This window comes from Salmo salar, chromosome 16 (assembly GCF_965601325.2).
Source record: "Salmo salar chromosome 16, fSalSal1, whole genome shotgun sequence".
NCBI lineage: Eukaryota > Metazoa > Chordata > Actinopteri > Salmoniformes > Salmonidae > Salmo > Salmo salar.
Window position 1 is genome coordinate 11,354,053 of NC_138306.1, and position 72,089 is coordinate 11,426,141.

At 43.3% G+C, this 72,089-nt stretch overlaps 2 protein-coding genes across 5 annotated transcripts; both read right to left on the minus strand.

The window, feature by feature from the left end:
- Nucleotides 1-227: 227 nt before the first annotated feature.
- On the minus strand, nt 228-24,016 carry LOC106573256 (retinoblastoma-like protein 2). Of its 3 annotated transcripts, XM_082962506.1 has the most exons (22): nt 23,662-24,016; nt 20,576-20,706; nt 19,977-20,177; nt 19,652-19,716; nt 18,089-18,217; nt 16,074-16,234; nt 15,885-15,949; nt 15,375-15,546; nt 15,022-15,185; nt 13,503-13,719; nt 12,549-12,686; nt 12,198-12,362; nt 11,891-12,002; nt 11,508-11,762; nt 11,296-11,339; nt 11,077-11,178; nt 9,836-10,012; nt 9,268-9,339; nt 4,702-4,801; nt 4,348-4,598; nt 3,862-4,041; nt 228-3,686 (listed from the first exon to the last, which is right to left on the minus strand). In XM_082962506.1, the coding sequence occupies exons 1-22, from the start codon at nt 23,797-23,799 to the stop codon at nt 3,519-3,521; spliced, it is 3,207 nt and encodes a 1,068-aa protein (XP_082818632.1). In that variant the 5' UTR covers nt 23,800-24,016; the 3' UTR covers nt 228-3,518. The 3 variants fall into 3 exon arrangements, with proteins under 3 accessions (XP_082818632.1, XP_014003637.3, XP_014003636.3); XM_014148162.3 differs by having other exon boundaries at nt 3,862-4,035; nt 11,077-11,339; XM_014148161.3 differs by having other exon boundaries at nt 11,077-11,339; nt 23,662-24,015.
- A 4,728-nt stretch (nt 24,017-28,744) lies between these two features.
- On the minus strand, nt 28,745-53,509 carry rpgrip1l (RPGRIP1 like). 2 transcript variants are annotated; one of them, XM_014148159.3, is made up of 26 exons: nt 53,410-53,508; nt 52,885-52,980; nt 52,638-52,782; nt 52,326-52,452; nt 51,898-52,084; nt 51,631-51,736; nt 43,389-43,532; nt 43,045-43,150; nt 42,611-42,757; nt 42,277-42,350; nt 42,025-42,164; nt 41,840-41,946; nt 41,686-41,736; nt 40,666-40,845; nt 40,353-40,470; nt 39,750-40,202; nt 39,488-39,630; nt 36,516-36,885; nt 35,963-36,270; nt 35,585-35,761; nt 33,571-33,736; nt 32,423-32,526; nt 31,359-31,545; nt 30,666-30,750; nt 30,153-30,289; nt 28,745-29,925 (listed from the first exon to the last, which is right to left on the minus strand). In XM_014148159.3, exons 2-26 carry the CDS (start codon nt 52,970-52,972, stop codon nt 29,783-29,785), a joined length of 3,993 nt encoding a protein of 1,330 aa, XP_014003634.3. In that variant the 5' UTR covers nt 52,973-52,980; nt 53,410-53,508; the 3' UTR covers nt 28,745-29,782. The 2 variants fall into 2 exon arrangements, with proteins under 2 accessions (XP_014003634.3, XP_082818633.1); XM_082962507.1 differs by lacking the exons at nt 28,745-29,925; nt 30,153-30,289; nt 30,666-30,750; ... (4 more) ...; nt 35,963-36,270; nt 36,516-36,885 and adding an exon at nt 38,205-39,025 and having other exon boundaries at nt 53,410-53,509.
- Nucleotides 53,510-72,089: the final 18,580 nt, after the last annotated feature.

Here is a 72,089-nt window from a genome sequence, read left to right on the forward strand (position 1 = left end):
TTCTCACACATATTAGAAGTCTACAATTACATACAATACAGTATGGCCAATTTGGCATGGGCCACTAAACTATGGTGTTGACATAGTGATGCTGTACTTTGTAAAGACCTGTCATTCTTGCAGCACCATCTAGTGGTGAAAACATAACTTACTAAAAATCAAACATAAATCTTCTGATGACACTTGAGGTCCACAGAGGTTGCCTTTAAAAAAGTGAATGAAAAAAATTGTATGACTCCTAAATATATATTTTTATTTCCAAGGATGTTTTTTTAAATTTTTTTACCAGCTAGACAAGTTAAACAAAAGACATGTACATGTACTGTATAGCTTAAACGAATCGATTCAGAAACAGAATCTCACGATAAAATTCAGAAACATTGTGCACGATAAAATAATGCTTTTTCCCCCCCCCCCTAAGTTGGTGATTAACAAAACGATAAACAATTGTGACTAACACAAATATCAAATAGATTGGATACTAAAAGGATTACCTTAATTAATGGTAGCTACATAATTAATTAATGGTAGCTACATGAGACTGAAAATAAATATTGTTGTCAGTGATTCTACTACTCGTCATTGTTAAGGGAAAGTTATAGTTGCTTGCTAACATATCTAAAGTTAAAAAGAAGCATAAATATCTGACAGATTTCACACAAACAACAAATAAGAACATAAAATGAAGTATATAAAAGCTCCACTGTTTAAAAAAAAAAAAAAAATGTTTTTCTGACTTTGGAAAAGAAACCCGGGAGACTTGATGACATCTTCTCCGGTATTACAAAAGCTTCAAAAATACTTTTTTTTTTTTAAACGGTGTACAAAGTATTTTAAGAACATGGTCATTGTCAAGTGCTTTCTCTTCTGGCTCAAAAAAAAAAAAAAGCTCATTATATAAACTTCTGACATATAAAATCCAAAATACATTTCTACATGACAGATGATGTAATGATGCATTTTGTCTCCAGAATAATCTCAAAACACTGAAAGGCATTCATGCATAGTATATTGAACAGCTAAATTGCAGGCATGAGCAAGTTAGTAACATTATTTATTAGAATAGACTTTAAAATGCATGTGATTTTGAAGCATATTCCACCATATATGCAGATTTGCAAAGCACCACAACACTGACAGTCCAATCTGTATTTACTGTGCATTTAGACAAAATACATTCCCTTGACTCTGGATATATGTAGAAATATATAGATGGGTTAGCTGATATCACAAAAATGTCTGTGTGTTGTTGTGATTCTGGATGGCCAGATAGCTAGCAACAATGACAAGAAGCTGCCATGTGGGGAATCGTAGGTGGCTTGTATCAGCTACTTTTATTTTGTTCTTGATGTCTTGTTTTGAGGTGTTTTGACTGCTGTCACATCTATGGCAAAAATGTACTAGCTAGGTAACCAACAACTAACAATGTATTTGAGAGACAACAAGTGTGCATTGTGCAAATGTACAGTTGAAGTCGGAAGTTTACATACACCTTAGCCAACTACATTTAAACTCAGTTTTTCATCATTCCTGACATTTAATCCTAGTAAAAGTTATATGTCTTAGGTCAGTTAGATCACCACTTTATTTTAAGAATGTGAAATGTCAGAATAAAAGAAGAGAGAATGGTTTATTTCAGACTTTCATCACATTCCCAGTGGGTCAGAAGTTTACATGCTACCAAATACTAATTGAGTGTATTGCCTTTAAATTGTTTCACTTGGGTCAAACGTTTTGGGTAGCCTTCCACAAGCTTCCCACAATAAGTTGGGTGAATTTTGGCCAATTCCTCCTGACAGAGCTGGTGTAACTGAGTCAGGTTTGTAGGCCTCCTTGCACGCACATGCTTTTTCAGTTCTGCCCACAAATTTTCTATAGGATTGAGGTCAGGGCTCGATGATGGCCACTCCAATACCTTGACTTTGTTGTCCTTAAGCCATTTTGCCACAACTTTGGAAGTATGCTTGGGGTCATTGTCCATTTGGAAGACCCATTTGTGACCAAGCTTTAACTTCCTGACTGATGTCTTGAGATGTTGCTTCAATATATTATATATATACACACACATCATTTTTCTTCCACATGATGACGTCTATTTTGTGAAGTGCACCAGTCCCTCCTGCAGCAAAGCACCCCCACAGCATGATGCTGCCACCCCCGTGCTTCACGGTTGGGATGGTGATCGTTGGCTTGCAAGCCTCCCCCTTTTTCCTCCAAACATAACAATGGTCATTATGGCAAAACAGTCCTATTTTTGTGTCATCAGACCAGAGGACATTTCTCCAAAAAGTACGAACTTTGTCCCCATGTGCAGTTGCAAACCGTAGTCTTTCTTTTTATGGCGATTTTGGAGCTGTGACCTCTTCCTTGCTGAGCGGCCTTTCAGGTTATGTCGATATAGGACTCGTTTTACTGTGGATATAGATACTTTTGTACCTGTTTCCTCCAGCATCTTCACAAGGTCCTTTGCTGTTGTTCTGGGATTGATTTGCACTTTTCGCACCAAAGTACGTTGATCAAGGAGACAGAACGCGTCTCCTTCCTGAGCGGTATGACGGCTATGTGGTCCCATGGTGTTTATACTTGCGTACTATTGTTTGTACAGATGAACGTGGTACCTTCAGGCAATTGGAAATTACTCCCAAGGATGAACCAGACTTGTGGAGGTGTACAATTTTTTTTCTGAGGTCTTGGCTGATTTCTTTTGATTTTCCTATGATATTAAGCAAAGAGGCACTGAGTTTGAAGGTAGGCCTTGAAATACATCCACAGGTACACCTCCAATTGACTCAAATGATGTCAATTAGCCTATCAGAAGCTTCTAAAGCCATGACATCCTTTTCTGTAATTTTGCAAGCTGTTTAAAAGCACAGTCAACTTAGTGTATGTAAACTTCTGACCCACTGGAATTGTGATACAGTGAATTATAAGTGAAATAATCTGTCTGTAAACAATTGTTGGAAAAATTACTTGCGTCATGCACAAAGTAGATGTCCTAACCGACCTGCCAAAACTATAGTTTGTTAACAAGAAATTTGTGGAGTGGTTGGAAAACGAGTTCTAATGACTCCAACCTAAGTATGTAAACTTCCGACTTCAACTGTATATATGTTTTCAATAAACATTGGAGACGAAATATAGTTAACATGTCAACAATTAAGCCAACCCCGTCTGTTTTGCACCATAATCGTGCACGCATCGGTTTTGTTGCTAAAACAACCAACTAGTCTTATTGCCATGGTGATAAAATAATTGAGCCGTTCATCACAATCTGGCCATGGACAGAAGTATGGTACTTTCTAGACACAAATCATAAGAACTACCAACCACTGACCATGAACACTAACAACTGAACCCTCCCCCTAACCTTACGCCTGTCCTTACCCCTAAATGAAAATCAAATATATGCTCATAAATGTTGATATTTATTATATTGCCAAAATGTTCCTTTCTATCATGACCATCTAGTGACTAGCGACTTCAGCCTGTGGTGTGTTCTGAAGAGGTTGTGTCCTGCCTCAGTGGGAGGAGCTACGGTCGTTGGCCACGTCCTGTAATCTGCGGAGCAGGGCCGTCTGGTTGTTCGGACACACCCTCTTGGGCGATGGCTCCTCCTCAAGCTGCATGCTGCGCTTCTTGGTGGGCGTCTCCCCGGTGCGGATCATACTGTTGATCTCCGCCAGGCGCTGCACAGACAGAGATAGAAATCATAGACACAGATCAGGGAGGGTTCATCATCATCATCACGCGTCAGGTATGGTATGATTAAACTCACTGTCAAGGTTTGAAAAGTACTGTGCTGAATCAACGTTAACCAGCATACATTGTGTGCATGAGTATGTGTATGTACTTGTGACTCACGTTGGATGGGCTGCTGCAGATGTAGTAGAAGATCTTGTCCCGTGCGGTAGTGGAGGGGGTGGGGGGGCTTCCAGTAGTCTTGTGGGGGGAGATGTAGATGGAGTGGTTGTGGGACAGGAGGACCCTGCGAGGGGAGCTGGTCCTCAGGGAGGGGTACGGGCACAGGGGAGGAGACTGCACCTGTCACAAAAACATTATAAGAGCATAGGCAGATACCTATTCAAAACATACATTACATTTGTTAATGTCATTTTCCTCTCCCTCCCTCCCTCTCTACCTCTATCCTCTCTTGCTTTAAACCAATAGGTTTGCAGAATAGAGTTAAGTTTGTAAAGATACTAGCAAGAGCAGTGTGCGGGATTCTCTTTTCTTCTAAGTTTGTAAACAAAACTTTTTCTCCTCTTTCATATCTTTCTCTCATTTCCTCCCTTGCACCCCCCTTTCCAAGCTCCCCCCATCCGCTGCCTCCCTCTCTCACTCACTCACCCCTGCAGAGGGCGAGCTGGGCGAGTAGCGGAGGGCAAAGTGACGCATCTGTTTGATGTAGACCCGGTTGTAGAAGTGGATGAGGTCTCCTCGCTCCTCCTCCCCCACCACTCCCCCATCCTTATCCTGCTCCTGGGAGGGAGGGAGGGATGAGGAGGTGGAGGGGGCCAGGGTGGATGGGATGCTGCCAGTCTGCGGGGCAGGTAGGGTGCTGGTGGAACACATGGGCACCGGGCTGCTGTCTCCACTCCCTGAAGGTGGTAAAGAGAGAGGGAGAGGGAAAAATAGACAGAGGGAGGGGAGAAGAAGTCCAGGAACCCAGATCTAACCCAGTGTGTGTGAGTGTGTTCTTACCCTGCTCCTGACTGTTGTCTGTGTGAGAGCTCTGTGTGTTTCCCACACTGCTGCCCGAGAGACGTTTCTTCTTCCCAGAGATCAACACACTCCTGTAGACCTGGTAAAGAAAAATCACACACAACCAGTGGTTCCAGGGCTGCCGGAAAACGTGTGGCGAGGTGTAATTTGCACTTTTCAAAATCACTTTTGATTCAGTTTAATACATCGACGCAAAGCATTAAAGAAAGAGGAAAAGTGCTGTTTTTTTGACCGATTTGCCTCATGATTTGTAAATTTGCACACAATTTATCTGTCCTTCACATCAGGGTGCTGCTGTAGGCTCTTTGCATGTCTTGACCAATCAGATTCATGGAAATCGCAGGTCACGCGGGCCGGGAACAACACTCAAGGCGCTCTCTCCACTTTCCTCCGGTATTTATTTAGCAAGCATCACTCCTGACAGACACAAGCAAAAACTCTTACATAAATGTAGCAGCCTATACACCTAAACATTAGAGATCTTACACGCTGTACTACATAGAAAGGAGACCATTTTTCAGTCTAATCAACTGTAGGCTACTAACAGCAGCAGCTGCATAGAGCCCTTTCTGTTTTTGCAAACATTCCAGCATGAGGGCAATGCGCGCAAGATGGTGGCAGAACAAAGGGGGGTTCTAATAGAACGCCAGCAAAAGATGCCTCTATTTACATGTTGATCATGAGTGCATTTCACACTACTTTTGGATCATAATTGGATTTTAAGGCTTGAATGAATGTCCTGCCTAATAGAATATTTGTGTCATCATTGTAAATCAACTGCATTATACTTTAAAAAAGAAAACACTTCAACCAGTAAAATGGCTCTTTGGCTAGTTATGCTTAAGCAAATCTCAATGAGCATTAGCATTCTAGCTAACAACTGCTGCATCCAAACGAGTTATTTTGCAAAGATCACAACCAACTATAATCTTAGCGACTGTTCAAGCAAGAATCAAAACATCATTGTGAGTGTATGAGAAGTAATAAAAACTTAAATCTAGGCTGTTGAATGGGCACAGATGGCGATGGCTTTCTTACTGCCACCAAGAGTCGCGCGCAGGAGTTTGTGACGTCAGTGTGTCGTGTACTGGAAAAGGGTCAATAGCCTAGCCTACTATGACAGACTGAGAACATTTCTTACTTGTCTTACAGTTGCATAGGGCAGGACTTTACAATGCAAACCTGCATAAAGCAAGCTCAGCGCTGTGAGTTTTATTTTCCAATCATGTTGTTTTCACTGTGTCTGCATTGTCCTTCTTTAAAATATAATTCATATGAACAGGTTGAAGGTTGCTGCAGTTTGACAGGGTTTTCATCCACTCCAAGGCCAGGAGTTTTTCCAGGAGTTTTTTTTAAACCATGTGACCTTAATAGAAAAATTCTGATCCATCATAGCCCATATTAAACAATTTTACAACAGATTAATCACGTCATACCGTGTAAGGTCCAGAGTTCTACCTGGTTAGGTTACCAGATCAGGAAAAACCAAAGGCCCCAGATATAACAAAAAAATGCCACACCACTCTGGGACCTGTGGTGCCACCTCTGAGTGGTTCCTTGACAGCATTAGCACTATTTGTGAACATAATCCAGTGTCCAAAGGGGGAAAAAACAGTGACGCTGTCACAGTACTATAGCCTCAAACTAGGGCTTGAAGTTTTTCCTGGTCAGGTCAGGAAAATCTCCTGGCCATAGCCATAAGAGTTATACACTAGATGACTGATAGGGGGCGCTGTGTTGATGCCACCCCACCTCCATCTTGCCACTCCCCCACCATTGTCAAAAATATTTTGGAAGCTATAGAACTGCCTTTATTAATGTCTACATTTGTTTTCGCCACGTTCATTCTATTACAGACACCTTAATACATACTTTTAAATTATATGTGAGGTAAACATATATATAAAGTTTAGACACCTACTCGAACGTTTGGACACCTACTCATTCAAGGGTTTTTTACTTTACTTTTACTGTGTTCTACATTGTAGAATAATAGTAAACACATCAAAACTATGAAATAACACATTGAATCATGTAGTAACCAAAAACGTGTTAAACAAAATCTAAATATATTTTATATTTGAGATTCTTCAAAGTAGCCACCCTTTGCCTTGATGACAGCTTTGCACACTCTTGGCATTCTCTCAACCAGCAACATGAGGTAGTCACCTGGAATGCATTTCAATTAACAGGTGTGCCTTGTTAAAAGTTCATTTGTGGAATTTCTTTCCTTCTTAATGCGTTAGTACAGGCAGTAGTACAGGAGGGGACAAAGCACGGACCCCTGAGGGGCCCCAGTGTTGAGGATCAGCGAGGCAGATGTGTTGTTGCCTACCCTTACCACCTGGGGGCGGCCCGTCAGGAAGTCAAAGATCCAGTTGCAGAGGGAGGTGATTAGTCCCATGTTCCTTAGCTTAGTGATGAGCGTTGTGGGCACTATGGTGTTGAACGCTGATCTGTAGTCAATGAACAGCATTCTCACATAGGTGTTTGTTTTGTCCAGGTGGGAAAGGGCAGTGTGGAATGCGATTGAGATTGCCTCATCTGTGGATCTGTTGGGGTGGTATGCGAATTGGAGTGGGTCTAGGGTTTCCGGGATGATGGTGTTGATGTGAGCCATGACCAGCCTTTCAAAGCACTTCATGGCTACCAACGCTTCCTTCGGCACATGGACTATAGTGATCTGCTTGAAACATGTAGGTATTACAGACTCAGTCAGGGAGAGATTGAAAATGTCAGTGAAGACACTTGCCAGTTGGTCCACGCATGCTTTGAGTACACGTCCTAGAAATCCGTCTGGCCCTGTGGCTTTGTGAATGTTGACCTATTTAAACGTCTTGCTCTCATCGACTACCGAGAGCGTAATCACACAGTTGTCCGGAACGGCTGGTGCTCTCAAGCATGCTTCAGTGTTGCCTGCCTTAAAGCGAGCTATAAAAGGCATTTAGCTCATCTGGTAAACTTCCATCACTGGGCAGCTCATGGCTGGGTTTCCCTTTGTAGTCTAATAGTTTTCAAGCCCTGCCACATCCGACGAGCGTCAGAGCCGGTGAAGTAGGAGTCAATGTATTGACGCTTTGCCTGTTTGATAGTTTGTCTGAAGGCGTAGTAGGATTTCTTATAAGTGTCTGGATTAGTGTCCCGTTCCTTGTCTGAGGGCGTAGCGGGATTAGTGTCACGCCCTAGCCTTTAGCTCGAAGCGGATGTTGCCTGTAATCCATGGCTTCTGGTTAGGATATGTACGCACAGTCACTGTTGGGACGACGTTGTTGATGCACTTATTGATGAAGCCGGTGACTGAGGCAATATACTCCTCAATGCCATTGGATGAATCCCGGAAGATATTCCAGTCTGTGCTAGCAGTCCTGTAGCATAGCATCCGCATCATCTGACCACTTCCGTATTGAGAGTCACTGGTACTTCCTGCTTTAGTTTTTGCTTGTAAGCAGGAGGATAGAATTATGTTCAGATTTTCCAAAAGGAGGGCGAGGGAGAGCTTTGTATGCGTCTCTGTGTGTGGAGTAAAGGTGGTTTAGAGTTTTTTCCCCCTCTGATTGTACGTGACATGCTGGTAGAAATTTGGTTAAATGGATAAGTTTGCCTGCATTAAAGTCCCCGGCACTAGAAGCGCCTGTTTGCTTAAGGCCTTATACAGCTTATTGAGTGCGGTCTTAGTGCCAGCATCGGTTTGTGGTGGTAAATAGACGGCTATGAATAATATAGATGAGAACTCTCTTGCTAGTGTGGTCTACAGCTTATCATGAGGTACTCTACCTCAGGCGTGCAATACCTTGAGACTTCTTTAATATTAGAAATCGCACACCAGCTGTTATTTACAAATAGACACACACCCCTGCCCCTCGTCTTACCAGACGTAGCTCCTTAGTCCTGCCAATGTTAGGAATACCCAGCCAGCTCTATAGAGTCCGTGTCGTCGTTCAGCCACAACTCGGTGAAACATAAGATTTTACAGTTTATGTCCCGTTGGTAGGATATTCTTAAAATCGTAGATCATCCATTTTATTTTCCAGTGATTGCACGTTGGCCAATAGTACAGACGGTAGTGGAAGTTTACTCACTTGCCAACGAATTCTCAGAAGGCAGCCCGACCTCCGCCTCCTTTTTCTCCATCTTTTCTTCACGCAAATGTCGGGGGTTTGGGTCTGGTCTCGAGAAAGCAGTTTATCCTTTGCGTCGGACTCATTAAAGAAAAAATCTTTGTCCAGTTCGAGGTGAGTAATCACTGTTCCGATGTCCAGAAGCTATTTTTGGTCATAGAAGACGGTAGCAGCAACATTATGTACAAAATAATACAAATAAAAAAAGTTATAAACAATATGAAGAAAAAAAAAACTAAAAAAATAGCACAGTTAGTTAGGAGCCCGTAAAACGGCAGCCATTCTCTCCGGTGCCATTATTCGTCGGAGGGGATGAATGAGTAGGTGTGTCCAAACTTTTGACTGATACTGTATATACACACACGTGTCTGAATACTTTCCGAATGCACTGTACATCATTGCATAAGGGCCTACTAACAGTACTCACGCTGCTGCTGGCCTGGGGCTGAGAGCGGTAGCACTTCATAATGTTCTGGAAGGACTTGTCCTCTTTGGTCACCTGCACAACAGTAGAAACACATACACACAGCATGCTACACACACTTCCTGCGAACTTATGCACCCACAGTCTATACACACCATGCACATCAATATCCCCCTTCCCACACAAACATCCCAATCCGTCCAGGATTTTGCGATTCTGCGCAATTTCCCACATATTTTGCAAGAGCTTGCAAATTTGACCAATTGCCACACTATTACCACATAAAACAGTCAAATCATCGCAATATTATCGCATATAACTGTCGGATCACCACACTACAAAAAGAGGGCTCGCAATTCTAACCAATCACCACACTTTTACCGCATAAATGGTTCAATCAAGCAACACGTCAACAAATGTTTCACTCGTCAGTGCATTTTCGTGACAAATGACAAAATCCTTTCAAATTGCCGCAGCAAAATCAAGCATTTTGGCCCGCAACGATCACAAAAAAAGCTCAACGAAATCCTGGAGGGATTGACACCCCCTCATACACACACTCTAACCCTACCTTGGTCATGACGTAGACTGCACACATGAGGAGCTGGTCTAGGTGTCGGTCCATCATGAGCTCTGTGCATTGCACCAGGGAATACTCAAAACACGTCCAGATCTTCCTCCTCAGCTCACTAGAGATGTCCAGCTTGGCACACAAGTCTCTCAGACGCACACTGGCCATGTGGTACACCTGTTGGTGGTACAGAGCAGGCACAAAATAGTACCAGGGTTTAAGTCTTTAAACTCAAGCAAAAAAACATCATTTATGGTATGAAATGCTACAGTTGTGGGGTTCTTAAAAAGGTAGGGTTGAAACTGGCCACATATGGCACAAAGGGCAGAAACAGAATACTAGGATGGATTTAAACTATACTGAACAAAAATTTTAAACGCAACATGGAACAATTTCAGAGATTTTACTGAGTTACAGTTCACATAAGGAAATCAGTCAATTGAAATAAATTAATTGGGCCCTAATATATGGATTTCACATGACTGGGAAGGGGTGCAGCCATGGGTGGGCCTGGGAGGGGATAGGCCCACCCACTTGGGAGCCAGGCCCAGCCAATCAGAATAAGTTTTAACCCACAAAAGGGATTTATTACAGACAGTAATACTCCTCAGTATCATCAGCTGTCGACGATCCCGCAGGTGAAGAAGCCGGACGTAGAGGTCCTGGGGCGTGGTTACATGTGGTCTGCCGTTGAGGCCGGTTGGACGTACTGCCAAATTCTCTAAAACAATGTTGGAGGCGGCTTGTGGTAGAGAAACGAACATTCCATTTTCTGGCAACAGCTCTGGTGGACATTCCTGCAGTCAGCATGTCAATTGCATGCTCCCTCAAAACTTGAGACATCTGTGGCATTGTGTTGTGACAAAACTGCACATTTTAGAGTGGCCTTTTATTGTCCCCAGCACAAGGTGCACATGTGTAACGATCATGCTGTTTAATCAGTTTCTTGATATGCCACACCTGTCAGGTGAATAGATTATCTTGGCAAATGAGAAATGCTCACTAACAGGGATTTAAACAAATTTGTGCACAACATTTGAGAGAAATAAGCTTTTTGTGCATATGGAACATTTCTGGGACCTTCTTTTACAGCTCTTGAAACATGGGACCAACATTTTACATTTATATTTTTGTTCAGTATACTTCCTCCCTATCCAAAAGAGATTAGTTAGATTTGTAACGTGCCTGAACTATCCCTTTAAATTCAGTGACAGATGGAGATTATGTTTGTGTGCCCTTACCTTGCGGAAGAACAGCGAGAGGGAACCCTTTTTCTGAGGCTTGTTACTGGACGGGACCTGGGCTGCCAGCTTCTTGATTGGTTTACTGGTGGCGGGGCTGCCCTGTGGGGCAGGACTGTTCAGGGTGGTGGTGGTCTGTGGTTGGCTGGTCAAAGTGCCAGTCAGGGACTGGGCAGACAGGGGCTGGAGCATGGCCGTGCCTTGTCCCGTCACACTCACCTGGACAGGGATGAAGGTGATGCCTCCGTTCTCATTGGCTATTCCTGCAGAGGTCAGAGGGCATGAGATTTCTCATTAATAACCTGCATCAGTCAGACACCCCACTATACAATGCATATAGGAGTCATGTACAGTATCATTTGGCAGTAAGGGCAAAGGTGTACAACAAACCATAATGTCATACTGTACAGTAATGAATCTGCAAACGTCACCTTGCACAGGTATGGTGACCGTCTGTCCGTTGTTAGCGGTAACCGTGGCCGTTGCCATAGTGACCACTGTCTGTCCGGCAGGGATGGTGGTGGTGACGATGGCCTGGGAGGTCCTGACGGTGGTGGTAGTGGTGGTGGTGGAGGAGGGGTCCGATGGGGTGTCGAAGGAAGCGTCCACAAACAGCCGTCTCCTGGCCAAGCCCGTGGGGGGGGAGCTGTAGCGGTCCAACAGGGTGGTGGGAGAGGGAGAAACACCTGGGGGCGAAGTGGGGAGAGGAGAGGGGGAGGGCGGAGGTAACCAACTGACTGACTACTTGAATGAGTTATTGCACAACTGACAGACAAATTGACCTCCTGACGAGCTAACAAGCTAAATGACTAACCTTTCCCACCACTGTTGGTGCTTAGGTCAGTGCCATGGTTGTTAGGGATGAGAGGGGCGCTGCCAGCACTGCTGTCTCCGTTCCCATCCTCCAGGTGCTGCGGTGGCATCACCTGAACATCAATGAGAAAGATTGTTATTTTGTTCCGATTTCAGTCCAGTCCATCTTTTTCAAGACATCGGATTCAGAGTTACTTTGGGGCCACATGATTCAGCATGTGTGTGAGAAGTGAAACTTGGCACCATTTTCTTAGCTGTGCATGTGATGAGTAGGGTGGGGATAAGGAGGGGTGCTGTGGATGTCCTACCTCCTGGCAAGCTGGTGGCTGGTTCTTGGCCTCCCTGACGCTGTCCCACAGCGGGGATCCCCCCCTCCAGGCCAGGCTCTCCAGGACCTGTTCCTCCACCTGGTTCAGATGCTTCACTACCTCCCTGAACAAGCCCTGCTCTGCCCGTACCAGCACCTCAATCACCTGAGATATATTACACAGATATGCATGAACGCACGCACGGACGCACACATGCACAAACGCACACAGACAAAAGGGGAGAGAGTTACATACTGTCTAGTCACACACCCTCATGACTAACACACACACTCATGACTAGGACAATCACACATACAAACACATAATACAGATATAAGTACAAGCATGTACCTTGTAGAAGTGGTATGCGGGGAGCTGGAAGATGTGTATGACTTGTGGGAAGTCCCCTGGGGGTCGGTAGGAGAAGATGACAATCTCTAGACAGCAGGCCAGCAGAGAGCGCTGGAACACATCCTGCTCCAGAATACCCTAAGGACACACAACAGAACAAAGGGTTTATTGCTCATCCACCATAGAGAACAAATTATTTTCCATATTTTACAACCAAGACTGGCAGAGATTAAAGTGTCATAACATGCAATATCTCAACATAGAGCCCAATTTAAACATATACTGTGTACAAAACATTAGGAACACCTTCCAAATATTGAGTTGCACCCCGTTTTGCCTTGAGAACAGCCTCAATTCGTCTGGGTATGGACTCTACAAGGTGTTGAAAGCGCTCCACAGGGATGCTGGCCCATGTTGGCTCCAATGCTTCCCACAGTTGTGTCAAGTTGGCTGGTTGTCCTTTGGGTGGTGGACAATTCTTGATACACACAGGAAACTGTTGAGCGTGAAAAACTCAGCAGCGTTGCACACTCATACCGGTGCGCCTGCCACCTACTACTATACCCCATTCAAGGGCACTTAAATATTTTGTCTTGCTCATTCACCCTCTGAATGACACACATACATAATCCATGTCTCAATTGTGTCAAGGCTTAAAAATCCTTCTTTAACCTGTCTCCTCCCCTTCATCTACACTGATTGAAGTGGATTTAACAGGTGACATCAATAAGGGATCATAGCTTTCCCCTGGATTCAACTGGTCAGTCTGTCATGGAAAGAACAGGTGTTCCCAATGTTTTGTACACTCAGTGTAAATGTGAACTGAAAATACAATACTGTAACTTGGATCTTTGCATAAAAAATGCTTTGACGTCAATGGGAAATGTGTGTGAAATTTCTAGTTAGCTACAGCAAACTGAGCTGAGCTAGCAGGGCAGCGCAGGTGAGACTCACAGAGAGGTCCGTGTCGCCCAGTCTCTCCTTCTCCTGGTCAATGACGGCCTCCAGGGTTTTATAGTAGAGCGCCTCCGCCAGGCGGAAGTACTTCACTGCAATGTCTTTCCCCAGTCCTGCGTTCTCCTCCCCTTTGCCCTCAAAGTGCTGACAAAAGACCTGGCACATGTCCTTCAGCCTAGTGGAGATGGTCTCACTTGGGTCTCTGGCACACGCCCTGGAACAAGACAGACACAGTTACTGATAAATCACCCTCCAAACTCATACTTACACCCCAAAACTGTTTTAACACCCTTCATGGCTCAAATACTAACAACCGGAAATGAAAATGGGCAACTGAATTCTTCCGTGTGGTAACAATATAAGAATGGGTGAGTATTTGAAAAGGCCTATCCAATACATAAAACACTAAATAATAACAATCTGTATGTGGTTCACACACAGAATGTGGAATCTGACTGGCCACCCAAGTGCCCCCCCCCCCAGAGATTGAGATAGTTTGTCTCTGAATATATTGATAATTTTGACAAAGATGCACACCTTCAGCAAGACTCAATCTCACCAAAGAAAGAATACAATACGAGCAGGGGCAAACAGTGCCCCTCTGTCTTTGTATGTGTAGCCCATGTATCTGATGCCATCTGGCCAAAAAGAGTATGACATGTCACATTATTTTTGACCAGACAGCATCAGATACATGGGCTACAGATACATGGGCTACGGATACTAAGATAGAGGGGCGCTGTTTGCCTCGCTCGGATGCTTTCTCTGTTGAATTAGATTCAGCCTCTTGCTGCAAATCGAAGGAAATTTATGAAACATGGATAGACACAAATGAGAAATCACATTAGAAAAAGTTTTTTTTTTTTTTATTGTAAAATTTTGGGGGGAAGCCTGGCTTCCCTTGGCATTCATGAATACACACCACTTTATAGGCTGAATGTCATTACACTGATGGTGTTTGTAATAGGATGTCCCTTTCCATTCAAGTGGTGGGTGCACAGTGCACTGTTCGGATGCTAGACTTATTTTGGAGTAGACGAACTTGCACAGGTAACCTACATTTTGAAGTGATTTGTTAGACAAATCAGGGGAAAACATCCTGACTGGTTGTGTTCATGACACATTAAAAAGGTAACACATTTTTACGGTTAAATTACATGTCTTTACCATGAAGTCCACATCAAAAAGAAGTGCACACATAGGAGGTCCAGTTAAAAATAATAGAGCCCCCTAAATGTCACGGTATAATTAGCACTTTGGATGCCACTTTCAAGATAATTTACTACTGTATGCTAATACCCTTATATAAAATTGCAAAGTATTTAATGCATTGAACCATCAGAATTATGTAGAGAAAAAAAAAATCTACCTTGCTTCGATTAAGGTTAAAAATGTTTTGGCCCCCCAAAACTGGGTCTGTGCTCCACCTTGGCCACCCCATTCAAAATGTTTTGGGCCACTGGTGTGGTTGTGTGCAGCTTAGAATATATTTGATTATTTGTATTGTGTGCAATACCTCAGTAAGTCTGTGAGTCTGCCACTGGGGCGGTGTTTGAGTCCTGTGAGCAGGCTGTGGAGTCGGCCAACACTCTGCATGGCTGTTGATACCGGCGTGCCCAGACAGTTGTCCTGGACATACTTAAGACCCGTCAGGGGAGTAGACACCTTCAAGGCTGAGGCCTACAGGACACACAAAGGGGACATAGCAAAGGGATTACTGTACATTTGCATTGAATTCAGACTCAAAGACACAAGACGTGTATGTGCGTTTGTGTGGTACAGTAATCATAACAACAGCAGCATATTTCATACATAACAAGCAATAATGTATAATAATAGTATAATAATGTGTGTGTGTGCGCGTCTTACAGTCAGACTGCTGTAGAGTCTGTATGCGGAGGCGTCCTGGTTCTTTACTCCCACACAGAGACAGGGGCCTGGTGTGCCAATGTCTTCATTGGCCCCCTCTCCCAGGAAGATCCTCTCATCCAGACCCCCTGTGGCTAGAACATGCTCCTCGTACACACGCCCCATGGACGCACTAGCCACACACACACACACACACACACACACACACACAGAGTATACCAAACATTAGGAACACCTTGACCCTCAGAACAGCCTAAATTCGTCTCAATTGTCTCAAGGCTTAAAAATCCTTCTTTAACCTGTCTCCTCCCCTTCATCTACACTGATTGAAGTGGATTTAACAATTGACATCAATAAGGGATCATAGCTTTCACCTGGATTCACCTGATCAGTCTGTGTCATGGAGTTCTTAAAGCTTTGTACACTCAGTGTATATGAAACGTTGAATATCACTCAAAAAGACTGTCAATATCTGCTCTGTGCAGAGAGACAAGATAAGGATTGACTTACAAACTGTCTCCAAAATTCATAGGATCGAAGAAGCCAGTCAAGCTATCTTCTTTCCCTTTGAGAATCTGTTGATGACACAGAAAATCGATGAGACAAGGCAGACAAGTAGATTGTGTAGGACTAAGGTGTGTGTGTGTGTGTGTGTGTGTGTGTAGGACTGAGGTGTGTGTATTTGTGCGTGTGCCTCACCTTCTTATGGAAGAGCCTCTTGATGAACGGTTTCCAGAAGTGTTCCTTGACCCCCTTTGCCTCCAGCACCAGGCCATCATGCAGTTCACACAGCTGTTCTATGAAGCAGTAGGGCCCTGCAGTGGGCTTGTAGTCCTTACTGTTGAAGTCCTCAGGAAGGCCTATAGATCAGACGAGACATAGCAGCTTCCTGCATTAGATGCAAGTGATAATGTATTACAGTAACTATGCAGTAACACAGAAAAGGACCATAGAGATTGAACATACTCTACGTACGGATCATGTGAGTAACCACACATGTATGCATGCATGCCTGCACACACGTACACATGCATGGATACTGGTTGGATACTATCAATGATGTTATCTATAGGAAGATAGGGAGGGTATATACAGTGCATTCGGAAAGTATTCAGACCCCTTGACTTTTTCCACATTTTGTTGCGTTACAGCCTTATTCTAAAATGGATTACATTGCCCCCCCTCATAAATCTACACACAATACCCCATAATGACAAAGCAAAAATTGTTTTTTTTTTATACATTTTTTCAAATGTATTAAAAATTTAAAACTGAAATATCCGATTTACATGAGTTTTCAGACCCTTTACTGAGCACTTTGTGGAAGCAACTTTGGCAGCAATTACAGCCTTGAGTCTTGGGTATGATGCTACAAGCTTGGCACACCTGTATTTGGGGAGTTTCTCCCATTCTTCTCTGCAGATCCTCTCAAGCTCTGTCAGGCTGGATGGGGAGCGTCGCTGCATAGCTATTTTCAGGTCTCCAGAGATGTTAGATTGGGTTCAAGTCCGGGCTCTGGCTGGGCCACTCATGGACATTCAGAGACTTGTCCTGAAGCCACTCCTGTGTTGTCTTGGCTGTGTGCTTAGGGTTGTTGTCCTGTTAGAAGATGAACCTTCGCTCAGGACCTCAGACTGGGGCGCTTTGGAGCAGGTTTTCATCAAGTATCTCTCTGTGCTTTGCTCTGTTCATCTTTCCCTTGATCCTGACTAGTCTCCCAGTTCCTGCCGCTGAAAAACATCCCCACAGCATGATGCTGCCACCACCATACTTCACCGTAGGGATGGTGGCAGGTTTCTTCCAGACATGACGCTTGGCATTCAGGCCAAAGAGTTCAATCTTGGTTTTATCAGACCAGATCATATATTTTCTCATGGTCTGAGAGTCCTTTAAGTGCCCTTTGGAAAACTCCAAGCGGGCTGTCATGTGCCTTTTACTGAGGAGTGGCTTCCGTCTGGCCACTCTACCATAAAGGCCTGATTGGTGGAGTGCTGCAGTGATGGCTGTCCTTCTGGAAGGTTCTCCCATCTCCACAGAGGAACTCTAGAGCTCTGCCAGAGTGACTATAGGGTTCTTGGTCACCTCCTCCCTGACCAAGGCCCTTCCCCCCGATTGCGCAGTTTGGCCGGGCGGCCAGCTCTAGGAAGTGTTGGTGGTTCCAAATGTCTTCCATTTAAGAATGATGGAGGCCAATGTGTTCTTGGGGACGTTCAATGCTGCAGAAATGTTTTGGTACCCTTCCCCAGATCTGTGCCTCAACACAATCCTGTCTAGGAGCTCTGCGAGACAATTCCTTCAACCTCATGGCTTGGTTATTGCTCTGACATGCACTGTCAACTGTGGGACCTTATATAAACAGGTGTGTGCCTTTCCAAATCATGTCCAATCAATTGAATTTACCACAGGTGGACTCCAATCAAGTTGTAGAAACATCTTAAGGATGAACCTGAGCTCATTTTCTAGTCTCATAGCAAAGGGTCTGAATACTTATGTAAATAAGGTATTTATTTATTATAAATGTACAAAAAAATTCTAAAAACCTATTATCGCTTCGTCATTATGGGATACTGTGTAGATTATGGGATACTGTGTGTAGAACGTAACAAAATGTGGAAAAAGTCAAGGGGTAGGGATACTTTCCGAATGTACTGTATGCATAGGGGGTGAGAGCTGGGAGGATAGGGAGGGGATATAGGTCTGGGCCAGGAGGTCACCTTTGAAGTTGGGGTTGAGCAGCTCCTTCCTGGTGTTACACAGCAGAGCGTTGGAGAAAACCAGGTCCAGAGCACACAGCAGCAGGTGGTATGAGTTCACCAGGTCATCACTGATCATAGGGAAGTTTCCTGGCAGGGGAGGGAGAGAGAAGAGACATTGAAATAATCATAATAATAATAATAATAATAATAAGTAGGATTTTACACCGCTTTTCTAAGACACAAATATAGTTTGACACAATGATCTGGTCCTAACAATAAAGCTTGTTGAATTGAATTGATCTGAAAGATAGACATGTCTCGTGTTGACTGCAGAGTAGTGCTGGTAGCCTCAAACCTCGCATGTGATTATTTCAACTACGTCCAAAGAACAATGGGTATCACAGTATACTTACCAAAGTCACCTTTCACCTAATTCAATTAACAAACACTAGTCAAATCAAATCCAATTCAGTGTAGTATGTGTGAGGACACTCTTAGAAAAAAGGGTTCCAAAAGAGTTCTTCGGTAGTCCCCATAGAAGAACCCTTTTTTGGTTCCAGACTTTTTGGTTCAGGTAGAACTCTTTTGGGTTCCATGTAGAACCCTCTGGGGACAGAGTTCTACATGAAACCCACTAGGGTTCTACCTGGAACCAAAAGGGTTTAACCTGGAACCAAAAATATTTATTCAAAGGGTTCTCCTATGGGGACAGTCGAAGAACCCTTTAAGGTTCTAGATAGCACCTTTTCTTCTAAGAGTGTAAAATCTAGTGAGTGTGCATAGAGCCAGTGCAAGGAAGTCAGTGCAAAACAATTAAGATAAGTAAATAAATAATAAAGGGGGTCAGTGTAAATTGTCTGGGTGGCCATTTGATTAAACTGTTCAGCAGTCTTATGGCTTGGGGGTAGAAGCTGTTCAGGAGCCTTTTGGTCACAGACTTGGTGCTCCGGTACCGCTTGACGTGCGGTAGCAGAGGGAACAGTCTATGACTTGGGTGACTGGAGACTTTGACAAGTTTTAGGGCCTTCGTCTGACACCGCCTAGTATAGAGGTCATGGATGGCAGGAAGTTCGGCCCCAGGGATATACTGGGCCGTACGCACATACTGGGCCGTACGCACTACCCTCTGTAGCGACTTGCCGAGCAGGTGCCATACCAACCAGTGATGCAACCTACCACCGCCGTGTCGCCGGCAAACTTAAGGATGGTGTTGGAGTCGTGCGCGGCCACGCAGTCGTGGGTGAACAGGGAGCACAGGAGGGGACTGATCTGGTTGTGTGTGTGCATGCGTGTCTTTTGAGTTTTTATTAAGGATTAAGGAGATATAAAAATGACATCTATTTGCCCTGGCCTCTGTTCTCCTGCTGATGCCAACAACTCAGTGCAGGCCTTGGCATGCCCAATGCCCAATGTAGAGAAGCTAGCCCTTGTCACTTATACTTTGTGAGTAACCAAGTAGTGATCACTTCACATAGTCTTCAAACTAGCCTTTTCTCAGGACCCCACTGATCCCTAGTCCTTTCCCCTCTGTCCTCCCCCTCTTTTCCTGTCTTTTGCCATGAACAAAACAGAAGTACTCACCTTTAGCGTTGACAAACAGAATCCAGCAGAAGTTGAAGATTTCAGCGACAGTGCAGGGATGGCGTCTAAATCAGAATAGGTCAGCGGTCAGTCTGGTCAAGCAGACTGACCGCTGTGCTCAGAGATCTCACGATCTGGCTGGCACCAGGATAGAAACAATTCCATTTGTACATTCTAGCCATTTAGCAGATGATCTTATCCAGAGTAACTTACAGTAGTGAGTGCACACATCTACTTGGCTTTGTTCAAGAGCGGTCAAACTATTGTAGAAAATAGTGAGGTGACAGAACTTCATAGTGAGCTACAGTATCAACAACTAACTCACCTCTGTTTGCGGCTCCTGTGGACTCTGGGTGGGTCGTCGGAGGGTGCCTTAAAGATGGCTTTGAATATGGGGACGTATTTCTTGAAGATGACGGCGGAAATTGTGAAATTCCTCTCCAGCTTCTCCGTGCTCTGGCAAAAGTCTTGGGGCAGACTTGCCATGTCCTGCCATTTCTTCATCTTGTTAAAGAACTCAATGAGGCTGCAATCAGAAACAGGGCAACTGTTTGAGAATTGACAGTATTTTCCAGTTCAATAAATTATATATTACATAGGACAGTTGTGTTGTTAGTAGATGTGTGGTTCCTTGTTCAGCATTACACAAATAACCAGGTTGGAATCAGAATCCAAGAACTAAGCAAGAAACCATATGGACTGTTATGCAAACCTATGGAGGACTGTGTGAAAGTCCTTTAGTCAATTATATATGAAGTGGGGCACATTTAGGGCCATTTTCCTGGACACAGATTAAGCCTAGTCCTAGACTAAGAGGCCCGTTCAATGTATAATCTCCATTGAACATGCTTTATTAGTCTAGGATTAGCCTTAATCTGTGTCCGGGAAACCGGACCATAGGGATGAGTGCCTGGGCATACGCACCTTTGTTCTGAACAGCTGAGGATCCTGGTCAGAGAGACATAGTTTCCCTCCGCAGTGCCCTTACCCACCGTTGGTATGGCTGTCCTGCAGGCCACATAGAGAGCACAGGCTAACCAGTGTAGCTCACTGCCCTGTAAGAAAGGGGGATGGAGAAAGAGAGAGAGTGGGGGAGAGAGAGAGTTACTTTTTCTGTCCCGGGCTCTATCTCACTATTAAGGATACCAGTTAGAGCTGGTGGGGCCAGAGTGGAGATATGCCATGTTGGAAATTCTCCCCTCTAGTGGTTTCTTCTGTTATCCCTAATCCTAATTTTCTGTCAAACCACCTCCATATAAACCATACATAGATACAGCAGATGGCTATCCCTTATGAGGAAAGGTTTGTGAATAAGGCACATGCACTATACCATAACTATACCATACTTAAAAATATCAAGTAAGTTGGATCATTCAGTGTTATGACCAAAGAGCAGAGCCCCCTTTTCTAGACCAGGGGTTGCCAACTTAGGGGGTGCGCCATCCATATGGGGCGGCAATGTTCCGTTGGGAGGTGCGAGACCTTCCTTGATTTGAGGAGTAATTTTTTGTTTGTTTAATACTGATCTAAAAACATTTAATAAATCTGCGATGCTTTAGGCTAATAACAAGAGGTAAAATGCCAGAGGAAGACTTGACTAATGCACATGGGGGAATATATACTGCTCAAAAAAATAAAGGGAACACTTAAACAACACATCCTAGATCTGAATGAAAGAAATAATTTTATTAAATACTTTTTTCTTTACATAGTTGAATGTGCTGACAACAAAATCACACAAAAATAATCAATGGAATTCCAATTTATCAACCCATGGAGGTCTGGATTTGGAGTCACACTCAAAATTAAAGTGGAAAACCACACTACAGGCTGATCCAACTTTGATGTAATGTCCTTAAAACAAGTCAAAATGAGGCTCAGTAGTGTGTGTGGGTCCCACGTGCCTGTATGACCTCCCTACAACGCCTGGGCATGCTCCTGATGAGGTGGCGGATGGTCTCCTGAGTGATCTCCTCCCAGACCTGGACTAAAGCATCCACCAACTCCTGGACAGTCTGTGGTGCAACGTGGCGTTGGTGGATGGAGCGAGACAAGATGTCCCAGATGTGCTCAATTGGATTCAGGTCTGGGGAATGGGCGGGCCAGTCCATAGCATCAATGCCTTACTCTTGCAGGAACACACTCCAGCCACATGAGGTCTAGCATTGTCTTGCATTAGGAGGAACCCAGGGCCAACTGCACCAGCATATGGTCTCACAAGGGGTCTGAGGATCTCATCTCGGTACCTAATGGCAGTCAGGCTACCTCTGGCGAGCACATGGAGGGCTGTGCGGCCCCCCAAAGAAATGCCACCCCACACCATGACTGACCCACCACCAAACCGGTCATGCTGGAGGATGTTGCAGGCAGCAGAACGTTCTCCACGGCGTCTCCAGACTCTGTCACATCTGTCACGTGCTCAGTGTGAACCTGCTTTCATCTGTGAAGAGCACAGGGCGCCAGTGGCGAATTTGCCAATCTTGGTGTTCTCTGGCAAATGCCAAACGTCCTGCACGGTGTTGGGCTGTAAGCACAACCCCCACCTGTGGACGTCGGGCCCTCATACCACCCTCATGGAGTCTGTTTCTGACCGTTTGAGCAGACACATGCACATTTGTGGCTTGCTGGAGGTCATTTTGCAGGGCTCTGGCAGTGCTCCTTCTGCTCCTCCTTGCACAAAGGCGGAGGTAGCGGTCCTGCTGCTGGGTTGTTGCCCTCCTACGGCCTCCTCCACGTCTCCTGATGTACTGGCCTGTCTCCTGGTAACGCCTCCATGCTCTGGACACTACGCTGACAGACACAGCAAACCTTCTTGCCACAGCTCGCATTGATGTGCCATCCTGGATGAGCTGCACTACCTGAGCCACTTGTGTGGGTTGTAGACTCCGTCTCATGCTACCACTAGAGTGAAAGCACCGCCAGCATTCAAAAGTGACCAAAACATCACCCAGGAAGCATAGGAACTGAGAAGTGGTCTGTGGTCCCCACCTGCAGAACCACTCCTTTATTGGGGGTGTCTTGCTAATTGCCTATAATTTCCACCTGTTGTCTATTCCATTTGCACAACAGCATGTGAAATGTATTGTCAATCAGTGTTGCTTCCTAAGTGGACAGTTTGATTTCACAGAAGTGTGATTGACTTGGAGTTACATTGTGTTGTTTAAGTGTTCCCTTTATTTTTTTGAGCAGTGTATTTGTCTCAATGACATTCAGAAGCGGAGCAACAACCTTCTAAAGTCAAGGAGTCAAAGAAATGGGACTTTGCATGGGAAGCAATCTTATACAATGTGTGACTCTGTCGCTATCAACTGATCTATTCACTTTATGGAAAAGAGAATATGCATCATTAAATTGAGGGTTCATATAAATGATCTTAATAAACATACTTGGTAGCGGAATAACATTTGGGGAAATAGGGTCTAGAGTTTATTTTAGTATGCATTATTATTATTATTATCATTAAAGAGCCTACCTAAATAAAGAGCCTACCTAAAAGATGTCATGATGTCTTGTTAAACTATGTAGTTTGCAGGAAATTAGCTTAAAAGACAAAAACATTTTCCTTGGTTGCTCAAATAACAATAAAATCAAGCTGAGGATCCTGGGCAGAGAGACATATCTCAATAAACAAAATTTTGTTGTGAAATTTTTGAAATGTGAAAAAGGGCGCCCTGGGGAAAAAAAGGTTGGGAACTTCTGACCCCAGTTAACCTTGTCCTATTCTAAACCACGAGATTGGTCCGCCTCTAAATGTGACACACACCGGTAAATTCAGACCGGAAAACTCCTCCCCTTTCCACAGAAAAATATCACAAATAATGGAGTTTTCTATCAAATATTTATGTAAAACTACAAACGTAATACAAGCTGCGTCTTTAAATATGAAATGAGACGACGTAAAATGTCGGTCGTGAAAGGTAGATGCAATGCTAGCGAAGCCTGCGGTCAACCGGTTGCCAAAATGGCTAAATGTATATTACTGTACAATATACAAAGCAAAACATATTTACCTCTAATGTGTAATTTTTGCTTATGTTTTCGTAGCTCTTCCATGCTTCGTTGCTCGCCTCCTCGTCCATATTCAAAGCTCGACAGAGATCTTCAAACCCCTGCCTTGTTTTCTGCAAATAGTCTTCCTCCTCGTTCATTTTGACTGTTCCAAAGGGGTACACAGCAAATAGATTCGGGTCCAAATTACAATGCAGTTGCAAAGCAGAGTCGACTCAAGCGCGGTTTGTTACAACGTACATATAAACAATGTTACTATTAGTATTGTGCGATCCAATATACAGTGGGTGCTATACAGTGTAGCCATTTAAATGTCCTTTGAGTGAAAGCTACTATCTTGCGTAGCAGATTACGCAAAAGACTTGCGTAGAGTACATGAGCGATGCAAAACCTGACATTGTGGGCGGTATTTGCTTGGTGAATACCATATCAACCGTACTGGGGGATTCCGCCCACAAAAAATGCGTTTCCAACCTTTAATGGATGAATACAAGTCATTCAATAAAATAATACTTCCGGCTGATTATATGATTCATACCAGTTTGTTCTGAGATTGTTTAATCATTCATGCCATGTTCAACAACGTTAACCAAATCACTGGCGATTTTACCATGTAAATCTTGGTGGCGCAAAAATATATATTTTTAGATACATGCCAGCAAAGCCATTACACCACAACACTAAACAATACATGAATTGCCCTATAACGGTGACAAACGGTACCCACAGACTGTTAGGCCCTACATAAAGCTGTCCCAACGGCTGAGTCCCATCAGCAATCCCAACCACTTACCACTGCTACATCTGGCAAATCCAGGAGCCTTGTCTGGCAGCTAAACAGTTCATTCAGCCTCATTTACTGCCCTTAAAAAACATAGCTGATATGGCTGACTTGCTTAAACAAATGTGGTTTCTACTGACAATTGAGATGTAGAAAATATGGCATAAGGAGACGAGGCAATGCATAATTTCGATTAAGACATTAATGAGCGAGCGAGGACGGACATAGTAAATATAACTATTTGTTCAGCACTTTTGAAACAAACAGTGATAGAATTCAGAACATGGAACATTCTTACAGTATTCTTCCTGTACACCAAGTCAGAACCGTAGGATAAATAAAGGGGGCATATAAGCAGACAATGAAAGCTCTTACAATATTTGATGATTACATTTCTCCACCACCAAGTCAGAACAGTAGGCAAAATTAGCAGGGGAAAATGGACCAAATTATTAGGGTGAGGCTACTAACAGTTTACTACACAACATACACTTAGCATTACTTTCTTAGCTACAGTATACAGGTGAAGTCGGAAGTTTACATACACCTTAGCCAAATACATTTAAACTCAGTTTTTCACAATTCCTGACATTTAATCCTAGTAAATATTCTCTGTTTTAGGTCAGTTAGGATCACCACTTTATTTTAAGAATGTGAATTGTCAGAATAATAGTAGAGAGGATTATTTATTTCAGCTTTGATTTCTTTCATCACATTCCCAGTGGGTCAGAAGTTTACATACACTCAATTAGTATTTGGTAGCATTGCCTTTAAATGGTTTAATTTGGGTCAAACGTTTTGGGTAGCCTTCCACAAACTTCGCACAATAAGTTGGGTGAATTTTGTCCCATTCCTCCTGACAGAACTGGTGTAACTGAGTCAGCTTTGTAGGCTTCCTTGCTCGCACACACTTTTTCAGTTTTGCCCAAAAAATTTCTATGGGACTGAGGTCAGGGCTTTGTGATGGCCACTCCAATACCTTGACTTTGTTGCCCTTAAGGCATTTTGCCACAACTTTGGAAGTATGCTTGGGGTCAATGTCCATTTGGAAGACTCATTTGCGACCAAGCTTTAACTTCCTGACTGATGTCTTGAGATGTTTCTTCAATATAGCCACATAATTTTTCTTCCTCATAATGCCATCTATTTTGTGAAGTGCACCAGTCCCTCCTGCAGCAAAGCACCCCCACAACATGATGCTGCCACCCCTGTGCTTCAAGGTTGGGATGGTGTTCTTCGGCTTGCAAGCATCCCCCTTTTTCCTTCAAACATAACGATGTTCATTATGGCCAAACAGTTCTATTTTTGATTCATCAGACCAGAGGACATTTCTCCAAAAAGTATGATATTTGTCCCCATGTGCAGTTGCAAACCGTAGTCTGGCTTTTTATGGCGGTTTTGGAGCAGTGGCTTCTTCCTTGCTGAGCGGCCTTTCAGGTTATGTCGATATAGGACTCGTTTTACTGTGGATATTGATACTTTTGTACCCGTTTCCTCCAGCATCTTCACAAGGTCCTTTGCTATTGTTCTGGGATTGATTTGCACTTTTCGCACCAAGGTACGTTCATCTCTAGGAGACAGAACGCGTCTCCTTCCTAAATGGTATGACGGCTGCGTGGTCCCATGGCGTTTATACTTACGCACTATTGTTTGTTCAGATGAACGTGGTACCTTCAGGCATTTGGAAATTGCTCCCATGGATGAACCAGACTTTTTTCAGAGGTCTTGGCTGATTTCTTTTGATTTTCCCATGATGTCAAGCAAAGAGGCACTGAGTTTGAAGGTAGGCCTTGAAATACATCCACAGGTACACCTCCAATTGACTCAAATGATGTCAATTAGCCTATCAGAAGCTTCTGACATCCTTTTCTGGAATTTTCCAAACTGTTTAAAGGCACAGTCAACTTAGTGTATGTAAACTTCTGACCCACTGGAATTGTGATACATTGAATTATAAGTGAAATATTCTGTCTGTAAACAATTGTTGGAAAAATGACTTGTGTCATGCACAAAGTAGATGTCCTAACCAACATGCCAACACTATAGTTTGTTAACAAGAAATTTGTGGAGTGGTTGGAAAACGAGTTTTAATGACTCCAACCTAAGTGTATGTAAACTTCCGACTTCAACTGTTACTCCCTGGCATATTACATCATTTATGCAGTTTCATACAATGCATTTTTGGACTCACCTTGTTGTGCTGTGCTCACTTGAACAGGAAGGGGGCGCGGCGGACCTTCGTGGACAAATTTTGTCATAAAACTGGCATTCTCTGGATTTATGGTGCTTTCATGACAACTGTGAACTCGGAAAAGAACAAGGTCGAATCGTGATGACGTCAGTGATCGTCAGGTTGGAGGTATTAGGTACGTTTCATATTCACAAATGCAAATGGTCTAATTCAAAACCTAACTTAAATTAATTTAAACAATGTCGCACTACTTGAACTAAAATGAAAAACAAAAAGGCAATTCAACTTGTTGTATATTTTCTTTTACCTTTATTTAACTAGGCAAGTCAGTTAAGAACAAATTCTTATTTTCAATGACGGCCTAGAAACAGTGGGTTAACTGCCTCTTTCAGGACTACAGATTTTCACGTTGTCAGCTCGGGGATTTGATCTTCGGTTACTAGTCCAACACTCTAACCACTAGGCTGCCTGCCGTATTATTAATGTTTATGATGTTTGTTTAGGATTTCTGGCAATGTAAATAGTTTGTATGTCTGCTTGTTTGCATGTAAATATTCCTATTTTGTTTAATATTTGTTTGTTAATTTAAAAAAATAAAGAGGCCCGAGTTCCTGACTTGCAATTCCGAGTTGGATGACCATTCAAAACGTATTTTCCCAGTCGGAGCTCGTTTTTTCCCGAGTTCCCAGTTGTCTTGAACGTCCCAGTTCTGAGTTTTAAGCGCAACAGCATGGTTTTGGATTGACAGCATTGTGAATGTTGAATGTTTATCTTTTTAAGCTTGGAAAGAGACCCTTAAACCCAGACTTCGGACCACATACCCACTCCACTGAATAGTAGGCTAGGGATTTCTTTGCAACGCTTGCAGTTAGCCACTGATTCCTTCCAAACCACTCATTGTTGAATGTGCGATTTCCAACTTGTGTGATGTTTATGTCCAATGAGCACCGATACGTTTTATCTATAATTTCTCTTCATTATTTCTCTTCATATGACAAGGATTACAAAGGATTTGCCAGTAGATTGTCGATTTGATTCATGACGTTGACATGATCAGTCCAATCAAAGCTACTGTAGATATAACGTGATTTGACATTTTATCTGTGGCCAATGACCTTGAGCCTTCTTGGATGGGCACTTCTAATATAACTCTATGGCAGCACCCAAGGGTCTTGAATTTTCGGGCTCTACCCTTAGATTTGGCTGTGATGTAGTGTCCCCATGAGTGACAGAACACTGAGCCAATGACGGCGTAACCAGAGAACATTACCAACCCCTACTGACCTGTTGGCTGCCCTGCCACCACAGAAAGCACCGAGCTGGGCTTAAACAGCTGCATTTTGGAGCTATCTTACTCAAGAAAGCAAAAAAGAGACCATGTTTGTATGCGGCTTTATAACTATGTTTTTTTTTTTTTTAAATTACGTTGTTTGCAAACTCTGCCTCACCTGCCGTGAATGACGGGTCACCACTGCGTAAGATATAAATCCGATAACTTTCCCAATTCTTCTGCCCAATAAAGCAGATTGGGTGTTACTTTGTAGCAACTACCACCACGTGTCAGTCAACACATTGTAACAACTATGTTGTAACAACATGCAGCTAGGCAGACTGAAATGGTACAATGTAAAAAAAGTATTTTTTAAAATGAATCCTCTTGTAGAGATATGTTTCTTTTGTTGCACAGCATTGCCTCCAATTTAACCTCCATTGTTTAAAAATTGCATCTTATTTCTTTGGCAGCTCCTTGTTGAAAAACATGCCACTGCACACAGCACTGCCCCCTAGATTAGATACCTATGCAATCAGTGGCATGGGAAAGGACAATCATTGATTGCATTTTCTACACAGTGGATGCATATTATTACTTTTTAAAATATAGTGTCAGATGAGATGCATCAAATTAACACTAGATGGTACTGTAGTGTAAATCAACATCCCTTTCATAACCACAAAATACTTTTTCAGGTTTTGGATAGCATTCTTCTATGGTGTAATCAACACTTCATTCTCTTACAACTACAAGCATTGAGCAGAATGTTAGGATTTTGCTTGTAGGACTATGATCCTCTTTTCAAAGGGCTTTATAACACACAAATTAGTGGACACTCAATTGCCTTGACCTCTGGGGCAGATATTTAATATGTCACAGGAAATTGAGCAAATGTTATCAGAGCCAGTGAACCCTGCAATATTAAATCCTGCCAAATACTTTACATGCCAAAAGGATGTTTGCAAATAGAGGTTATTCTGGCAATCATTAAAACTAAACAAATGAGGGATAGGAATCAATACAACAAAATAAGGAAATGTAGAAACTAAACTCTTTATTATTCTAACACAGGTAAAAATAAGATATTTCTCAATGCTTTGGACATTCTATAACTCTACTGAACACCCTCATTTCAGATATAAAATATATTTTTGGAGGTACACGTTTTCACAGTCCGTACATTACTCCTGGTTCGTGCTAATGTGCTAATTATCCAATTATAACCAGAGCCAATGTCACAAGGCCGTATAAATACAGTTTGTTACTAAAACAATTTCACACATCACGCCATTGACATGGAGTGCCATACTGCCTCATAAAATAATCCCTTTCAACTATAAAAATATATAAATAAAATACATTACCTAAATACAGTATCATTTGCAAATGACAAATTTGCATACATAACAGTATCAGAACATAAAAGTGTGTCCATAGACCATATTAGCCATTACACATTCCAAGTTTTACTTCTTGTAGCTCCCGGAATAAATAAGTGAAGTGATGAATGCTTGTGTAAACAGCAGTAAACTGTATTTCTAGCAGTCGGCTGGTGGGAGGAGCTATAGGAGGACAGGCTCACTGGAGATGCTGGAATTAAATGAAATTAAATATATGGAAACCACAAGTTTGACTCCGTTCCATCCCATCCATTACAATGAGCCCGTCCTCCTATAGCGCCGCCCACCAGCCTCCACTGATTTCTAGTGTTACAGCTGTGATTTGGTGAACCATTTTTATGTGATGAGTAACCTTGTCTAAGACCAGAAGACTTGTGCTAGCTAATGCCTAGGCTTTAGCTCAGTGAGCTAACGCAGTCCTGTGGCATGCAAGGCTAAACACCCAAGTCGTTCACACTAGTAAAATGTCCGTTGCGAGTTAACCCTCTGCCTTTTGTTCCAATGAGGAGAGGGGTGTGTAGTCATGGTCTGCGTCCTCCATGATAGACTGTAGTGCCTCCAGTCCCTCTACAGACACACACAGACTGCCCACCACCACACTGCTGTCCTGCACATCCACAACTACACACTCAGAAAGAGAGACAAAGGGGGGGAGTGGAAGAGGGAGAGGAAGTAAAAGTAAAATAAAAGTAAATTAGAAGGAGCGATAGAGAGAGAGTGATAGAGAGAGAGATGCACACATTAAAAGAGAGGGATGGGGGTGAGAGAAAACAAAAGGTTTTACTTCCTGTTGCACAAGTTGACATAAAGACACAGTTTTCTACACAATATACATACACAATACTCACTGTTCAAACTGGTCTCAATCAGGTCTTGCTGTTGCTCCAGGATGTCAGGGATCCTGAAGAAGGCCACGCCTACATCTTCACATTCTTTCTCCTGCTCCTCCTCCTCCGGTGGCTCGCTCACCACCGTGAACCTGATACTGGCCAATCACAACACACCAGAGGTCAGACAGGACCAGTCACAGCAGGTTAGTGGTCAGGCAAGGTTAATATGTAATCTCTAGAACGGTGTGTACATTTCTAGATCTACAGTCTGTCATTTCTAGAACCGTTCAGTCTAGAACAGTCCTGTCCTCTGCCTCGTCTTCTTGCCTTCCATGACCAGCGACACCATAGAGAAGCACATAACTCATCACCATCTGGTCTATTCATTTAGGCTATTTTCTACCTGACAGTAATGTTGCGTAATGTTAAAGGGAAATCTCAGCTATGGCTCCTTTTTTACTACCAGCATGCATGCGCATGCAATGTACAAACACACACACACACACACACTCTTAACAACCTTTTTCTTACCTTTCCATTTGGGGGTTGCGTCCCTCTAGTACCCCCCTTAGAATCTCCCGTCTGGACTTGTTGTTCTCTATGTCCACATGAATCACTGTCAGGAGAAACAAGGCTTACTGGATCACATCTGACACTCCAAGTACACACACATACAGACTCAATGGAGGAAACATTTCAGAGTTGCTCCATCAAGCCTGTCGGTTTCTCTTTAGCTACTTAATCTGTAGCTGAAATCCTACACTGGCAAGGGCTCAGTAAGAGTGACAGAGTGTACATTGTATGAGTATTTGTTTGTTTATGTATGTATGTATGTATGTATGTATGTATGTATGTATGTATGTATGTATGTATGTATGTATGTATGTATGTGTGTATGTGTGTTTGAGAGAGTATATGTGTGTGTGTCAGTGGAGGCTGCTGAGGGGAGGACGACTCATAATAATGTCTGGAACGGAGCCAATGGAACGGTTTCAAACACATGGTTTCCAGTAAGCCATGCCTCGTTTCTCCTGACAGTGATTCATAATAATGTCTGGAACGGCATCAAACACATGGTTTTTAATACCAATCCACCAATTCCGCTCCACTCATTACCACAAATCCGTCCTCCCCAATTAAGGTGCCACCAACCTCCTGTGGTGTGTGTGTGTTCAGCATTTGTGCGTGTATTAGTGTGTGTAGGCGCTCTCTGGTATCCCTTACCATTGCTGTAGTTGTAGTAGCTGGTCTTACCCGGTGAGGGTTTAAGCAGGGACAGTGGCGTCTCTTCAGAGTGCATGTCCAACAGGGAGTACTCTACAAACAACCTGACCACACTACCGTCTGCTGCTGCCCGCGACTCAGGCCTCAGGCTCAGAGACACGATCTCCACACGCAGGCGCTCAGAAGGCTGCAGAGACAAACAGGACGCTGTAACGTTATAAGACTCGGTGACATAACGCCACTGGAATAAACGAGGGTGGAACATCATTTAGGCTTTACCTGCGTTGGGATTTTGGAAAGTCTATTGGCTAATATTCATGCTGTGGATCCCATTTACTAGGCTGATGGGTCTATAAGAACACACAGTAGAATCTTAACCTACCAGGGCAGTAATGACTGAAGTATTCTAGATAATCATATACCTCCTAATATGTTTGGAAGGGTCAGGCATAATTGTACTGAACTATAAACTACTAAAATAATGAGAGTCGTCTAAAATAGCTAAGTCAATTATATATTTACTTTCAAATAACATCCTTAGCAGATGTGAGAGGAATATGCAAGTGACTCAATTGCAGAACAATCGCTCCACCTCCTTCCAGATAGATGATCAATGAGAAATATTTTTTTCTCTCCAACAATAATAATGCAGCTAATACTGAACTGGATATCATATCCGTACAGTTCAAATCCACACCATTAATGATGAATGAATGCTTGTGTTTTGTGCTTTCAATAAAGAATCAATAATCCCATCTGACAAACTGGTTAAAGATGATCAGTAGAAAACCTTGGCACAGTAAATATACTTACAGCACTAGAGGTTTGTCCAAACAATGGGGGTTGGCAACTTAAACAATACAAATAACTTAAAGCAAACTAGACTTGTTGGGTAAAACTTTTACTTGGATGCTGCTGTTATATTCCCATGATATAAACACAACAAGCCCAATAACCTTGATACAGTACTTTCTATCCAACTGTACTGTACTCCTATCCTCTATGGACTCTGAGAGTACAAGGCAAATAGGCTGGGTTCTATCCTCTATCCCTGGTTCACCCACCTTCCGTCCCATGGAGGACTGGCCAGGAACAATGCAGTCATCGCTGTCTGAGAGGATAGATTCACTCTGTTCCCCGTCCTCCGCCACTGGGACCTCCTCCAAGTCTGGGGGAGGGGGGAGAGAAGGAGAGGGGGAGAGAAGGAGAAAAAAAGATTCAGTCATAACCAAGAAGAGCATTTCAGGCTTGATGTGTTGCAGAAGGAAGCAGGGGGGGGGGGGGTTATACTGAGCAATAGAGTAGGAGAGGATTCATAAGTGTTGCTGTGAGCGTGTGTGTGCACGGCATGCGTGTTTTGAAAGAAACTGGGGAGAATGATAACAGTTGACATGACATCACCTATTCTTATTGGCATTGACATGTTGACAGCGAGTTTCATTGATGCAGGCTGAGTGATATGTACCACTGCTGAACATTGAAGGGGGGGGGGGGGGGGGGGGTCTCTCCCGTACTACTCAAGGTCAGCATTAACATTGATGGGCTCAGCTATCCCCAGCCTGAAGACTATTGGCAGCAGAACTCAAATATTTATGGGATTTCTGGTGAAGAAACATGTCAGCAAACAAAAACATGGACTGTTTGCACTTGAAAGAGAATACAATAGTAAGTATTTGTTTCCTAAGAATCCATAGGGGATTTGGTCCCGTGGGGCTCAGTTGGTAGAGCATAGCGATTGCAACGGCAGGGTTGTGGGTTCGATTCCCACGGGGGGCCAGGACAAAAATGCATGCACAGGATAAGAGTGTCTGTTAAATGACTAAAATGTAAATGTACATTTGGCTGTAAGGCTGAAGAGCAGCCCTAACCCTAACCCTATCCTAACTCAGACTAAAAAGTAGGTACTGTATACTAAAGTCATACTTAAGAGACTTACAGTACAGGTTTGGGTTTTGTTTGTAAATTAGGCCTTGCTGGAAAATGATTAAGATTGATGCAAGAAGTAGAAAAATTGGTTGCAAATCTAAACAGAGTGTAGCAGCTGCACTCCAAAACACAAGACAGGGAGAGCAGGGAAAACAAACATATCCTTCCCAATCCCGATAGGGCCTTGATTCAAATTATTAGCACTATCGTTGGACCAAGGAAACTGGTTGTTATTATTGTTACATGTTTCTGTTAGTGTTGTTGTTGATATCCGTGAGGTGCTTACCTTCCATCTGTTCGAGAATCTCCTCGGAAATGTCTGATTCGTCTGAGGTAGACTGAGAGCTGGCTACAATCACCTGTCCCTCAGAGAAGTGAGACTCATCCTCATCATCCTCTTCCTCTGTGGTGCTTTGAGGAGGCTCTGGTGCTACCTCTGACCGTGTGACCACCTGTGGATCACATCACTGTTGTATGCATGTATCGCTTGCATAATCTCACAGTAGACAGTAACTCTAAATATAGCTTAATCATCACATTGAATTGCCTCATTACAGGTCCAGTGTACAGTTGAAGTCGGAAGTTTACATACACTTAGGTTGGAGTCATTAAAACTTGTTTTTCAACCCCTCCACAAATTTCTTGTTAACAAACTACAGTTTTGGCAAGTCGGTTAGGACATCTACTTTGTGCATGACACAAGTAATTTTTCCAAAAATTGTTTACAGACAGATTATTTCACTTATAATTTACTGTATCACAATTCCAATGGGTCAGAAGTTTACATACACTAAGTTGACTGTGCCTTTAAACAGCTTGGAAAATTCCAGAAAATTAGGTCTTGGCTTTAGAAGCTTCTGATAAATTATGTCAATTAACCTGAGTCAATTGGAGGTGTACCTGTGGATGTATTTCAAGGCCTACCTTCAAACTCAGTGCCTCTTTGCTTGACATCATGGGAAAATCAAATGAAATCAGCCAAGACCCCAGAAAAAAAAATGATATACCTCCACAAGTCTGGTTCATCCTTGGGAGCAATTTCCAAACGCCTGAAGGTACCACGTTCATCTGTACAAACAATAGTATGCAAGTATAAACACCATGGGACCACACAGCCGTGGAAGGAGGAGACGCGTTCTGTCTCCTAGAGATTAACGTACTTTGGTGCGAAAAGTGCAAATCAATCCCAGAACAACAGCAAAGGACCTTGTGAAGATGCTGGAGGAAACAGGTACAAATGTATCTATATCCACAGTAAAACAAGTCCTAAATCGACATAACCTGAAAGGCCGCTCAGCAAGGAAGAAGCCACTGCTCCAAAACTGCCATAAAAAGCCAGACTACGGTTTGCAACTGCACATGGGGACAAAGATTGTACTTTTTGGAGAAATGTCCTCTGGTCTGATGAAACAAAAATAGAAGTGTTTGGCCATAATGACCATCGTTATGTTTGGAGGAAAAAGGGGGAGGCTTGCAAGCCGAAGAACACCATCCCAACCGTGAAGCACGGGGGTGGCAGCATCATGTTGTGGGGCTGGTGCACTTCACAAAATAGATAGCATCATGAGGTAGGAAAATTGTGTGGATATATTGAAGCAACATCTCAAGACATCAGTCAGGAAGTTAAAGCTTGGTCGCAAATGGGTCTTCCAAATGGACAATGACCCCAAGCATACTTCTAAAGTTGTGGCAAAATGGCTTAAGGGCAACAAAGTCAAGGTATTGGAGTGGCCATCACAAAGCCCTGATCTCAATCCTATAGAGAATTTGTGGGCAGAACTGAAAAAGCGTGTGTGAGCAAGGACGCCTACAAACCTGACTCAGATACACCAGCTCTGTCAGGAGGAATTGGCCAAAATTCACCCAACTTATTGTGGGAAGCTTGTGGAATGCTACCCAAAACATTTGACCCAGGTTAAACAATTTAAAGGCAATGCTACCAAATACTAATTGAGTGTATGTAAACTTCTGACCCACTGGGAATGTGATGAAATAAATAAAAGCTGAAATAAATAATTCTCTCTACTATTATTCAGACATTTCACATTCTTAAATAAAGTGCTGATCCTAACTGACCTAAAACAGGGAATTTTTACTAGGATTAAATGTCAGGAATTGTGAAAAACTGAGTTTAAATGTATTTGGCTAAGGTGTATGTAAACATCCGACTTCAACTGTATATACACACACACACACAAACTAAAATTACAATTATAACATGAAGCAAAAATAACCCCATAGTCACCAAATCCCAGAAAAGGTATGTGTTTAATATAACATATAACTCAGACATAAAGTACCTTTGTTAGGGGCGGTAACTTTGAGACTTCCCTTTTCTCTGTTCCAGGCAAAATAGAGGGACATGAAACATTTTCAGCTTTTTGATTTGCGGGTGCTGTGACATCCACGAATGAGACTTTTTTGCTTGCCGTTTTCTCTTTCACCAAGGTCCGTAGTCTAGGTTTTGGTAACGGTATCTTGGGAGACAAGAATCAAACACAATTTCATGACAAATCAAAAACCAAAAGGTAACTGAAATGTACTGCAATCCTTTCCCATCAAATTGCCTTTCAAAAGGTACATTGTAGTAAATACTATTTCTGTACTGGAAGCCACCTCAAAATCCATCACACCATCCCAGACCAAGCTAACATTACCCTCATAGTACCTGTACTTACCTCAGATGCAGTGGAAGTAGTAGGAAGAGGAAGAAGAGCTTTGGCCCATTTCTCTTCCTTCACCACCATCAACTCCTCTTTCTTCCCCTCCCTCTTGTCTTCCTCCTCTTCCCTATTTTCCTCCACTTCCACCTTCTTCTCCTCTACCTTTTGTGTTGTTAGCTTCACTGGTCTCTTTTTGGGTACAAACTTGGCCTGTTCAACTGTCATGGTAGAGCCAGGAGGAGGCAGGTAGGTGAACTTCCACTTCAGCGTCACATCAATATGGCCATTGGGGAGGCCGGATGGGTCAGTCAGCTCAAATGTACCTGAGATGTGGACACACAGAGGGGATGTCAATGGTTGGAGTGGCCCAACTGGTCCCACTCAAACAAAAATAATCATTTGTGTGACTAACATTCAATAAAGTAGGCAAAACATGGAAGTAATGTACGCAGTTTGAAGAGACAGATAAAAGTACTTACCAAACCTCAACCCATACAAACACACTCAAAGTCAATAATTACCAGTGTAGTTGCTCTAACTAACCACCCTGACTAACTACCAAACTAACCAGTGATGGCCTTGTCGTGGGCCAGAGACAGGAGGGGCACCCTGGCCTTGCCCAGGTACATCTCACTCTGGGTATCGTGGTCATCGAACACGTAGAGCAGCAGAGCCCCTGCCTTCAGGTAGCTGTCCAGCTCTGCCTCCATGGCCACTGGGAAGGACATGTTGTCCTCAAACTGAGGCTCGCTGCAGTCGCCGACGATGCAGGTGTCGTGGTCAGGGAAGTCATAGAACTGGTAGACCACGTAGGGGCTGGGTGGGTGGGCATGGCGGGATGTCAGGTTGCTGCAGCATCGGACGGTGACGTTGAGCTCATTCAGGTTCATGCCTCCGTCGGCTGACACTGAATGGGGGGTTAGGGTTGAGGTTGATGCCTGAGGGATTATAGCGAAACAGAGTGGGGTTAGTAAGGATTTATGGGCCAAATAGGAAATAAGTATTTCAACTAAAGTTTTGTGAAATTGAAGCACCAACATTGAACCACCAAAATAGGGTAGACATTACATTTTTCTAGTTCTGTGTTGTGGTATGGTTATGAATCTTGTTGAACCTGGAACTAAAATCTCACAGAATTTGGTCAGATTAAGTTCTGGGTTCAAGCACCGGAAATACTGCTGCTCGTTATGCGATCAGGGGAGGAAATCCCGGGGGGGACGGGGGACACACGACCCCCCCATCCTGGGAGAAATATGATTTGTCCCCCCCAATATATCACTGAAACATAACTATGTAATTTAAATAATATTAATAATACACAATGAAAGCAATTGTGCTGATTATAGACACTTAATTGCACGTTTTTAAGTTTCAAAAGATTGCGAACCCCCAACCTTTGCCTCACAATGGTTTGATCCACTGCCAGTTCCTTAGCTTGCTAGGTAACGTAGAGGTCGTATCTACTGTCTGAAAGGCACTCAATGCACGTAACTGACGTGAGGTTAATCCAGTCAATCGCGCACACACACTAGCTGAATTTGCAGAGCTAGCGCGCAAATATTAACTATTAAGCTAGCTAGTACCTATTCCATTTATGTGGCGTCGTCAAAGATGGAATCTTTGCTATCGTCAATTTATTCCAAGATCAGCATGCATGTAAGTTCGTGCTTCAGTGAGCGATAAACTGAACAGAACTACACTCTCTTCTACCATTGTTTTAAATATATTTAATGGTCTCGTTGCAAAAGCTAAATTGTCGCAAGGGAACTTTTATTTATATATTTTATTTCACCTTTATTTAACCCGGGTAGCAAAGATTATAGCAAACACCACGGAATTGGTGCTCGCTAGCTTTGCAAATTCAGCTATTGTTAGAAGCCAGCCAATATGAAACAAACGATTAAAATTACAAAAGGTTGCAGCATATGTTGTGTAAATGGTGAACTCATACAGCTGTCAACTCGTCACTGCAATCCGTTTCACATTTGCTAGCTACCTTTTAGATCGAAGCCCATATAGAATGATAGAAGATAAGATGATAGAAGCCCATCTCCTACTGTAAATAACCTACATACTGTGTGTGTGTAGCCAACCAGGTAGAAAAATGGCAGAAAAATGGCAGAAAAAAGACGGACATCAGAATATTTTTCAGTACACCAAAACGCTAAGTAAGAACCCTAGTAGCCTAATATCTCAAAGACTAGTTGATAAAATGTTCATAAGAAAGAAATGAAATTCTAATGGAAATGTTTCACAATGATGTCATTAGGCAGAGCAGGCAACAGATGGCACACAGACAGCAGAGTTGGGGACAGATATGCAGGGACAGACTGGCAGAGACAGGGAGTCTCAGGTAAGTTTGTTAAGTCTTTTTTTGGCAACATTATGAAAGGTTCTCAATTTTTTTTACTTGTAAAATAGGAACATAATTGGAAAATGCCATGGATACCCTTACTCTCAACTTAAACTGGTGACTGAACTAAGATTTGTTAAAGGCAATGGTATTGCTGTTGTGATTAGTTGTGTAGTTTTGGGTACCGGTAGTTAGGAGTACGGCAAACACCTTATTTCCTTGGTTCCTCAATATACATTTACCATATTACAATGTAGGCTATGTGTTACAGCACTACTTTTGGTGTCCCCCTCAGGAATTTCTCTTGAGAAAATTTCATGCAATTGTCCCCTCCAAAGTTGATATCAGATTTTCGCCCCTGTATGCGATGCATCCAAAAGTCTCTTGACATGCACTACATGGCCAAAAGTATGTGGACATCTACTCATCGAACATCTTATTCTAAAATCATGGGCATTAATATTAAGTTGGTCCCCCTTTTCCTGTTATAACAGCCTCCACTCTTCCACAAAGGCTTTCCACTAGATGTTGGAACATTGCTGCGGGGACTTGCTTCCATTCTTTCACAAGAGCATTAGTGAGGTCGGGCACTGATGTTGGGCAATTAGGCCTGGCTCGATGGGGTTGAGGTCAAGGCTCTGTGCAGGCCAGTCAAGTTCTTCCACACCAATCTTGACAAACCACTTCTGTATGGACCTTGCTTTGTGCACAGGGGCATTGCCATGCTGAAACAGGAAAGCACAGGATCGTCTAGAATGTCATTCTATGCTGTAGCAAAGATATCCCTTCACTGGAACTAAGGGGCCTAGCCCCGAACCATGAAAAACATCCCCAGACCATTATTCCTTCTCCACCAAACTTTACAGTTGCCACAATGCATTGGGACAGGGTAGAAATTTGACGAACTGACTTGTTGGAAAGGTGTCATCCTATGATGGTGCCACGTTGAAAGTCACTGAGCTCATCAGTAAGGCCATTCTACTGCCAATGTTTGTCTATGGAGATTGCATGGCGGTGCGCTCGATTTTATACACCTGTCAGCAACGGGTGTGGCTGAAATAGCCTAGTCTAGTCATTTGAAGGGGTGTCCACATACTTTTGACCATGTAGTACATGTATGGTACAATTTTTTTACATAGTCTGTCCAAGAAAGATTAGTTTGGTTACAATGTCCACTAGCTAGCTACCTGCTGTTCCGCATTGAAAGCAGAGCTGAGGTAGCCCAGGGCTTTCACTCTCTCCTTGTACAGCCGGATGGCCTGCTCCATGGGCACCCGCAGCCTCACCCAGTACTCCACAGAGCCAAACGACTGCACCTCGCCAGCCACACCTGAGGAGCAGAGAAGAGAGAGCAGAGTTACTGTAGGTACTGGGTATACAGTAGATACCTGAGAATCTGAGTTACATACCCTGGTAGAAAGAAGTCCATATTAAAACCTCTCCACTCACCAACCAGCTGTACGGTCCCATGGGCTTTGCTGTCGTTCTCCAGGAGCTGCGACAGCCTGAGCTGCCCCACAGCCACTGTGGTAAAGTCCATGCCCCGGGCCAGCTGCAGCTCCAGCGTCACCGAACCAGTGTGGAGGTAGTGCAGGAATAGGTCGTCCACCCTCACCACGTACTGCGACGTGAAGCCGTACACCGGCCGGGCGCCCCTGACTACGGGTGTAGCCTGCAGCTCGAAATCGTAGAAGGCGTAGGTGCAGAAGGTGGAGGGCTCGCGGTCGCTCAGTGTCTCCAGGGCGACTGGGGAGAGGGTCGCCATGCCGATGTGGATTTCCAGAAGGTTCTCGCCACGCTCTAGGTGTACGGTCTCGTCGAACTCGTCGGCCACGTCGTCGTCGGTAACCTCGGGTTTGAAAACGTGTGATTTGGTGCCGTAGGCAATGTCTTTCAGTTGGGCTGCGGGGTGTACGGAGAGAGTACAGTACAACAAGGAAATCAGTTAAAATGACAATAAAGACAAAACCAGACACGACCAAACACCACAAAACTAGACATAACAATAAAATCACCACAACACACAATAATCGTGACAGAATAAATACACACCCTCTAGTTTCTTGATCTTGGCAGCCCTCATGTCCAGCAGCTGGGCAAGGCGTTCCAACTTTAGCTCGTACTGCAGTTTGGAGTCATCCATCTTACGTGTCACCGCTTCAACTTCTGCCTGAGACACAAGAATACGGTATAACTTTTTTTAAAGTATGTCACCTTATCAAGTGAAATACTACAAATAAAGACAATTTCTAAAGTACATGTAATGTAAGACACCATTCAATTGTCCTTGTTGCAAATGTTATGCAATATCTAGTTATTTTCCTAAGTGTAGTCCAAGTGATTCATCCTGTGTATAACCGCGTACCTGGTAGTCCTTGTTGATCTTGTGCTGGACTATGAGCATGTTCCTGGTCTTCTCCAGCTCCTGGATGGTCTCAGCGTGCGTGGCCTGCAGCTCCCTCATGGAGTGCTCCGTGTCGCTACGCACCTCCTCCTCCACCTGCTCCAGGAAGCCCAGCTCACCACTCCTCTGGGACTTACGCACCTGAGGGAGGGAAGAATGGTTGTCACTAGTTACCACAGCAACAAAGTCATAATTTTGTCTAAACCCCACCTATTGCTACAATTTACAATGATTATAAACCTAACCCTAACCTGATCCCTAACATTAACCACACTGCTAACCTTATGACTAACCTTACATTAGTAAGGTTAATTTCAGACATTTTTACAATAGACAATTCTGACTTTGTGGCTGTGGTAACTAGTGACAAACTGGAAAGGTGTTCATTTCAGTGAAAACTGTAATGCACGGTACCCCCTTGTGGATGGGAGTAGTAACATAAGGTCATGCTGTATATGGTCAAAGTGGACCTTACAGTAGGGCTGCCCAACCCGCTTCCTGGAGATCTAGGGTTTTCAGTGTGGGTTTTCAGTCCAACCCTAATTTAACACACCTGATTCTACTAATTAGCAGCTCAACAAGACCTTAACTAGCTGAATCAGATATGCTAAATTAGGGTTGGACTGAAAACCTACAGCACAGTAGATCTCCAGGAAGAGGGTTGGGCAGCCCTGCCTTACAGTATAGTATGATTTCAGGTAGAGATGAGAGACCAATCTGGCCTAAATGGCCATGCACTCTAATCGCCACCCGGCACAGCCAGAAGAGGACTGGCCACCCCTCAGAGCCTGGTTCCCCTCTAGGTTTCTTCTTAGGTTTCTGCCTTTCTAGGGAGTTTTTCCGAGCCACCGTGCTACTACCATCTGCATTGCTTGTTGTTTGGGGTTTTAGGCTGTGTTTCTGTATAGGTACTTTGTGACATCTACTGATGTAAAAAGGGCTTTCTAAATACATTTGATTTGAGGTAAAATGATCAATTACCTTGATTAGCATCAGTGCCTCACTGAGTTCTGCCACATCAACCTCACTCTCCTGGAAGAGAAAAAACATGAACGCACATCTATAACCATGTTGGTCGAGGTACACACATTAAAAAACACATTCATTTATATGGAGTGAGAACTGGCTCCTGTACCTTGGTGTAAAACTTTATTCGATCCCTTATTTCCTCTAACTGCTGCTTTTGTTCCAGGAACCGAAGCTGAATGTCTTCCTTTTCTTGGCTCAATTTTTCGTTCATATCTAAAATAGTAACACAATTAAAACATTTCAATGTAAAATGTTTCTGAATGTGCACAAAACGTTCTGGTCGACAGTTACCTCTTTCAACCTTGATCTTGTCCAGAATCTCGTTTTTGTCTGTCAGGTCCGACTTCAGTGCCAACTCCAGCTGGGCTATCTGTAGTTTCAGCTGCTGCTCCCGCGTCCTAAATTTCTGATCCTGGCTTACATCGAAAGCACTGGGAATACAAAACCATATGTCATCCACAAAATGATCATACAGAGAAGAGTTTTTCAATGTAGGATTTCAACACGCAAAGCAACGTACAAGCGTGGTGTCCAATCCCTCACCTGTTCACCAGTTTATCACAGTTCTCCTTCAGCAACACTCTCTCCCTCTCCAGGTCATAGATTTGCTCCTGCAACTGTGTTTCATTAAAAAGAGGATAGTTTATTAGCCAAGAGTTTAGCCAAGGGTTTCCCTACAATGTTATGAGATTGTTTCAATCTCATCAAATTGCTCTCAATAAGAGAGCCTGCTAAATGACTAAACCATAAGGGCCATTTTCCCAGACAGATTACGCTTAGTCCAGGACTATAAAGCGTGCTCAATGGAGAATCTCCATTGAAAGATTTGGCTTAATCTTGGTCTGGGAAACCAGGCCCAAATGTACCGGAAGGTTACCTCCTCTGTCCTTCTCTGTGAGAATGAGTTGGCCTGTAGTTGGCTCTCCAGGCCCAGACTCCTCAGTCGCTCGTCTTTCAGCTGGCCCATTAACTCATCCACCTTGGCCATCACAGCTTCATGACTGGCCTTCAGGGTCCTCTGACTCTGCAATCACAACACGTTAGTCATTACCATGGTGACTGAGTTTGAATAGTACGTGATTGAAAGAACAAGATATTTGAAGTTTCCATGTCGACTATTGATTCGAATGTGCGGTGGAGACCAAAAGATATTCTGAATCCCATTTATTTCTATCAGCTCAAATATTTTTCTTAAAACCTCGATCTGGTGCAGTACTAATGCCACCTGCATTTCCCAAATAATCCACACTGGACATTGCTAGAGCATTGCTAATGAACTAGTGTCTCCTGGAACATGCAGTTGTATTTTACCTCTTGGAGTTGTAGGAATCGGCCCTCGAGCACAGTGAATGCGTTGCCCTTCTCAACAAGCTGCTTCTGCAACCTGATCATCTCCACGTTGTCCTTGATAGTAGATCTGGAGACACCACAACACAGAGGCATGGTTTTGATCACTATTCCCCATATAGTCTGTGTGTGTACGCCGTTACTGAAAAACAACTGGAGATATACAGGTTCGTGAACACTACCACTTATTGTGGATGTGAATCTCCACCAAAAACAAAATCAATCAAAAGTTTAAACTTATGTGCTCAATGCAGTTGATTGAGTGTGTTGTTAGGATGCAGAGTAGCTACTTCTGCATGGTGTGTTACCTCTGCCCAGTGGTCTGCTGCTCTCGCAGGTGGAGGAGCGACTCCTCAAATTTTCTCTCCTTCCTCCTCAGCTGGTCTCTCAGCAGCTCTGCAGCTCTGTCCATCTCCTCTATGTGAGACCGTTGAGTCTCAATCACATTCTCACTGACAGACAAAGATTCAGATTAGTTTTATTAGAATGAATGACAAGGCTACGGTTGCTAAAGCAAAGTGAGAATGACAACAATAACAGTAAAAAATATTAAATATACAGGTAACTGCCAAAATAATGGAACCAATTGAGTAAATGAGGGATACAAGGTATGACGAGCTATATTGAAAGCAGGTGCTTTCACACAGGTGTGGTTCCTGAGTTATTTAAGCAATTAACATCCCATCATGCTCAGGGTTATGTATAAAATTGCTGAGCAGGCCATTATTTTAGCTACCAAGGCTATGAACCCTAAGGACGACAATGACCATATCCACAGGGCACAAGTAGTCACTGAATGGTTTGATGAAAACCATATACCATGGCCGTCTAAGTGACCAGATCTCAACCCAATTGAACACTTATGGGAGATGCTGGAGAGGCGCCTGAAACAGCGTTTTCCACCACCAATAACAAAACACCAAATTATGACATTTCTCATGGATAAATGGTGTCGCATTCCTCCTATAGAGTTCCAGACACTTGTAGAATCTATGCCAAGGTGCATTGACGCGGTTCTGGCTCGTGGTGGCCAACGCCCTATTAAGACGTTAGGTCCCCTGATACCAACTGAACAAAGTGTCCATATCCCAAAAAATTCAGGCTGTTCTGGAGGCAAAGGGAGATCTGACCCGGTACTAGATGGGGGTACCTAATAAACTTGTCACTGAGTGTTTATATACACACACAATCTATCTATATACACAGTGCCTCAGAAAGTATTCACACAGCTTTACTTTTCCACATTTTGTTATAAAGCCTGAATTTAAAATGGATGAAATTTAGATTTGTTTGTCACTGGCATACCCCATAATGTCAAAGTGAAAATATTTTTTCCAAATAAGTTCAAAATAAAAAGCTGAAATGTCTTGAGTTAATCAGTAATCAAACACTTTCTTATGGCAAGCCTAAATAAGTTCAGGAGTAAAAATGTGCTTAACAAGTCACATAATAAGTCGCATGGACTCTGTGTGCGATAGTGTTTCAAATTATTTTTTTTATGAATACCTCATCTCTGTAACACACACACATAATTGTAAGGTCCCTCAATCGAGCAGTGAATTTCAAACACAGATTAAACCACAAAGACCAGGGAGATTTTCCAATGGCTTGCAAAGAAGGGCACCTACTGGTAGATAAAAATAAAAAAGCAGTCATTGAATATCCCTTTGAACATAGTGAAGTTATTAAATTACACTTTGGATGGTATATCAATACACCCAATCACTACAAAGATACAGCCGTCCTTCCTAACTCAGTTGTCGGAGAGGAAGGAAACCACTGGGATTTTACGATGAGGCCAATGGTGAATTTAAAATAGTTAGATTTGAATGGTTGTTATAGGAGAAAACTGAGGATGGATCAACAACACAGTAGTTACTCCACAAAACTAACTTAATTGACAGAGTGAAAAGAAGGAAGCCTGTACAGAATAAAAATATTCAAAAAAATGCAACAGGCACTACATCAATACTGCAAAAAATGTGGCAAAGCAATTCACTTTTTGTCCTGAATACAAAGTGTTATGTTTAGGACAAATCCAATACAACATATTACTTAGTACAACTCTCCATATTTTCAAGCATACAGTGCATTCGGAAAGTATTCAGACCCGTTCATTTTCCCCAACTTGGGTTACGTTACAGCCTTATTCTAAAATCTCATCAATCTACACACTATACCCCATAATGACAAAAAGAAAAAAAACAGATTTTTATAAATGTTTGAAAATGTGTATATATATATATATATATATATATATATATATATATATATATATATATATATATATATATATATATATATATATATATAAAAAACGTCCACCTGTGGTCAATTAAATTGATCTAAAATAATTTGGAAAGGCACACCTGTCTATATAAGGTCCCACAGTTAACAGTGAATGAGAGAGCAAAAAACCAAGCCATGAGGTCGAAGGAATTGTCCGTAGATTGTGTTGAGGCACAGATCTGGGGAAGGGTACCAAAAAATGTCTTCAGCATTGAAGGTCCCCAAGAACACAGTTGCTTCCATCATTGTTCAATGGAAGAAGTTCCTAGAGCTGGCTGCCCGGCCAAACTGAGCAATCGGGGGGAAAGGCCTTGGTCTGGGAGGTGACCAAGAACCCGATGGTCACTCTGACAGAGCTCCAGAGTTCCTGCTCATCTGCGTGAACGTGTCTTAGGCATGATGCAAGGAGGCATGAGGACTACAGATGTGACCAGGGCAATAAATTGCAATGTCATTACTGTGAGACGCCTAAGACAGCGCTACAGGGAGACAGGATGGACAGCTGATCGTCCTCGCAGTGGCAGAACACATGTAACACCTGCACAGGATCGGTACATCTGAACATGACACCTGCGGGACAGGTACAGGATGGCAACAACTGCCCGAGTTACACCAGGAACGCACAAACCCTCCATCAGTGCTCAGACTGTCCGCAATAGGCTGAGAGAGGCTGGACTGAGGGCTTGTAGGCCTGTTGTAAGGCAGGTCCTCACCTTACATCACCGGCAACAACGTCGCCTATGGGCACAAACCACCGTCGCTGGACCAGACAGGACTGGCAAAAAGTGGTCTTCACTGACGAGTCGAGGTTTTGTATCACCAGGGGTGATGGTCAGATTCATGTTTATTGTCGAAGGAATGAGCGTTACACCGAGTTTTAGGCAATATTTACACATGTTAAGTTTGCTGAAAATAAACGCAGTTGACAGTGAGAGGACATTTATTTTTTTGCTGAGTTTATGTCTTTTGGTCTGAGAAGTCCAAATGTGAGATTTCTGGTTCCAACCACCATGTCTTTGTGAGACACAGAGTAGGTGAACGGATGACCTCCGCATGTGTAGTTCCCACCGTGAAGCATGGAGGTGGTGTGATGGTGCTTTGCTGGTGACACTGTCAGTGACTTATTTAGAATTCAAGGCATACTTAACCAGCATGGCTACCACAGAATTCTGCAGCGATACGCAATACTACATGATTCTATGTGTGTTATTTCATTGTATAATAACTATGTAGAAAATAGTGAAAATAAAGAAAAACCCTTGAATGAGTAGGTGTCCAAACTTTTAACTGGTACTGTATGTTACATACATACATACATACATACATACATACATACATACATACATACATACATACATACATACATACATACATACATACATACATACATACATACATAGCTAGCATTGGTGAGGTCAGGCACTGATGTTGGGCGATTAGGCCTTGCTCGCAATCCGCATTACAATTCATCCCAAAGGTGTTCAAAGGGGTTGAGGTCAGGGCTCTGTGCAGGCCAGTCAAGTTCTTCCACACCGATTGTGACCAAACATTTCTGTACGGATCTCGCTTTGTATACGGGGGTCATTGTCAGGCTGAAACAGGAAACGGCCTTCCCTATGTTGGAAGTACAGAATCTTTTAGAATGTCATTGTATGCTGTAGCGTTAAGATTTCCCTTCACTGGGGGCCGAGACCGAAGCCCCACACCATTATTCCTCCTCCAGCAAACTTAACAGTTGGCACAATGCATTCGGGCAGGTAGCGTTCTCCTGGCATCCGCCAAACCCAGATAAGTCTGTTGGACTGCCAGATGGATAAGCCTGCCAGATGGATGGCCTGCTGGCCCCCCTACCTCTGAGGAAGCACAGTTCCCGCTCAGCCCAGTCAAAACTGTTCGCTGCTCTGGCACCCCAATGGTGGAACAAGCTCCCTCACGACGCCAGGACAGCGGAGTCAATCACCACCTTCCAGAGACACCTGAAACCCCACCTCTTTAAGGAATACCTAGGATAGGATAAAGTAATCCTTCTAACCCCCCCTTAAAAGATTTAGATGCACTATTGTAAAGTGGTTGTTCCACTGGATATCATAAGGTGAATGCACCATTTTGTAAGTCGCTCTGGATAAGAGCGTCTGCTAAATGACTTAAATGTAATGTAATGTAAATGTAATAAGCGTGATTCATCACTCCACAGAACGCGTTTCCACTGCTCCAGAGTCCAATGGCGGCGAGCTTTACACCACTCCAGCCGACGCACGGTGATCTTAGGCTTGTGTGCGGCTGCTTGGCCATGGAAATTCATTTCATGAAGCTCCCGACGAACAGTTATTGTGCGGACGTTGCAACCGCGCTACAGCACTCGGTGGTCCTGTTCTGTGAGCTTGTGTGGCCTACCAATTCGAGACGTTGTTGCTCCTAGACGTTTTCACTTCACAATAACAGCACTTACAGTTGACCGGGGAAGCTCTAGCAGGGCAGAAATTTGTCAAACTGACTTGTTGGAAAGGTGACATCCTATGATGGTGCCACCTTGATAGTCACAGAGCTCTTCATTCAGGCCATTTTACTGCCAATGTTTGTCTATGGAGATTGCATGGCTGTGTGCTCGGTTTTATACACCTGTCAGCAACGGTGTGGCTGAAATAGCCAAATCCACTACTTTGAAGGGGTGTCCACATACGTTTGTATATATAGTGGTCATTAAGGTGTCCCACTAAGCGCAAACCAGATGGGATGGCGTATCGCTGCAAAATGCTGTGGTAGTCATGCTGGTTAAGTGTGCTTGAATTCTAAAGAAATCACAGACAGTGTCAACAGCAAAGCACCCCCACACCATCACACCTCCTCGGTCCACTGTGGGAACATGCGGAGATGATCTGTTCACCTTCTCTGCGTCTCACAAAGACATGGTGGTTGGAACCAAAAATCTCAAATTTGGACTCGTCAGACAATAAAGGCCTGATTCACGCAGCCTCCTCTGAACAGTTTATGTTGAGATGTGTCTGTTACTTGAACTCTGTGAAGCATTTATTTGGGCTGTAATTTCTGAGGCTGGTAACTCTAATGAACTTATCCTCTGCAGCAGTGGTAATTCTGGGTCTTCCTTTCCTGTGGCGGTCCTCTTGAGAGCCAGTTTCATCATAGCGCTTGATGGTTTTTGCAATTGCACTTGAAGAAACGTTCAAAGTTCTTGACATTTTCAAGAAACCAGTTAGTATCTGGTGTGACCACCATTTACCTCATGCAGCGTGACATCTCCTTCGCATAGAGTTGATCAGTTGATTGTGGCCTTCTGAATGCTATCCCACTCCTTTTCAATGGCTGTGTGTAGTTTCTGGATATTGGCGGGAACTGGAACACGCTGCCATACACATCAATCCAAAGCATTCCAAACATGCTCAATGGGTGACATGTCTGGTGAGTATGCAGGTCATGGAAGAATTGGGAAAGGTTCAGCTTCCAGGAATTATGTACAGATCCTTGCCACATGGGGCTGCGCACTATCATGCTGAAACGTGAGGTGATGGAGGCGGTTGAATTGCACGACAAAGGGCCTCAGGATCTCGTCACGGTATCTCTGTGCATTCAAATTGCCATCGATAAAACGCAATTGTTTGTTGTCCATTCCTGCAGTCATCATGCCAATTGCATGCTCCCACAAAACTTGAGACATCTGTGGAATTGTGTTGTGTGACAAAACTGCACATTGAGTGGCCTTTTATTGTCCCCAGTACCAGGTGCACCTGTGTAATGCTCATGCTGTTTAATCAGCTTATTGATATGCCACACCTGTCAGGTAGATGGATTATCTTGGCAAAGGAGAAATGCTCACTAACAGGAAAGTAAACAAATATGTGCACAAAATGAGAGAAATAAGCTTTTCGTGCGTATGGAAAATGTCTGGAATATTTTATTTCAGCACATAAACATGGGACCAACACTTTACATGTTGCCTTTATATTTTTGGTCAGTGTAGTTGAAAGCCCTCTTTTACTTGAGCAGACTTTAACATTTCTACACTACCAGGGGTCTGTCGGGAGGGGGCGGTTCAGTCAGGTAGGTACCCTGGCCTGTCTAACGCTTGCGACCTCCTCTCCTGCGATGCCGGGACACCCTGGTGCGGTGTTGCCTGCGGACAGGGTGGCTAATCTGCTTCTTCTGGGCTTTGTGATTAATAGATAAGACTATGAATTACTTTTAGATGGGCCGGGGGTCCCTTTTATAGGGCTGGAGGGGGGCGGAGTGACATCATCATGGGATAAATGATGATGCAATAATTATTCATGACTGTATGGATTTTGAAAAGTAAAATAGCAGTATTGGCAGGATGTTTGTTTTTTATGCTTATGTTTTTTTGGCCAACACAATGAATCATGGTAGAACTAATCAATCAGAGCTTTATTTAATGGTCATTTGGAATATCAATTCAATGAGCATTATGGGTAAATAATACAAAACACAGCAGAATATAAAAAGTGGCCAGAAGGATGAATGAAAGAAAATTGGTGCAAAATTCTAGAAGATCCTCCCGCAGTGTATAGATTACCACAGCATGAGCCAAAATACCCATAAAACCTAGCGGTCAAACAGGGAAATGGTTCCAATCGTTTTCCCACCATAAGTTTTTCCCATAGGGGATTTTAGAAACACTTAAAATAAGGGCTGTGTTTCATGTAGGCTTACCCTGATAACCATGTACATCTCTCTAGGTCAGGGTGACTTTTATCAAATGTTGGAAAAACAATTGGAACCATTGTCCTGTTTGACAGCTAGGTTGTATGACACCACTGTGGGGCTCTATTATAATTTATACAATGGGTGGGTCTATTCCTGAATGCTGATTGGTTAAAATCGCACTCCAGCCTGTATCTATTCCACAAGTTACCACCAGCTAAATCTATGATGTTAAAATGCCTATTTACTCTGTTCCATTTGACAACGCAATCCACTGTCTCATTAGCCCAGCCAAGCAATTTATAAACTTGATCTCCACTATAAAAAGCATCTAGACATTATCTCACATTTCTTTTAGACTAACATTTAGTTGTCAACAGCAGAGATTTCTATAAACCTTGCTGTCTGTCTCTCCGACATTTGCAACATTGTTTCAATATTCAAATTGGATCTCCATGTGTCCCATAGTAATGAACATGTCGGGAGTCGGGACGAGACAGACAGGCAGTGTTTCTCAGCCAGTCGAACTCGTGAATCAGCTGGCATAATTTTTATGGATATATACAAAGAAATGTAAATTGCAAAAAGGTAAAACGAAATGAAGTGCAGCTAGTTTGCAGTCTTTCCAGCTTCAGTTTGAAGTGATTCTGTTAGGTGTGTTGTTGGCTAACTCCTCTGAACAACAGTGTCCTGACATTTTCTATGTCAGGTGAAATCGCGCCTCATTAGCTCATTGTTATGGATGTGTCCAAATAAATGTCACTAGAAAACAGCTTAAACAAATGCAGCTACTGTTATTTGGCCTGTAAGTTAGCCGTAGTTGGCTAACTAGCAAGCAAGGGATAAGAATGTTGCCAGCCAGTATGGCAATGGAACATTTATAACGAACGACTGGTTCGCGTCCATAGATACAGATGAAAAGGACTGAACGACAGGGTCTGACAACTGAACCGATAGAATGAACGACCAGCCGGCTTGGGTAGCAACCTAGATTTGTGTTGGGACTATATGTTGTGGAAGGATGAAATAGTATTAATAAATTAATCAAAATATTTTTTTTATTTTTATGAAAATGTCAATAACTAATTGAATATGTTGGTAAAAGTGAAAATCCCCTCGAAGCCAGTTTTTAGGATATATTGGTATGGTTTGCCGGCCCTAGACTTCGTCTCGACCCTAACACCTGTGCCAATATATCCTCCAAACACCGGCTTCTTGGGCATCATCACTTAAATAGATATTCAAATATATGAATAAAATGAATTTAAAAAAGACAAACAAGAGGGAAGGGGAGAGAGAGATAGAGATGGGGAGACAGGGAGAGAGAGAAGGAGAGAGACAGAAAAAGACTGAGTGAGAGAGAGACAGATAGATAGATAGATAGATAGATAGATAGATAGATAGATAGATAGATAGATAGATAGATAGATAGATAGATAGATAGATAGATAGATAGATAGATAGAGAGGGAGGATAGAGAGAAAGAGAAAATGAGAGAGAGCATTGCAATCATGGAGGGGATGTTGCTAATATGGTGCAAAAAGTACAGTCCCTCACAGTCTAGCTAGCTGATAAAAAAGTACATACAGGTTGCGGATCTCAGCTCTGGCGTCGTCCAGCAAACTGTGTCCGTATCTAGGCAGCAGACCCTGAGGGGCCCTGCCATTCATCTCCACCTCCACACTTCTAGGGCCTGGGAGACAAAAACAGACACAAAAGTTAAGGCAAACAGAAAACTCCCTCCAAAATATATTGCTTTCCTATCCAATCTATGCCTATGGAGTAAAGACTAGGAGATCATTTGGGATTCAGTGTCAGAGTATAAATGAGCTGCAGTAAAATGTCAAAGGTCACCTCTGGGGGCAGCAGGGGGTAGCTGAGCCAGGCTGAACGTGTCCTCCCTCAGCCTCCGCAGGCCTGTATTGACTCGTGATTGGACATGGCCATAGGGGGTGGGCCGCTTGCTCTGCGTCTGCAGCTGCTGTTTGGCGGCCAACAGGCGCTGCTTCAGGCCCTCATTCTGCATCTGCAGCTCCTGGACCTAGAATTGAATTACACTCGATTTTGGGTTGCAAATAAACAAAACGTACATCGACAAGATGCGCATTTGAAATCCCAGAGGATAACACATAGAAGCATTCATTAAAAAACACTGGCTGTGTCCCAAATGGCACCCTATTCCCTACACTACTTTTGACCAGAGCCCTTGTAAAAACTAGTGCACTATATAGGGAATAAGGGTGCAATTTTGGACGCATCCACTTATTTCCAAAGTGGTCCACCTTCTCCTGCAGCTCTTCCATCATCTCCTCCAGCTCCACGTCCCGGCCCCCTGGACGCACCCCACCTGCAGCCACTTGTTCCACACGCCGACGGTCCTTCACCAAGCGCACCAACTTGGTGGCCATCCTGCGAAAAGCCAAGAGAAGTTGGAAGTTCAATAGAATGGGAGCAGAGGCAAGGGTCAGAAATCCACATGAAGAGTTGTTGAACTCTAAGGTTTGATACTGTAGGGGTATGCATTGAGGTTGAAACCTTAGCTAAATGTGTGTGTTGCGTGTGTGTGTGTGCATACATCCAGGTGCAGTTCACACCTCTTGATTTTGTCCTCCTGTTTGTGTGTGTGTTGTTTGAGGAGCAGGTTTTCCTCATGGAGCCGTAGGAACCTGTCCTCCAGCTCCTCCCTGCTCACCCGCAAGATCGCCTGCCTCGCCCGGGCATTCTGGGCTACCAGCATCTCTGCAAACAGAACCAGGAAGTTACCACCAGTTTAGACCCAATTGTTAAGGTCCATAGGGTAGAGTAAACTAAAGTCAAGTAGAAAGCAATGGCATTAATAACCTGATAATCCCACTCCAACCTTAGTGAGGTTTAGGGTGATGTCTTTAACGGGCACATCTGCTGCAGTCTCGTCAGCAAACGTTGACATGGTTCAATCTGGAAACAAAAGGTTGAGACATTACAGCTACAACCCATCAATGAAAGACAACCATCAGGACACAGCCTCCTGTGGTTTGTTTTAGGTAGGAAGGTCAGATGAAAACCATGCAACTAACAGTACTAACTAGCTGCTATCAATGTCTATAATAGGCGTACATCTTATTATTGTTCTACTAGCTTAGCTAAATGTTTCTTTCTAGGTCAAAATAGCTCACAAATAGGCTAGCTAGGTTCGTTTGGCTACGTACGTACAAAAACAAGCGGCTCGTCTGAAGCCAAGTCTCAACTAACTAGCTAACGTTAGTTTTAGAGTGGATAAGTAAGCTAACAAGTTAGCTATCGTCCAGTTTAAAAGTGTATATCCAATAGCAAAGCATGCATGCATAATGTTTACAATAAACTATTAATTTCCTACACATTTGTTACCGTTTCACATAAACACTTCACTCCTCAGCGACTGTTGCTATCAAACAAAAGTCTTCCTGTTCCCATGTGCGCATGCGTTTCAGAAGAATCATGGGATACGTAGTTTCAGGAGAAGAGCAGTACAGTCAGAAAAGACTAAGCATTCCATAATATTATGTACAGTGAGTCAGTATTTAAAAGGTATTTGGTGCAGTAGCCTACTTTGCAATGCTGATAGGCATTATTTCAGTAAATGTGCCTATGCACTGTGTCTTTTACACTGTCTCCTTTCATTACCATGTTGACAAGCCTTAATCTAGCCCAAGATGGAGTTTACTGTTAGCTAAAGGTGCAAGGACCAAAACAGCCAAATACTTAATCGATTCTCAATTGCAATGCGGCTATAGAAACATAAAGCCCTAGACTTTCATATCACATCAAAATAATCTCACAAATACAATATATTTAATTACTGTACAGTGTTTTAACCGGCTTTATCACACAGTTGCAGCCGAGAGTATTTTTCAGTGACGCCACGTTTCTGGCGAGGGGGTTCCAGCTGCTGCGACACCATCTCAGAGTAGTCATCCCTCATGGTCTCTATGCTGCCACCTACTGCTATGTCTTTTCTCAGTGCAGCGCATCTCTCAGGAAAAGTGGACGTTTCGAAAAGAGTGGACGTTTCAAAATTAACCATATGGAGAAGTGGGGGTTTCGACACGTTTCACTCAATATGTCGTTTGGGTTATCGGACATTAGTAATGGTCTGCAGAGATGACAGTGAGGAATTTCAGTTATGCAAAAAATAGTATATTCACTGACTAAGCTGTTTGTTTAAATGTTACCTACAGGTAGTATGTATGTAACATTACATTTCTCGTAAATGCTAGCCAACGTTACATTTACGTAATTTAACAGACTTACAGTGGTGAGTGCATACATTTGAATACTTTTTTCATAATTGGTCCCTCGTGGGAATCGACCCCCACAACGCTGGCGCCATGCGCTACCAAAATACTCTATCACCTGAGCTACACAGGACTAGCTACCTTAACTTATACTTTTTTTTGTTGCAGTAATGTATTATTTATTATTGAATATTTGGAATAATAATAATTGAAACATCAAGTCGTGGCAGTGCTAGTAGTTATGGAATTCCAGCGCTTCTAGTGTTAAAAGACGCCTTTCGAAACCCCCACTTCTCCTGATATGGTTCCTTTCAAAACCCCAAATTCTGATATGGTTCCTTATTAAATGCTCTCACCCATCGACACCCCCACATTTCCTGAGAGATGCGCTGCACTGAGAGATGGCATATCAGTAGGTGGCAGCATAGAGACCCTGAGGGAGGACTACTCTGAGATGATGGCGCAGTGATGCGTGTTAATGTTCAGACCGAGTGTCAGGGCTTAACAAAACTCCCCTGTACAGAAGACAATTTCGCACAATGACTTATTTGTAATGTAATGGAACTGAGAGCCATGATCCAGGGCTAGCCTTTAACGTGATACCTGCAATACAAAATCAAACAAGTGTATTGGTCGGAGATACACAGTTTAGCAGATGTTATAGCGGGTTCAGCGAAATGCTTGAGTTACTAGCTCCTAACAATGCAGTAAAATTTCAAACAAGAAATGTCAGAAAGAATCCAAATAACACTAACAGTAATCCAAATGCAAGGTATGCAAATGATACTGTATGTACAGCAGTAGATATATTAGCTATGTCAAGAAATCAGTATGTAAATACACGGTGTGTACAAACAGTGTAACAGAAAATGCAATGTACAGTATTAGATATAAACTCAGCAAAAAAAGAAACGTCCCTTTTTCAGGACCTTGTCTTTCAAAGATAATTTGTAAAAATCCAAATAACTAGACAGATCTTAATTGTAAAGGGTTTAAACACTGTTTCCCATGCTTGTTCAATGAACCATAAACAATTAATGAACGTGCACCTATGGAACGGTTGTTAAGACACGAACAGCTTACAGACGGTAGGCAATTAAGGTCACAGTTATGAAAACTTAGGACACTAAAGAGGCCTTTCTACTGACTCTGAAAAACACCAAAAGAAAGATGCCCAGCGTCCCTGCTCATCTGCGTGAACATGCCTTAGGCATGCTGCAAGGAGGCATGAAGACGGCAGATGTGGCCAGGGCAATAAATTGCAATGTCCGTACTGTGAGACGCCTAAGACAGCGCTACAGGGGGACAAGACAGACAGCTGATCGTCCTCGCAGAGGCAGACCACGTGTAACAACTAGAGGTCGACTGATTAATCGGCATGGCCGATTTCAAGATTTCATAACAATCGGTAATCTGCATTTTTGGACACCGATTATGGCCGATTACATTGTACTCCACAAGGAGAATGCGTGGAAGGCTGACCACCTGTTATGCGAGTGCAGCAAGGAGCCAAGGTAAGTTGCTAATTAGCATTAAACTTATCTTATAAAAAACAATCAATCCTAACAATCACTAGTTAACTACACATGGTTTATGATATTACTAATTTAACTAGCTTGTCCTGCGTTCCAAATAATCAATGTGGTGCCTGTTAATTTATCATCGAATCACAGCCTACTTTGCCAAACGGGTGATGATTTAGCAAGTGCATTTGCGAAAAAAGCACTGTCGTTGCACCAATGTACCTAACCATAAACATCAATGCTTTTCTTAAAATTAATACACAAGTATATTTAAACCTGCATATTTAATTAAAAGAAATTTGTGTTAGCAGGCAATATTAACTAGGGAAATTGTGTCACTTCTCTTGCGTTTAGTGTATGCAGAGTCAGGGTATATGCAGCAGTTTGGCCCACCTGGCTCGTTGCGAACTGTGTGAAGACCATTTCTTCTTAACAAAGACCGTAATTAATTTGCCAGAATTTTACATAATTATGACAATACTTTGAAGGTTGTGCAATGTAACAGCAATATTTAGACTTATGGATGCCATCCGTTTGATAAAATACGGAACAGTTCCGTATTTCACTGAAAGAATAAAAGTTTTGTTTTCCAAATGATAGTTTCTGGATTTGACCATATTAATGACCTAAGGCTCGTATTTCTGTGTGTTTATTATATTATAATTAAGTCTATTATTTGATAGAGCAGTCTGACTGAGCGGTGGTAGGCAGCAGCACTTTCCTGCGTTTGCCAGCAGCTCTTCGCAATGCTTGCTGTTTATGACTTCAAGCCTATCAACTCCTGAGATTAGGCTGGCAATACTATAGTGCCTATAAAGAACATCCAATAGTCAAAGGTATATGAAATACAAATGGTATAGAGAGAAATAGTCCTATAATTCCTATAATAACTACAACCTAAAACTTCTTAACTGGGAATATTGAAGACTCGTGTTATAAAAGGAACCACCAGCTTTCATATGTTCTCATGTTCTGAGCAAGGAACTTAAAGGTTAGCTTTTTTACATGGCACAGGAAGTCCAGGATCGAGTTGCACAGGGATGAGTTCAGACCCAGGGCTCTGAGCTTAGTGACGAGCTTGGGGGGCACTATGGTTTGAAAGCTGAGCTGTAGTTGATGAACAGCATTCTCACATAGATATTCCTCTTATCCAGGTGGGATAGGGTGTTGTGTAGTGCAATGGGGATTGTGCAAGATCAGTCGTGTTGTTGCCTACATGTTTAGGGGATTTTACAATGAAGTTAATGAATGTCCCCTTTTTTTATACAATCCATTCTATGCTTCTTCATGTTTATTGTTCGTTTAACTTTTTTAAAATCTGAAATGGAACCATTTCTTTCCCTCTGACCATCCTCTGTGATGGGAAGTAGCAGGGCTGTCGCTCAGGTCCTGTTCTATGCATAATCCCAAACTTTACATGTAGGCGTATTTGTGATCTTAGATGGAAAAAGAGCTCTGGTTTACAGTCTGGGATTTGACAGGCAAGCCGTCAGCTCTCTGCCTTTAATGAATTGGCAATGAAACTAGGCTGAGATGAGCTGGACTGGACAGAATGAGTTCACTCTGCATGCTCCGCTCCTGGGTTGCCACGCAGAGAGTGCTGGAGCATGACAGTCTCTTCTCATGGCTGCCTCCTTAAATCGTAACCTTTGACACCCCCCACCCCACCCCCCATCTCTTTATTGGAGGGTTGGGGCAAAAGGGCAAAGGCAAGGCGTGTCTGTCTGTCTCAGGTCACTGTTCATTTAACTGTCAGAGCTGGCCTGTCGTTGAGTTCCATGATGCTTTTCTAACTTTTGTTCAACAAGCACTGCAGAACAGAACTGTCAAGCACATGATCAGACGAGCATGGAAAGGGCACTTTTTTCACGCCTCCATTCCCCTACCTCCCTCCCCATTGTAAAATGAGGCGATTTCCCTCCCAATGTCTCCTAGCTGGTTTTATTCTGAATGAGTTTCTCCAGCTAATAATTTTAGGGAGCGAACACGTTTTTGTAACGTTACCCGTAATGTTCCCGTAATGTTTTCGTGTTCAGTTTTACGTTAGGGGAACATTGTATCCATGATAGCAAAGACCTTCTGAGAACCTTTTTAACATGTTTTGGTGTTAAAGTGAGGAGCACATTCCCTTAATATTCCATCCAAACATACACAGTACATGGTTACCATGTTCTCAGAATATAAGACATGAATGTTCTTGACACGTTTCATGGGAAAATTGCAAGAACATTTCTGTGTATCAGTTGTCAGGATGTCGCCTGATGTTCAAAAATAATTTTTTACCCCAAAAATATTTTGTTTCATTACACATCACACCCTGTTACTGTTTCCAAGCCGACCAAGGACCTGATTGGTTAACCACTGATCCATTCACAGCTCATTTTGCCTGTTGGCAAGGTTAGGGATACTCCCACACACAGTGCTTTTAAAATAGTGTTATCAACTTGCATATTTGACACGCATTATTACTTTGTGCATGTTCATTCATACAGTAATTATTATTCAACATCTTGGTTCACAGTATTCATAGCTTCCTGCCAAGTGCACATGTCTGATAATTTGAGAGGTAGTGGAAATTATCTTACAGATTCCCATCTTTCAATTACAAACATTTTTTAATTAGATCAGATAGGTGTGTTGCCAAATAATGTCATTAACATATGTTGCTAAGAATGTGAGAGTAGGGCGACTCCCCTAGTGAGTCTCGAACCCAGGCAACCAGTACCAATGACAAACACCCTAACCACTGTCCCAATAATGGATATCTCTAGCGCTCACCAACCCGTCAAAGGCACTACTAGTCTATCACCAAACATTTCTGTAGAAAAGCCAACGATAAAAACTTGCTCTCCATTATTATTATTAATGACTTTGCGCTTTTGGCGGAAGGTGCACTTGATTCAACCTGTGTTCCCATTTTGAACAAAGGAGGACCACGATAGCTATGGCTAAATCAAGTGCGCCTACTGTGCTGGCCAAACGGATAGCTCATATCACCGTGCTTACTGCCTAGTACAGCTTCAACGACCCTACAGCAAAGTTTGCTACCAGCCAACGTGAGATTTCATGACATTTAAAACCATGACCAGAGAGAAACTGTCAAAGAATACAGCAAAGAGCTGTATGTTTAAATTTTTATTCAGCACTGTCAACACTGTTTTTATGAAACATAAAGCGCGGTTCTTCCCGACTCTCGCGCTACAGCTGCACTGAATTAGTATCGATAGGCCTGCGTTTTTATTATTAGCAGTTCGTCATGTCTATTTCATCCCTACAGACTGTTTTTTCTGCATACGCTTAAAATGTTAATGTTTTTTTTTGTGAAAAATCTGGGCGGTAGATCTCGATTTGCTTTTTGACTGCGAAAGTGATCTCGACTCAAAGGTTGGTGACCACTGCTCTAGGGAATGTGTTTATATGTCCTGTCCAGAAAAACCCTAATCCCTCCTCCCAAGGCACATGTGTCGATCTAAAACCACTCGATAGATGTAAGCAATAGGGTGAATGCACTTTAAAGTACATCTCAGCTCTGTTAAAGGTACACTCAGGAGTATCATTAAAACAGGTTAATATGTCACACCGACATTAGACAACTATACAGAAAGCCCTTAAATTGTTGAAATAAGTCAATCACATGAAGGATGAGAGAATTGTCAAATTAACTGATACCTGACATGGGCATGGTGGCATACCAGGAAGATTGGTGTACTGTGAGCCAAGAGGTCTGAAGTTCAAATCCCAGGTGAGGACATGTTGAATAATAATTACTGATTAATTGAACATGCACAATGTTTTCATGCATGTCAAATATTTTAGTTGAAAACACTATCTTAAAAGCACTGTGTGATTATCCCTATCCTTGCCCCCCAAAAATAAGCTATGAATGGAACAGTTGTTCACCAATCAGGGTCTTGATTGGCTCGGCAACAGTAACAAGACGATGTGTAATGATTATTTATTGGAACATGTTTTTGCAACGTTCCAAAGAAACGTGTCTAGAACATTAATATCTTACGTTCTGAGAACATGCCAACCATGTTCTGTGTTATGTTTGGTGGGACGTTGATGGAATATTCTCCTAACCCACAGAAAATGACAATGTTTTTGCCACGTTCCCATGAAACGTGTCTAGAACATTTCATATCTTAAGTTCTGCGAACATGGTAACAACGTTCTGGGTAAGTTCAATTTGACATTAAGGGAATGGTCTCTTGGAAACATTCCTTGCACATCACAGGAACATTTCTATGAAAACGTTAGTTAATGACATTTCTAAATGTTTCAACTTCATATCTCCAGCACCACCCCAACATCAACATATGTGAAATTGCGTGTTTCTCTGTTTTGTAGTAAAACATCTAGGTGTTTCCAATGACATCAACCAATTAGTAGGCAATGCCTACTCATAATTGTTTAAAATCACAAGACGCACAGCGACTACAAAACATAGAAATGTGCAATTTTCACATATGTTAATGTTGGGGTGGTGCTAGAGATTATGAATATTAATTTATTCATGCAAATGCATACATTTTTTGTCACTGCATCAGTGAAATTCATACCTACAATCTTCTGTTCTCTATCCATGTAATTAGTCCCTTGCATTCTGTTCATAGCACTACATATCTAAAATAATTAGAGAAACGTTTTTTTTTTTTACGCATACAAAGCTGTACATTTTTATGTATTCAAATGGACCACATTTCAATGGAAACAAACACTCATTAAGATCAGGTGTGTCCAATTAGTGGGCGCGGCCAACACATTTAAGATAGAGGCTAGAAAGTTTTGTTAATGCTGAGAACGGAATATACTTGTTTTTAAATGAAATTTCCACAGAATAATTTAACGTTCCTTGAACAATTTGAAAACATTCCCAATGTCAACCCAGTTGAACGTTCCTAGAACATTACCAAAATTGAAATTAAATGGAACCATGTTTGAATTTTTAGGAAACGTTCTGCTGGAAGTAACAAGATATTTTTTTTGGTCAAATTCCTTAAATGTGCTGAGAATGTTCTAAAGGCAAGCAACTATCCTGCAACATTCCCAGAAAGTAGTGGGAAGGTTGTATTAAAAATATCTGAATCAAGCATAAATTGGCTTTTAGAGGACAAGGATAGGGCAGAGAGACTTGGGGTTTTGGTTTAGAGAGTTGCGGCTCCCATTTTATTTTATCCTTTCAATTATCCATTTCATTTCCTTAAGTGTGTGCTAGAAATAAACAGAAAACAAAACATATTTGCATCAGCATATTTTCATCTCATAAACATAAGATTCATCAAAACAATTATCAAACCCATTATTTACATTTCAGTATTTTCATTCTCCAAAGCTTAGACAATATATTCATTATTAATGTCCTTACGTGACAGGAACTCAACAGTATACCACTACTAATACAACAGTGCATCATTATATGCAAATATATTCACACATGAAACAAAGTAAAATGTAAACAATATTGTGGCTACTCATGTTGGGTATTGGACACACAGATAACAGAAATGAAAGGGAGAAATGCTGGAGAGTTTCTTCAAGAGGCATGGCTTGTTTGGCACTGACCTAAAAGACAAAAGGAGCTCAGGTATTTAATAAAATAATTGGTTGCAGGTGTGCTTAGACCATAGAGCTATATAGAGGTCTACAGTGCCCAAAAGCCTATATTACATGGGATGCTATTGAGGACCGATACATTGTGATCTCTATACATTTCTATGGCTCAGACTTGCCTTCAGTTAAAGGGACAGTTAACCAAAAAGTGCAATTAAAGGGACAGGTAACTAAAAAGTTGAAGAAAAATGAGAGCCTTTTCTACACACACTCACAACCCCCATGTGACACTAGATGGCACTTGGTTACCAGTCTCTGAGAGGCTACAGCCCACACTCCCTCATTCATCCTCTTGGTGGCATTTCGTTCTGTTATTATTTCTGTTTGTTTTCATGCAGTGCAGGGCCATGGCAGCCTTATGTTACCATAGGTCACAATGATGAATATTCATTCACCTCTGTCACAGCCCACAGTACATCTGCTAGACATGTTTTGAAGGTGTCTTCGACAACAGTCTAGTTTAAATGGTTTCATAAAAAAAAAAAAATGTTGGTTTCATATTAACAGAAACCTATAAATAACACTTTAGTTTAGCATTATTATAGTGCTTTATTTTTAGAGGACTTAAGTGGAGTCATCTAAAATGACTCCACCCAGCACAGCCAGAAGAGGACTGGCCACCCCTCTGAGACTGGTTCCTTTCTAGGTTTCTTACTAGGTTCCTGTCTTTCTAGGGAGTTTTTCCTAGCCACAGTCCTTCTACATCTGCATTACTTGCTGTTTGGGGTTTTAGGTTTCTGCTGATGTAAACGGACTTATAAATACATTTGATTTGAGTGTTTTGGAGAAGCAACTGCACACTAGGGAAGGTTAAGTTATTCATGTCTGGGTAGAATATTCACATATGTTACTGTGGGGTCCATAATTATTGGCAACCTTTAATAAAGATGAGCAAAAATGACTGTATAAAATAAATAATACAAATACTGAGCTATATTGTATGCTAAAGAAATTAAGAAAATATAATATTTTATACTTTATACTACATTTGCTCAGAGAAAGAGATTTTGTTTAACAAGTAATAAAACAAATCTAAAAAAGCTAGGGGTCCAAATTATTGGCACCCAGGGTTCTGAAGTGCGATCATATGTCATATGCGACAAAATATTTGTGGGGCAAAGAAAGGAAGGAAAAGGGGTAGCTTATTCAGGAGGTCAATGATCATAGCAATGAATGAATGACAGATCACTTGCGGAAACTTGACACTCTTAAAGAGACCGTGTACAATTTTCAATGTATTGCGTCTCAGTAGGAAAATACCCAGATAACACATAATGTTCTGAGAGCCATATGTTTCTTAGAGCTTTGTGAGCATGGTTGTCATATGGTTATTTTGCAGACAACCTTCCCATAACTTTCTGGGAATGGTGCGGGATAGTTGCTTGGCTTTGGAACGTTCACAGCACATTAAAGGAATACTTTGTTGGTATTTCATTACTTTAACAGAAAGTTTCCTAAAAGTTCAAACAATGTTACATTTCATATACATTTTGGTGATGTTCTACGAACGTTCTCCAACTGGTTTGACATTGGTAATGTTCTGATGGTTCAGAGAACATTCAGAAATAACATTCTTCTGTGGGAATTTCAGCATATCGTTTCCTTATGGTTCCATTTAAAGTCATTTTCTCAATTTTTTTCCAAGAACATTAAGAAACAACGTTCTTCTGTGGGAACTTTTGTACATTAGCATAACTTTCCTACAGACACACAAATATCATAGCATTTTTGGGGGGTAACTACCCCTGTTATTGTAATGACGAGAGGTTAGCGTATCTTGGGGGTGTGATATTTGTGCATCTGTAACTTTCTTACTCATCCGTATTCACGATTCATTCAGAATTATCCATAATCATGGTAGCATTCATATTAATTTAGAAGTGCTTAGAAGCATATTCTATTCTTATTTCAAATAAAAGTGACTCCAAAAGGAGACAATACATTATTTACCATTCATTTCTATTGGGCACAAAATAATCTGAAACACAAATAAAACGAAGAGCAAATGCATCCAACAAACGTGTACAGTCACAAGCTTGATGTAGTCATTGCTTGCTATCAATATGGGAACAAATACTTAACTTTTTACTACTTTAATACACATATAAGTGAATTTGTCCCAATACTTTTGCTCCCCTAAAATGGGGGGGACTATGTACAAAAAGTGATGTAAATTCTAAACGGTTCACCTCAAAACAATACCTAAAATACGTAAAACATTTTTGGTTTGTGTTCCGTATGACGTGATTGCATTAGCAATGGAAACATCCTATGAATGTGTATGTGTGCCAAAGAGAAGTTTGGTATCTTACATCATGTAAGAAGAAAAGAAAGAGAAAATCAGGACAGAAGAAAATGGATATCAAAGTGAAACAGTTCTCTAAAGACACAAGAGACAATAATACAAGAAACAACACTTCTGTAGCTTGTCAACTATGTGTCTGTCTATCCTTGTTCTCTCCCCTCTGCACAGGCCATACAAACGCTTCACACCGCGTGGCCGCTGCCACTCTAACCTGGTGGTCCCAGCGCGCACGACCCACGTGGAGTTCCAGGTCTCCGGCAGCCTCTGGAACTGCCGGTCTGCAGCCAACAAGGCTGAGTTCATCTCAGCCTATGCTACCCTCCAGTCCCTAGACTTCCTGGCGCTGACGGAAACATGGATTACCACAGATAACACTGCTACTCCTACTGCTCTCTCTTCGTCTGCCCACGTATTCTCGCATACCCCTAGAGCATCGAGCCAGCGGGGTGGTGGCACTGGAATCCTCATCTCTCCCAAGTGGACATTCTCTCTTTCTCCCCTGACCCATCTGTCTATCTCCTCATTTGAATTCCATGCTGTCACAGTTACCAGCCCTTTCAAGCTTAACATCCTTATCATTTATCGCCCTCCAGGTTCCCTTGGAGAGTTCATCAATGAGCTTGACGCCTTGATAAGTTCCTTTCCTGAGGATGGCTCACCTCTCACAGTTCTGGGTGACTTTAACCTCCCCACGTCTACCTTTGACTCATTCCTCTCTGCCTCCTTCTTTCCACTCCTCTCCTCTTTTGACCTCACCCTCTCACCTTCCCCCCTACTCACAAGGCAGGCAATACGCTTGACCTCATCTTTACTAGATGCTGTTCTTCCACTAATCTCATTGCAACTCCCGTCCAAATCTCCGACCACTATCTTGTATCCTTTTCCCTCTTGCTCTCATCCAACACTTCTCACTCTGCCCCTACTCGGATGGTATTGCGCCGTCCCAACCTTCGCTCTCTCTCTCCCGCTACTCTCTCCTCTTCCATCCTATCATCTCTTCCCTCTGCTCAAACCTTCTCCAACCTATCTCCTGATTCTGCCTCCTCAACCCTCCTCTCCTCCCTTTCTGCATCCTTTGATTTTCTCTGTCCCCTATCCTCCCGGCCGGCTCGGTCCTCCCCTCCTGCTCCGTGGCTCGACGACTCACTACGAGCTCACAGAACAGGGCTCCGGGCAGCCGAGCGAAAATGGAGGAAAACTCGCCTCCCTGCGGACCTGGCATCCTTTCACTCCCTCCTCTCTACATTCTCCTCTTCTGTCTCTGCTGCTAAAGCCACTTTCTACCACTCTAAATTCCAAGCATCTGCCTCTAACCCTAGGAAGCTCTTTGCTACCTTCTCCTCCCTCCTGAATCCTCCTCCCCCTCCCCCCCCTCCTCCCTCTCTGCGGATGACTTCGTCAACCATTTTGAAAAGAAGGTTGACGATATCCGATCCTCGTTTGCTAAGTCAAACGACACCGCTGGTCCTGCTCACACTGCCCTACCCTGTGCTTTGACCTCTTTCTCCCCTCTCTCTCCAGATGAAATCTCGCGTCTTGTGACAGCCGGCCGCCCAACAACCTGCCCACTTGAACCTATCCCCTCCTCTCTTCTCCAGACCATTTCCGGAGACCTTCTCCCCTACCTCACCTCGCTCATCAACTCATCCTTGACCGCTGGCTACGTCCCTTCCGTCTTCAAGAGAGCGAGAGTTGCACCCCTTCTGAAAAAACCTACACTCGATCCCTCCGATGTCAACAACTACAGACCAGTATCCCTTCTTTCTTTTCTCTCCAAAACTCTTGAACGTGCCGTCCTTGGCCAGCTCTCCTGCTATCTCTCTCGGACCTTCTTGATCCTAATCAGTCAGGTTTCAAGACTGGGCATTCAACTGAGACTGCTCTTCTCTGTGTCACGGAGGCTCTCCGCACTGCTAAAGCTAACTCTCTCTCCTCTGCTCTCATCCTTCTAGACCTATCTGCTTCCTTTGATACTGTGAACCATCAGATCCTCCTCTCCACCCTCTCCGAGTTGGGCATCTCCGGCGCGGCCCACGCTTGGATTGCGTCCTACCTGACAGGTCGCTCCTACCAGGTGGCGTGGCGAGAATCTGTCTCCGCACCATGCGCACTCACCACTGGTGTCCCCCAGGGCTCTGTTCTAGGCCCTCTCCTATTCTCGCTATACACCAAGTCACTTGGCTCTGTCATATCCTCACATGGTCTCTCCTATCATTGCTATGCAGACGACACACAATTAATCTTCTCCTTTCCCCCTTCTGATAACCAGGCGGCGAATCGCATCTCTGCATGTCTGTCAGACATATCAGTGTGGATGACGGATCACCACCTCAAGCTGAACCTCGGCAAGACGGAGCTGCTCTTCCTCCCGGGGAAGGACTGCCCGTTCCATGATCTCGCCATCACGGTTGACAACTCCCTTGTGTCCTCCTCCCAGAGTGCTAAGAACCTTGGCGTGATCCTGGACAACACCCTGTCGTTCTCCACTAACATCAAGGCGGTGACCCGATCCTGTAGGTTCATGCTCTACAACATTCGCAGAGTACGACCCTGCCTCACACAGGAAGTGGCACAGGTCCTAATCCAGGCACTTGTCATCTCCCGTCTGGATTACTGCAACTCGCTGTTGGCTGGGCTCCCTGCCTGTGCCATTAAACCCCTACAACTCATCCAGAACGCCGCAGCCCGTCTGGTGTTCAACCTTCCCAAGTTCTCTCACGTCACCCCGCTCCTCCGCTCTCTCCACTGGCTTCCAGTTGAAGCTCGCATCCTCTACAAGACCATGGTGATTGCCTACGGAGCTGTGAAGGGAACGGCACCTCCATACCTTCAGGCTCTGATCAGGCCCTACACCCAAACAAGGGCACTGCGTTCATCCACCTCTGGCCTGCTGGCCCCCCTACCTCTGAGGAAGCACAGTTCCCGCTCAGCCCAGTCAAAACTGTTTGCTGCTCTGGCACCCCAATGGTGGAACAAGCTCCCTCACGACGCCAGGACAGCGGAGTCAATCACCACCTTCCGGAGACACCTGAAACCCCACCTCTTTAAGGAATACCTAGGATAGGATAAAGTAATCCTTCTAACCCCCCCCCCCCCCTTAAAAGATTTAGATGCACTATTGTAAAGTGGTTGTTCCACTGGATATCATAAGGTGAATGCACCAATTTGTAAGTCGCTCTGGATAAGAGCGTCTGCTAAATGACTTAAATGTAAATGTAAATGTAATGTCCTATAGCTCTTTGTCTTTGTCATTATGGTTATAATACTGTCAATGATCAGCCATTTTTGTGCCATAATGGTATTTCGGTTGTGTTGTTCTAATAAGAGTAAATACACTTGGGCCATGAGAAGCTTGAGAGCACTGTACTGTACTGGACTTCTCTTTATCAAATCTAGGCCACACATTCAGAGAGAAAGAGAGAGATCCATCTTCATAGGAGTGATTTCACCTCTGCCAACCCTGCTCTTTAGACCAATGAATAGCACTTCCCCCAGACTGAAAGAACAATTAGTGGATTCTTCCATTGGGTATCACTGTGAGAGAGCAGAAGAGGTCTGCTGGCACACTCATTTTTCATGGTGGTTTTACAGAATGAATGCCACAGTGATCGAGTAGTTGGCAAAAACGTGTGTGGGGTGGAGTGACTGTGTGTGTGTGGGGGGCGCGCGTGTATTTGTGGAAGGACTGCCATCGGGACTTTGTATGATTTATAGACAAGGCTGACTGGGTTGTTACAATATAAATCTGCAGCCAGGGCCCGACTGGCCTGACACCCAGGAATAGCAACTAGCTTTAAGATGAATGCCCACCTAAGTTAGCGATACATTAATTATCACTTAGTATTCCATGAGTCAAAGGAGAGCTTGTTTTTACATGCTTTACCCTGCAGTCAGTGTCCCTCCTTTGAAGGCTGTTTTAATGAATGACTCTTATGGCTTATTACACCATGTAACTTCCTGATTATGCAGCAGCCACATAGATATACAGGGTCCGTCCCAAAGGCACCCTATTCCCTTTATAGTGCACTACCCTAAGGGCCTTGGTCAAAAGTAGTGCACTAATGTAGGGAATAGGGTGCCATTTGAGATGTAGCCGTAGTCTGTGTTCTTGTTAATGACTGATTACTGGATCAGACTGTGTCCATTGCTGTGTCTGATGTGGCATTTACACATTTCAATTAATATGTGATTTGACACCACAGAGCTTTCTTAGACTAGCTTGTATATACTGTACAGTGCCTTCAGAAAGTATTCACACCCCTTGGCTTTTTCCACGTTTTGTTGTTTTACAGCCTGAAGTTAAAATTGATTACATTGAGATGTTGTGTCACTGGCCTACACACAATTCCCCATAATGTCAAAGTGGAATTATGTTATGTTTAATAAAAATGAAAAGCTGAAATGTCTTGAGTCAATAAGTATCACGTTTTAGGGAAGACCCAGATGCAGACAGTGTCGAAGTAACACAAGTTTATTACTAGAACAGGGGGCAGGCAAAACGTTAGGTCAAGGGCAGGCAGAGGTCGGTAATCCAGATCAGAGTCCAACAGGTACAGAACGGCAGGCAGGCTCAGGGTCAGGGCAGGCAGAATGGTCAAAACCAGGAAAACAACTAGAAAACAGGAACTAGGAACAGGCAAGAGCAAGGGGGAAAACGCTGGTAGGCTTGACGCACAAACTGGAAGATCCAAGATGGCGTAGCAGTCAGACGTCTTTGTCCTGTCGTGTCCCTTGTATATATCTTTTTACATCTTTTTCTTCGCATATCTTTTTCAAATATTTTCCTAAACCTCAACTTCTAAATACTCTCCTGCAACCCGCCTCACCCAATGTGGCGTGGATCAGTTTTTTTTCAAAAGTATTTCTATTTACTTTGGATCTGGAATCCCTCAACTGAAGCTAGCCAGCTAACTACCTACCAGATATCAGTCAGCAAACCACTGCTAGCGGTCATCAGCTAACCTTTAGCTCGGAAAACTCTCGCCAGTTCGAACAACGTGACTCAAACCAGAGCATAACGGACCTATTTATTTTCTCTCCATATCTCCGGATTCCTACCGCAAACTCTGAACATTTTCATCTGGATCTTCGCTACTAGCTAACCGCAATCCCGGGTGACTATTCCTGGCTAGCGTTTCCATCCCGGAGCAAGCACCAATTAGGCTGAAGCTAGCCCGGCTAGGGCTCCTGTGCTACCACCGAAGCCCACTCCTGGGCTACAATATCCGTACCCCTTCTACTGCCGGTACGGGGCACGGATCCCCGCCGATCCTCTATGACTGGAATACCGACATAATCTGCCCGAGGATTCCAACAGGCCCCTCAGGCGCAACGTCCGCTGAAGGCCCATTCTGCTAACCGCGGCCTGCTAGCTACCTAGAGCTACTTGGAATTCTACTAATCCACGACTGGTCTATCGACGTCACCGCACGAAGAGGCAAAAACAGACTTACCTCCATTGCGATGTCCCCCAAAGGCCCTTCTGCTAACTTGCTAGCCCCAGTCTGCTAGCTTGCTAGCCCCGGTCTGCTAACTGCTAGCTTGCTAGCCCAGGTCTGCTAACTGCTAGCTTGCTAGCCCAGGTCTGCTAACTGCTAGCTTGCTAGCCCACGTCTGCTAACTGCTTGCTTGCTAACCGGTCTGCTAACTGCTAGCTTGTTTAGCCCCGGCCTACTAACTGTTAGCTTGTTAGCACCGGCCTGCTAACTGTCTGAATCGCCGTGTCCCCAGCCAGCCCAACCACTCACTGGACCCATATGTTCACTTGGCTACGCATGCCTCTCTCTAATATCAATATGCCTCGTCCATTACTGTCCTGGTTAGTGATTACTGTCTTATTTCACTGTAGAGCCTCTAGCCCTGCTCAAAATGCCTTAACCAACCATGTTGTTCCACCTCCTACATATGCGATGACATCACCTGGTTTAAACGTCTCTAGAGACTATATCGCTCTCATCATTACTCAATGCCTAGGTTTACCTCTAATGTACTCACATCCTACCTTACCTTTGTCTGTACACTATGCCTTGAATCTATGCTATCGTGCCCAGAAACCTGCTCCTTTTACTCTCTGTTCCGAACGTGCCAGGCGGCCAGTTCGTATAGCCTTTAGCCGTACCCTTATCCTACTTCTCCTCTGTTCCTCTGGTGATGTAGTGGTTAATCCAGGTCCTGCCGTGCCTAGCTCCACTCCCACTCCCCAGGTGCTCTCATTTGTTGACTTCTGTAACCGTAAAAGCCTTGGTTTCATGCATGTTAACATTAGAAGCCTACTCCCTAAGTTTGTTTTACTCACTGCTTTAGCGCACTCTGCCAACCCGGATGTCTTAGCCATGTCTGAATCCTGGCTTAGGAAAACCACCAAAAACCCTGAAATCTCCATTCCTAACTATAACGATTTCCACCAAGATAGAACTGCCGAAGGGGGCGGTGTTGCAATTACTGCAAAGATAGCCTGCAGAGTTCTGTATTACTATCCACGTCTGTACCCAAACAATTCGAGCTTCTACTTCTAAAAATTCACCTTTCCAGAAACAAGTCTCTCACTGTTGCCACTTGATATAGACCACCCTCTGCCCCCAGCTGTGCCCTCGACACCATATGTGAATTGATTGCCCCCCATCTATCTTCTGAGCTCGTGCTACTAGGTGACCTAAACTGAGACGTGCTTAACACCCCGGCCATCCTACAATCTAAGCTTGATGCCCTCAATGTCACACAAATATCAATGAACCTACCAGGTACAACCCCAAATCCATAAACACGGCACCCTCATAGATGTCATCCTAACTAACTCGCCCTCCAAATACACCTCTGCTGTTTTCAATCAAGATCTCAGCGATCACTGCCTGATTGCCTGCATCCGTAATGGGTCTGCAACCAAACGACCACCCCTCATCACTGTCAAACGCTCCCTAAAACACTTCTGCGAGCAGGCCTTTCTAATCGACCTGGCCGGGGTATCCTGGAATGACATTGACCTCATCCCGTCAGTAGATGATGCCTGGTTATTCTTTAAAAATGCCTTCCTCACCATCTTAAATAAGCATGCCCGATTTCAAAAATGTAGAACTAGGAATAGATATAGTCCTTGGTTCACTCCAGACCTGTCTGCCCTTGACCAGCACAAAAACATCCTGTGGCGTTCTGCATTAGCATCGAATAGCCCCCGTCATATGCAACTTTTCAGGGAAGTTAGGAACAAATATACACAGGCAGTTAGGAAAGCTAAGGCTAGATTTTTCAAACAGAAATTTGCATCCTGTAGTACAAACTCAAAAAAGTTCTGGGACACTGTAAAGTCCATGGAGAATAAGAGCACCTCCTCCCAGCTGCCCACTGCTCTGAGGCTAGGAAACACTGTTACCACCGATAAATCCACTATAATTGAGAATTTCAATAAGCATTTCTCTATGGCTGGCCATGCTTTCCACCTGGCTACCCTCCACAGCAACCCGCCAAAGCCCCCACCATTTCTCCTTCACTCAAATCCAGATAGCTGATGTTCTGAAAGAGCTGCAAAATCTGGACCCCTACAAATTAGCCGGGCTAGACAATCTGGACCCTCTCTTTCTAAAATGATCTGCCGAAATTGTTGCAACCCCTATTACTAGCCTGTCAACCTCTCTTTCGTTTCGTCTGAGATTCCCAAAGATTGGAAAGCTGCCGCGGTCATCCCCCTCTTCAAAGGGGGTGACACTCTAGACCCAAACTGCTACAGACCTATATCTATCCTACCCTGTCTTTCTAAGGTCTTCGAAAGCCAAGTTAACAAACAGATTACCGACCATTTCGAATCCCACTGTACCTTCTCAACTATGCAATCTGGTTTCAGAGCTGGTCATGGGTGCACCTCAGCCACGCTCAAGGTCCTAAACAACATCATAACCGCCATCGATAAGAGACATTACTATGCAGCCGAATTCATCGACCTGGCCAAGGCTTTCGACTCTGTCAATCTCCACATTCTTATTGGCAGACTCACAGCCTTGGTTTCTCAAATGATTGCCTCGTCTGGTTTACCAACTACTTCTCTGATAGAGTTCAGTGTGTCAAATCGGAGGGCCTGTTGTCCGGACCTCTGGCAGTCTCTATGGGGGTGCCACAGGGTTCAATTCTCAGGCTGACTCTCTTCTCTGTATACATCAATGATGTCGCTCTTGCTGCTGGTGATTCTCTGATCCACCTCTACGCAGACGACACCATTCTGTATACTTCTGGCCCCTCTTTGGACACTGTGTTAACCAACCTCCAGACCAGCTTCAATGCCATACAACTCTCCTTCCGTGGCCTCCAACTGCTCTTAAATGCAAGTAAAACTAAATGCATGCTATTCAATCGATCACTGCCCGC

Bases quoted from the DNA above. Each gene is read 5' to 3' on its own strand.
- LOC106573256 (XM_014148161.3), bottom strand. From the start codon at position 23,799: ATGAACGAGGAGGAAGACTATTTGCAGAAAACAAGGCAGGGGTTTGAA. The intron at 13,720-15,021 runs GTATTGCACACA...GTCTTGTTCCAG, and splicing joins AGACTCACAGACTTACTGAG to GGCGTGTGCCAGAGACCCAA. The intron at 12,003-12,197 runs GTAGGACATCCA...ATTGATGTTCAG, and splicing joins AGCCACCAGCTTGCCAGGAG to GTGATGCCACCGCAGCACCT.
- rpgrip1l (XM_014148159.3), bottom strand. From the start codon at position 52,972: ATGTCAACGTTTGCTGACGAGACTGCAGCAGATGTGCCCGTTAAAGAC. The intron at 52,453-52,637 runs GTGTGAACTGCA...GGCTTTTCGCAG, and splicing joins CAGGAGGACAAAATCAAGAG to GATGGCCACCAAGTTGGTGC. The intron at 43,533-51,630 runs GTATGTACTTTT...TTTGTCTGTCAG, and splicing joins AGAGCTGAGATCCGCAACCT to TGAGAATGTGATTGAGACTC.